Genomic DNA, 72,089 nt, shown 5'->3' with positions numbered 1-72,089 from the left:
TCTGATGATATATCTATATCTATATCCATATTTATATATATCCATATCTATATATATTCATATTTCTTTTTCCTCAAAATTTTTGGTTATGCTTATTGGGCTGCAGGTTCTGGATTATGCAATCTACCATTTCAGTAAACTTTATGCAGCTTTCTTATTCATCATCTTATAATATTGACACATGAGTGTTGACAAAGTATGTATTTTATCTCTAGGTTTCCTCTGCCTGTAAATTTTATAGGGCAAAGACTATATATGAAAATTTCTCTAGAAAATACAGAAATTGGTGCAAGTTTAGCGAGAATTATATATTCAATAATGTGTAAGAAAGCTCTTTGTAATTTTTGATAGGCATTAAATTCTGTTTTATTTATTTATTTTTGGCTGTAAAAAGATTTATTATTGCCAGGTTAATCCTTTTAAATGTAAATATTGCAACATATAACTTAGTAAAATGGCTAAGCAGAAAGTTTAAACACACTTGGCTGTATGGAGGTGGGTGGTTATCCACGTCTGCCTCTAGGAAACCACACTAGAAACCATTCTAGAACCAGTTCAGGGGAAAAAAAATATTGACATACCAGAAATCCTGCACCACGTTGCACTTCTTAGCTGAATCACTTTATTTAAAAACTTTTATTCAATATCTACCATGTGGAAGGCATCATCCTATGCACTAATGTCATAGAACATGCCATCCTTATTCTCAAAGATACCAAAATTCCATGGTAACAATTGCCTAATAAAGAGACTCTTATGTAACAGTACGGTGAGCTATCTGGTAGAGATGATGACATTAAGTTCTCAGAGTCCTGGGGTTAAAAGGATTGATTGAGAACAACACAGCTTTGAGAAATTGGTGTGTCTTTCCCCAAATCCCAGCTAAGGATGTGCATCAAAGCCAATTCCATGTCCAATTCCTCCTTTCTTCTCCCTTTTGTTTCCCAAGGGAGAATGGCATCATTCCTAGGTTTTCTCCCATATTCCATGTCTCATTTTTAAGTAGAATCTCTAAATAATTCAAATAAAAATCATGGGCCAAAATGACATGTACAGATATGGAAAAAAGAGGTGAAAGAGGTGAAATTAATCAACCATATCTTTAAAAAAAATCATCAGAGAAAGAACAGTGCATTAAGGAGCTGATGCAGTTGTTTTTTTTCTATGACAAACCTACAATCTACAAAGTAACTTTCAAATACACTTCTGAAATATTTCAGATTTTATTTCCTTTTATGCATTATGAAAACTTACATGCTGAGCTCATTTTAAAATTTACTGACAATTGTAATTCTTAATACTGAGTTTATTATTATAATACACAATATCATTAATTCAAATTCTCTCAAACTTAAACCTTCAAGTAAAAGTGAGTTTTCTGAAATAAACTAACTCATGGCATTACCTCACCTTAAAAGTTTATAAAATATGTTGTTAGAATAATTTTAATGAGACTTAGTCCTAGACAAGTTGGATATATTAGCAAAAGGCTTTGATTATTTAAATGAAGATAAAAGGCTGACATTTTGAGGAAAATACAGATTAAAAACAAATCAACTTTAATAAATAAAGAGATGTAAAACCAAATTATTTGTAATCTTGCACTGAGACAGAAAAATAAAGAAAAATAATAAAACGAATTCGCTTAGATCAACGCTGATACTCCAACTAGCCATGTATTCTTACATATTAATTCCTTTCCATTTTTCTTCTAAAAGTATTAGCAAATGAATCTCATTTAAAAATATACTTACATGTGTTAATCTCAGCTACCTTTCCAACAAAATATGAAAATTGGCCTTTTAAAGAATTAACATAACTAATCTAAGTATGTTAAAGATATATGTTCATATATTAAAAAGTACAAAAACAATATGGTTGAAAGTTATTCATTTTTCATCATATGACATTTATTCGGTGTTCACTTATATATCCTGAGGACTTTTGTTGAAAATATACATTTAAAGTAGGAAAGCTTTTCTAATACTCATAGCCTCATTAAATGTTTTTTCTGATACCACTGATAATATATTATTTATCAAATATAAATAGAATTATACCGAGGGTGCCAAAAAATGTATACCCATGACTTGCATTCATCTTTTGTTATCGGTATGTACTATTACAATTTTAATAGTTTTCTTTTCCTTTCTTAAAATGTGGATACATTTTTTTGTCACCCTGTGTATTTGATGTTTTTCAATTATTTTCCTGGTATGTATGAGGCAATCCACTTTATACATGTAGACTGAGAATTAAGTACACAAATCAATATATATGAACTAGTGAATCTCCCTTTTTTATAATAGTATTTCATCTACTAGATATTAAAGTGCTTTTTTTAGTTGGATGATGGAGTTATTAGATATAAAGAGGAGCAGAAGGAAATGTTAATGTCTTTACTGTCAACTTACATTTTAATTTTTTCATATAATTATGACTTTTGGATGATTTCTGCCCCATCACTTGCACATCTGATTATTAAATAACAATTTTAATTAAATATATATATATATATATATATATATATATATATATATATATATATATATATATATGTCAGGGACCAGGCAAAGAGATAATTTAAGCTATGGAGTTCAATAGAGGGAATTTGATATTGGGAATATTATGTTCAATAAGTATTAAAAGAACTGAAAGAGTGAACAGGGGACCACAAGGCAATTTGGCTATTAGCACCGGAGGAAGCCACTGTGAAAGCCAAGGATAGGAAGCAGTGGTACAAGGGAGCAGGAGTAAGTGCCTTCTGGTAGGAACAAGGACTTAGGAAGGAGGAGGCTGCTGTACGTTACAACCACAAAGAGATGCAGCCACACCGAGAAGGCAGAGAGGTGGGAGAAATACCCTGGAATCTGGTCTCCACTCCACTCACGCTCAAATATCCTGTTAGTGGCTCCCATTGAAGAAACTCAGTCTGACACTAATTGGTAAGGGAGCATGGGACCGAGCCCCCTGAGACAAAGTGTATAGCAGGGGAATAGTAAGAAATGGCCCTTAGAGAATTTTGGCCAGTAAACAGATCAATATATTCTAAATAGTTAGTAGATCTAATGTTATTCTCTTCTAGCAGAACATCGCATTCTCAAATTTGTGGAAGGCTGGAAAAGAATAAGACCACAGATGACAAATTTTCAATACTTACAAGCATTCAAGGTAGTGGGGGAAGACTTAAAAATAGAGAAATGCAATAATGTACCAAAAAGATATTTGATAAAATACTTTAAAATGAACTGGTGGAAAATATAGGGATCCTTGCTTAACACAATAATTAATATTTGTATTATCTATATTACAAAATACTGAATTTGCATCTACTTCTGATATTGCTTTAGAAGGTGATATTGCTTTAACGTTTTTTTTGGTATTGCTCTACTAGTTTTGGCCTATGGAATAATATGGGATAACACAATGAGATATAGCTATTGAAAAGTAGTAAAAGAAATTACATTATTTGCAAAAGGTGTTATTGTCTATACAAAAACTCAGAAAATTATCTGAAAAAATTAAAATGCACTTTATTATTGAGAGCAAAAAATAAGTATTATGAAAAATTCTAAATGTCATTAAAAATAACTTGGAAAAATAACGAAAATATACTCCATCTATAACAATAACAAAAACTTGGTAATAATTTGTATAACTATAAAAAAATGAATATAAGCATCATGGAAAATTCTATACAACTTTATGCTGACACCTAAAAACTTGAGTAAATAGAGATTCGTATCAGGTTTGTGATGGTTAACTTCAAGTGTCAACTTAACTGGCCATGAGGTGCCCAGATTAAATATAATTTCTGGGGATGTCTGTGAGAGTATTTCCAGATGAGATTAGCATTTGGATTAGTGGACTTGGGAAAGTAGTTGCCCTGTCCAGTGTGGGGTGGGCATCATCCAATCTGTTGAAGTCCTGACTAGAACAAAAGGTGGAGGAAGGAGGAAGTAAACTTTTTTCACCTACTCCATCCGCCAGCTTGCCTCACTGCTTGAGCTGGGACATCTCACCTCATCTTCTCTGGCCCTTAAACTGGGATTTATATTATTTTCTCCCCTGGTTCTCAGGCCTCAAACTCAGGCTGACTTACACCACCAGTTTCCCTAGGTCTCCAGCTTGTAGATGGCAGATCATGGGAGTTCTCAATCTCCATACTCACGTGACCCAATTCCTCATAATAAATAAATTCCTCATAATAAATTCTCTATATATAGGTAAATATATTTATATTTATATATTTATGATTTTATAAATTTTATATATGTATATATTATATATAAACCATAATAAAATTATCAATTAAGAAAATTTCCTATTTGTAGATAAGAGACTTATTGATTGATAGAAAGCTGATAGGTTCAGATTGGTAGCAAATTCAGACATGCCAAAAGAAGAGCTAATACCAGAACTAAGCAGATCTTCTCCAAGAAACCCTGGGAACTCTGAGAGTCAACAAATATCAAAGCCAGACTGAGCTATAGGTCAATCGTCAAGATAACTGTTTTACGGAACTTTATTGACAACACCCGGGATGTTTGTGCTTTTCTGTCTACAGCTCATAAACAGAGCAGCTGGTTCTAGTGAATTTTGTCCTCAGAATGAAGCTCAAGAATTTTTCCGGGAAAAAATAGTCTATTTAGGCTGTTCTGGGACAAGGTTACTAGTACGTCTGTTGTGGCTTGAGACGGAAGCTAACCTGAAGTTGAGACAAACCTCAAGGGGTTACGGAAAGGAAAATGTTGGACAAAAGAGAGAGAAATATATTGGAGATTTTCATTCCTAGAGTAAAACTCTTCGGTTTAGCAACCATGAAGACCATGGGCGTGCCTGCCTGCCTGGTCAGCATCCATACAAAAGTCAATTAACTGCCACAGAGTATAACTTGTTTCCTTACACAGAATCACTGGTCAGCCTTAATTATGAGAAAATCCTATTGGAAAAACGCATCCCCACCATTGTGGAACCCAGCATGCTATGTACCGATGCCAACTGATGCTGTACTTCATTTATGAATACAAGGTGTGACAATTAAGTTCACGAACTTGCCATCGTGTTCTTACACTGGCAGCACTGCACAAACAGCTCAGTAAGGTTTCATAACCTTGGTATATCAGTGTCTCACAGCTGTGCTTGTGTTGACATGTGGCGGTGTCTTCCTGAGAGGTGTTCATTACTGTTGTTGCATGTTTTTGTGTGCCGTCACAAGAATGTCTGAGCTGGAATTAGAGCAATGAACAAACATTAAATTTCTTGGGAAACTTGGCTAGAGTGGAAGTGAAATCAGGGATATGTTAGTACAAGTTTATGGGGGAAATGCCATGAAGAAAACAGCAGTGTACAAATGGATTAAACGTTTTTCTGATGGGAGAGAACACGTCACTGATGAACAGAGGTCAGGGTGGCCGGTAACGAGCAGAACTGATGAAAACATTGCAAACATTGATCAAATTGTGCGTCAAAGTCATCTGCTGACTGTAAGAAGCATAGCAGACCAAATAATCATCGACAGAGAAACAGTTAGGAAAATCTCAACTGAAAATCTTGGTGAGAAAGGTGTGTGCAAAAATGGTTTTGAAGGAGCTCACCAATGAACAAAAAGCAAAGGAGTGTCAAAGTTTGCCAAGACCTTTTGGAGGAGCAAGAAGGTATTTTGGGCCGTGTTATCACTGGTGATGCAACATGGGTGTACTAATATGACCCTGAAACAAAGTGCAAAGAGCTCAGTGGAAGTTGGCCAATTCTTCACGATCAAAATATTTCTGTCAGTCCAAATCAAGAGTCAAACCGATGTTGTTAACCTTTTTTGATATAGGAGGGATTATTCATTAATGAATTTCTAACAAGTGGACAAATAGTTAACCAAGTCTGCTACTTGGAAGTGCTGAAAAGGCTGTGTGAAAAAGTTAGTCGAAAACAACCTGAACTTTTCGCCAACAATTCCTGACTCCTGCATCACGACAATGCACCAGCTCACACGGCACTGTCTGTGAAGGAGTTTTTAGTCAGTAAACAAATAACTGTATTGGAACACCCTCCCTACTCACATGATCTGGCCCCCAATGACTTATTTCTTTACCCGAAGAGAAAGGAAATATTGAAAGGAAGACATTCTTTTTTATTTAATTAAAAAATTTTTTTATTAGGGAACATTGGGGAACAGTATGGTTTTCAGGGCCCATGAGCTCCAAGTTATTGTCCTTCAATCTAGTTGTGGAGGGCGCAGCTCAGCTCCAAGTTCAATAGGCATTTTCAATCTTAGTTGCAGGGAGCGCAGCCTACCTTCCCATGTGGGAATTGAACCGGCAACCCTGCTGTCAAGAGTTCATGTTCCAACCAACTGAGCCATTCGGCCGTCCCTGAAAGGAAGACATTTTGATGACATTCAAGGACATCAAGGGTAATATGACGACAGCTCTGATGGCCATTCCAGAAAAAGAGTTCCAAAATGGCTTTGAAATATGGACTAGGCATTAGCATCGGTGCATAGCTTCCCAAGGGGAGTACTTTGAAGGTGACTGTGGTGATATTCAGCAATGAGGTATGTAGCACTTTTTCTAGGATGAGTTCGCAAACTTAATTGTCATACCTCGTTTTACTATATCAACACATGACAATACATTTGAGAAAAATACAAGGTGTAAAAGAGATGGACAGAGAAGAACAAACAGAATTAACAGACAAAAAAAATTCAGAGGAACAAAATTCAAAGAAGAGAAAATAAAATTAAACCTAATTCATATCCTGAGACACAATTGAGGTGAATATTGCTTCCATGGAACATGAATAATTGGCCATGAAAACAAAAAAAGATCTGAGATGTAGACTGTATTCTTGAAATTTAAAATTCAATGAGCTGACTAAATTATAAATGTACATAACTAATGTTTGAATTGCAGATCTAGAAATTCTCTCAGGATAATTGAGACATACTTTTCGGTTGTACAGATTCAGGTAACCCGAGAAAAAGGAGGAAATAATAAACTGAATAAAAGGTCCCTGAACTATGAAAAGGTAAATTTTTAGACTTAAAGGGTCCATTCATTGCCGCGCAAGATAAATAAAATAAGACTACACTTAGAAAATTTCACTATCATCATTAAAAATAAAGATCCTATGTCATAGAGGAAAAAATTTTTATTTACAAAGAAAGGAGAATTGTAGGAAGGTAGCATTCCCATTAAAAATATAAGCTGTTCAAAAACATGAAGCAATATCTTTACATTTCTGTGAAAAATAAATATTTTGAAACTAGAATTCTGTACCCAGTCATATCATTAATCAGCCATGAATGTCAAATAAGTATATTTTTGACACTTAAGAACAGAGAAATCTAATACCTATGAAAAAATTGCCCAAAAGACATTTCAGTGAAACACGAAAGGTATACAATAAAGATGGTAACACATAACGTAAGAAACACTGACATTGAGGTATGAACTAGAAAATTAAAATTAAAAAGAAAAGAAAAGCCATTATATGTTTATGGTATTTTTCTCCTTTCTGCAGGAAGTAATAATGATTTATGGACTAGTCGGTTGTACTACTTAATTCTGTGATAAACATTTGGATAGTTGAATTGGAAAGTGCTGTTTATTGTTTTTCATGCTTTAATATCAATATATAGAGAAAATCTTTAAGAATTGTAGGTAGAGAAATAAATATAAATGTCATAAAAATATGTGATGAACAAAACTTGGGAAGTATGGAAAAGAGAAGTGCAAGAAGGAAACATGTTAATTCTAATTATCTCTTTTATTAACAGGGATTTATTTTTCTAGAGATGAGATATTAAGAAATGCAAATTGAAGTATTGTTAAATTTTTTAATAAAACCACCACCAGAGGAAATAAAAGGAATACTGGAAGACAGATGGGAGGTAATGTAAATGTGTTACATCTTCTACTTTCCTAGAGAAGAGGCAATAGAAACTGCATGCATTTTGTATTTGGTAAACAAACTATTTTTGAAGTTATAATGGTAATGACCATAAGAACTAAACTCAAAAACCATTAACTGTGGATGACTCTAAATTGTGTATGTGCATGTGGTGTGAAAGAGAAGAGACTTTTACTGTTTTATTTTAGTCTCTTCTGTAATTTATTTTATTTAATATGTACATGTATTTTCTTCATAATAAAACACATTTTAATAAGGTTTGAACTTACTAATAATACTTACTAATAATGTATCAAAAAACTATCTTAATTAAAACCATATGATACCAGTCTAATGATGAGCAAATGGCCTATGAGAAGAAAAAAAAAGTTTCTGGTTTGGAGTCTCAGAGAGTTGTAGGGAAAGGAAGTATTACTAAGTACAAATGCCAGGATGCTTAGAAAAGCAGTAAGTATAGAGCGATTTGTCATGAAACGTGAATATTTATATTATTTATGTGGGGAAAGATTTTCCATGGATGAACACAATGGTAGGTGACAGAATGGCAAATATTATTAAATGTAATTTTTTTTAATACCATAAATTAAAATAGAGAGCAAATATAAATGTATAAAATATATTTTTATCAAAATGAGTGAAGGATGCTGGCATTATTAAAGATTACTTATAAAGCAATAGAAACTGTCTTTCATATAAATAATTGGAACATGAACTGACAATTTATAAAAGAATATGGATGACCAGTAAATATATGAAAAAATATTCAATCTCAGTAATGCCCACATATTTTTTTTTTAATGCCACTTAGGATCATTGGATTGGCAAATTTTTAAATTATAAACACATTTTTGGCAACGAGCATTCTTTTCTCTATTTTTTAGGGGTATATACAAGGATAACCTTTTTGAAAATCCATTTGCAATGAATATTTAACAAGGGCATTTCTCATCAGTCCTGTGAAATACAAAGAAATGCAGTCAAAGACATGCACAAAATGTCCATTGTATTATTATACTATTTATAATAGCAAAACAATGGCAATACCTTCTCCAAGAAATGAAAATATTTAAATAAATTAAGAAAAATCTATTTTCTAAATGTCTAACCACTATGTTGTACACCTGAAACTAATACTGAATGTCAACTGTAATTGGAAAAAAAATTAAATCTATTTTCTTAAAAAAAAAAAAATGGAACCTGAAACAAGGACTAAGTTGTTTAAATTTCACTTGGGAGGTATCAGCCCAGTGCATTGGGGGTGAGGAAAAAGAGGAAATGAGTTAAGATCCAAAACAATGCATTGCTGCATTTGCTACTGCTTCAAATAAGCCACAGAGATAGAACAGATCGCTTTGGAGGCATGTTCACTTAGCATATAAGACCTCTGGAAGGGCAGCCAGTCCCAGAAACAGTCCACAGAAGAAAGAAAGAAGGGGTACTTACCTGTTTTGCTTTCTTTTATTTCTTTTTTCCTATTAGCCAAAATCAACCTCAGGGTGGCTAATCCCCCACCAATTTGGTGACTATACTGGAAGCTGGATTCTGCTCCTCACAGTACTGTTTCATGCAAGTTCAAAAAGGGGATGCATGACCTGGAATGGCTTGGCCACCAGGTAAGCAAGTGAAAGAAGGAGGTGGTCAAGGAAATATGAAAAGTTACACAAGGTTAGAATCCCAACAATATCTAGATAAATACTTATCATGGAACCTAATGGCACAGAAATGTTCATGGAATTATGTTAAATTTTAGAAAAGCAGGAAAACATGGCTATATGTATATTAGGAACCCAGGATCACAAGATAGATATATGAATATAGAGAGAGACTAAATTTAGTACCAGTATGATACTTTCTGTGTAAGGTGATTTTTACTTTAGGGTTATTTTTTACAAACAGTCCCTGCAGTGTTCAAAACTTTTACAATGACTTTGTATTAGTTTTATAATTAGAGTGAACAAATCATACATATGTATATAACTAAAGTTGTTACAATGGGATCTGATCTTACTAAATTTTAATAAATTATCTTCAATATACATATTAAGTTTCAGGAAATTTCACATACCAAAATAAAGATTCCATGGGGATGCATAAAATATAAAGTTTAAAAAAACCAGTTGATGTGACAGATGTTCCCTTTCCATCGTGTCAGATGAAAATAACATACCTTTTTTTGGAAGTATTTTTTTTTTAGTAAAACTCACTAAACAAATCATCTGTGTTGGTTTGGCATGTTAATAGATACAAAATAAGAAATTGTTTCACATTTATGATCCCAAGAACCTTTAAAAACACAAAGTAAGATCATTTCTCAGTTGTAATTACGCCTTTATTAAAATAATCTCTGGCACTTCGAATTTAAATTGTTAAAGGACTTGAGAAAATTCAAGGGCATTTAATAAAGACGTATTTGTGACATACTTTACGTTTAGATGATGAATGGTAAAAGAGACCAAACATCTTAGCATTTTTATAGTTTAACCAAATCTATATTTTTTCATCTGTATTCTAGTCAGATTTACACAGAACTTAACATTTAAAACAAAACCAAAGCTAGCCTTTTGCGTAGATGATTTTGGAATTAAATAGATGGTGAAAATAATTTTCAAATGTCAGTAAAATCTTTTCTTTTTTTTAATTAAAGTTAATTGGGGTGATAATCATTGGTAAAGTTACGTAGGTTTCAAGTGTACAATTCTGTATTACATCATCTATATATCACATTGTGTGCTCACCACCCAGTCAGTTCTCTTTCCATCACCATATATTTGATCCCCCTTACCCTCATCTACCACCCACTCGCCTCTTACCCTCTAGTAGCCACTAAACTATTGTCTATGTCTATGAGTTTTTGTTTCTTTCTTTCTTTGTCTTGTTCCTTTGTTGCTTTCAGTTTCGTATCCCACATATCAGTGGAATCATATAGTTCTCGACTTTTTCTGTCTGACTTATTTCGCTTAGCATCATAATCTCAAGACCCATCCATGTTGTCGCAAAAATCTTTTAAAGGCTGGTTACAGGTGTTTATTTTGTTGTGTTTTCTTTTCCATTTGTTTGATTTGTTCTCTGAAAATTTCACCAGCACACCGTGAGCCCTAGGTAATGCTTCTCAAGCATGACAAACATGAATGGGTAACAAAATGGGATCATAATAATAATAGCAAATATTTTTTTAAAAAACACTTTGTCAGCTGTAGTTCTCAGTGCTTACATCAGTTGCTCATTAAACATTGAGAAAACTCTACAAAGTGAATATTATTATTGTCATTCCCATTTTACAGGTGAGAAACTGAGGCAGAGAAGTCAAACAGCCAGGGAGTAGCAGATCCAGGATTTGAACTAAAGAAGGCTGGCTCCAAAGGCAGTTCTGTTAACCATTATAACACATGCTACCTTTCATTGTCATTTAGGCAGTTGCTGGAATATCAAAATTATACATTACATACAAAATATTCTTCCATGAAAAATTTCTTTGACTTCTCTCTGGTGCAAATGCCTAGTGTTAGCTGACTATGTATGGTACAGATATCTACAGAGCTGATATCTTACATCTGCTATATGGTGCTTTTCTCTATGAAATACTGCCCAAGCCATGCAAAAGAAGTAATTATATTGATTTGCCTCATTGCTCTGTTTTATTTCTTAGTATACTTCTCATAGATAATGCTACTAAATATTGTAACCTTTTCGTCTTTTGATTTTACCATTCCAAGATTTACTACCAGAACACATGACATTGATGTAGGGAAATTTAACAGTAACATATTTACAATTTGCACAGATTTTGAATTTCAAATTTACTATTCGTTTCAGAGAAATAAAACTTATAATTTATTGTTTATTTTTCTTAAAGTCATACATTTTACTACCAGTAACATGCAAACCATCTGAGAAAGTATATAACTTCCATTTATGCATTAAATAGAATTATAAATTTATAATTATAAATTACTATTAAGTTATAAATTTATCAATGTGATAATTTCAGAAACTAGTGTTTGATAATTCTTTTTAATTTAAATACAGATGGGAAGATAAATTAAGAATGAAATGAAGTGATACAATACTTCCACCGGCTGGTACGGGACTCACATCTTCAATATAATCTGACTGGACAACTGTGAAAAATGAAAAAAATTCGGTAAGATCAAATACAACTTATAATAAGTGAGATCTCCTCCCTTCAAAAATGAGCTTCAATTGAAAGAAAATTCTATTGTTTAATCAGTAGGAAGTAGACTCAGAAATACGTGACCTTGACATGCTCTTTGAATAGATATATATGAATGAATGTAGAGAAAAAGGCAGGACTAAGAGTACATTTTGCTTTAAGAGTGATTGCTTACTTAACTTTCTAAGTTTTAAATAAAATGAAATACATGTAGACAAAAATAATCTAGGGAGTATCCCGAAAGTCCCCAAGGAAAGGAAATCAATGAATAATGTTGTAGTCCTGAAATTAAGATTAATAATGGTAACATTGGAAAAGACAAATGTTGGATTTGCCAAATTAAAAGATGCACTTCTTGAAGAATCAAACTTGACAGCTTGGTACACCTAAATGGGAAAACAAAAACCGTACTTAGAAAAGTTTTCATTCTATATTTAGAGTAATGAATATTATTGAACATTTACTATCACGATACTGCTTCATGATAAAAATAGCACTATATGTTGACTATCGCCTTGTTGGGTATTTATATTTTGTCAAATTTTCTTTTGTTGCACTAGGATAAATATCTTTGAACCTAAATCTTTCTCCGTATTTCTGATTATTTTCGTAGGACACAGTCCAAGAGATTTATTGGGATGCTTAATATAGATGATATAAAAGTAATTTCCAGTGGCCAGTTAGAGGAGAAAGTTGTGACATAGTTATCATTTTTTGAACAACACAACTTAATCAATACGAAACAAATTTATCTCATATTTTGATTGTCTCTCCAGTTGAGTCGTTCAACTTGGAAACCCCCATGTGGTTGAATTTGCCATATCCATTTGGAAGGTCTTCATAAACATTTTTCTGACACCAGCACTGACTCAAAAAGTTCTTTTTTTTTAAAAAAAAAAAAAAGTTTTTTAAAGGGGTTTTATTACATTTTTTGTAGAACATGTTTCTCACCTATAAGACAGTGTGATTATAGGCAGGAGAAATTACCCATTTGCTTGATATGAAGCACAGCATAATCAAAGCTAAAAACCTGTTTGTGACCAAATTCATGAACTATAAACTGCTAGTCTTAAGAATAAAATTATACACTTTATTTATATTTAATCCTATTTTTATTAAATTTAGAATGGAAATGAGACCTGGTTATACTTCAGTATGTATGCCTTAAAATTAAGCTGTCCTAAAAGTAGTGACACGGTGCACTGTTTATGAAAACCATGGTTTAAAACCATGGTTTATGACACTCTGGTTTAAAAAACAAAACAAAAATCAAAGCTAAGCAAAAAAAGCAAAAAGAAAAACTCTCAAAGGCCCATTCATTTGCTGAAAATAAAATTCAAAGCTTCTAATCCAGGCTTTCAACACTGTACCTGGATGCATGACCTGGCTCCTGGGCCCCTCTCCAAGATTCCCTATCACTCTTGCCTATGCTCCCTCTTCCCAGTACTTCTCCCTTTGTCACAGTCCCTTCTATCACTCGTTCCCTCTATCAGGGGCCTTCCTCCAAATGTTCACCAGACTCACTCTCTTGATTTTTCAGAGCTCCTGACAAAGGTCTTCCTGACTATCCCCTCCATTCTTGAAGCCTTCACCTGCCCTTTTTGTCCCCATAGCATTTACCTGTATGTGACATAAAATGTGTATGCTTTATTATCCTCCTTCCCAGTGAAATCTAAGTTTCATTAGGACAGAGTCTTTTTTTATGAACCACTACACTTCCTATCACCTGGAACATTGTCACATAATAGGTTCTCAGTATATATCAAAGGAGTAATATAATGCATTCACTGCTGGGGGCCAGAAATGACACAGTAGAATTTTTATATTCTCCATGTGAAGTCAGGTAATACCCAAATTTTGATTGTGATATGGGAAAAGAAATCAGTAAGGTATTGCATAGATTAATGTGTGTAATCAAGTGATAAAAAATTTAAAAATCAGTTGCCTAATTTAATATAATATCTTATTATAATTTATGACATCTTTTGTATGTTGGAGGACATACAGTTACATTATCTATTATATTTTAACAAATTATTTCCTTGATAATTATCCTTTTCTTCCCATACCACTCTCTCCCCCTACTCACCCCATTCAAATGCCTAAGTTCATTGTTTTAGGGGAGGAATGAGAAAGCAGAAAAGAGACTTGAAGTTTCTTCTGGATGTAGACACCTAGAATCTAAAGTCCTTAGGTAGAGAACATGTTGAGCATTGACGAAAATGAAAAAACATCATAAGAATGAGCAGTATTTCTTCATTTTCTCGATATTCCGTACACAAAATATCTTCCAAATATTGGGGGTGAGGAGAAAACTAAAGTAATATTAAAAATACAATATAACCAGTACTGGTCTGCTGTTGACCTACCGTGTTTCCCCAAAAAATAAGACCTGGCCAGACCATCAGCTCTAATGTGTCTTTTGGAGCAAAAATTAATATAAGACCCTGTATTATATTAATATTATATCATACCCAGTATTATATTATATTATATTATATTATATTATATTATATTATATTACATTATACCCGGTCTTATAGTAAAATAAGACCAGGTCTTATATTAATTTTTGCTCCAAAAGACGCATTAGAGTTGATCGTCCAGCTAGGTCTTATTTTCGGGGAAATACAGTATCAGGCACATATGTTGATTGTAAATAACTTATATGAGCTATTTTGGAGGTTATCTGCTATACAAGAGTCTATGTATTGGAGTGTCCCAGAAAGACAGGCCAATCCCTGGGAAAGAAAGAATGGAGGAAAAGAATGGCTACACAATGGGCTTAGGCACCCTGGATCTTCAGTGGCCTTACCAAGAATCTGTTCTAATTCCTTTGCACCTTTAAGTCCCCAGGAACTTTGACCACATCTCTATGAAAAGGAATAAAACCCCAGCAGACTCAGAATAAGTTTCCACTACTTCAGTAGAAAAGAGATATTAAATAGAAATTGAGTGGGTAAGAGAAAAAAATAAAAGGAATTGTATTTTTTGTACAACTAAGCTCTATACACTCACTACTCACAGTATAAAACCAGTGGCAGTTACTTTCGACTTATTCAGCCACAATTTCTACTGGTTTTCACAGCCAGAAATTATGGGAACTTCTCTCACTGGCACTGAAACCCTGTGTTGGGAGCCCAGTGTAGGGCTGGGAACCCTTGCTCCTCTGGCGGTGGCGGAAGGGGGGGGGCTTGCATCCGAGCTATCCCTCCCAATTGTTAATGCTTACACACCGGTGTGGGACCACCCTGTTCTGTGTCTCTGTTCCACTTACCAGTCTGGAGGTGGCTTCTTCTGTATGTCCTTAGTTGTAGGGCTTCTGTTCAGCTAGACTGCAGGTAATTCTCAATGATGCTTGTTCTGTACTTTAGTTGTAATTTTGATGGGGTTGTGAGAGGAGGTACACATAGCATTTACCTACTGTGCCATCTTGACCAGATCTTAATCTGTTTTTACTTAAGAACCATTGTCTTCACTGTTCACCTGTTAGTATTATTCTTGTCTCACTTCTTTTGACTTCTCCTGCATCACTCATTGAAAATTCCCTTGCCTTGGTCACTAATAACTTTTTTGTTAAAATTAATAGATGTTTCTCCACTTTTACTTGATCTATCAGCTATCCTTGGCATTGTTGGGAACTTCTTGCTTTATGAAACACTCTTGGCTTTTGTGGCAGTGAGTCTATCAGTATCCATTCTTCCCTTTCCTTTCTCCTTACTAAGAGGAGCTCTATAGGTTAGATGTGACTATGTGACCAGCTAAAATATATAAATTATCAAGGCCTCTTGCATTTGGGGAGCAGATGAGATGTAAGAAGTTGGCTGGCACTTCTGCGAAAGATTTTGATTCCTGATATAGATAGCCCCTCTTGTTGCTTCCCCCACTTTGTACTACGTGCCTGAAACATGATAGGTTATTGAAGTTTCATAGTTCATCTCACCATGATAAGAATGGCAAGGCATAAAAGTAGATGTTTGGGATAGTGAGGGCATCATGTGGCCTTTATAAGAGCCTATCTTGGGACTTGTTTAGGTAAGAGGAAACAACCTTGCATAGTGTTTAAGGCCCTGATATTTTGGTTTTCTCTTACCAACATCTGATTGCAATCACTAACTAAAATAGCTTAGATGGTTTTTCTTACTTTGAACCTATGGATCACAGTGCCAACTGGAAAAGTCTTTGTAGACAAAGAACAGGGATGTTAATCTGATGCATTCATCTCTGAGAATATCCTATGATATGACATCTTCTATCTCAGAGAAGGCACTTTCAATGGTTGGTTGTCCTTAAATATATGGGAGACCATGGATTTTATGAACCACATTTCCTTACATAAAGACAGACTGGTGTGCCATGGCAATAAGCAAGTTTGTATAGAAAATCAAAGGTACTGTGAGGGCTAAAAAAATTAGTGCTTTTCCTCCCACCTTCTAAGTTCTTCTAGCTGGGCTAATTATCAAATTCACAGAGACAAATTAACAGGAGAAACTCAAATTTTAATGCATGTTCGTGGGGAAGTCACATAAGCATGAAAATTCCAAAGACAGTGAGACAACATTAGGTATGTGTGACATTTTTGGACAAAGGAGAAAGCAGGGACAGGGTATTAGATTTCAGAAGTGAGAATGGGCAATTTACAGGTAGTTGAGGGAAAGTGGAACATGAATGGCAGGAAATTTCATGCTGAGCACCTCAGAGACAATAGGGGGTACATAGCTAACAGGACCCCCTGCCAGATGTCCTCTTGTTTACCACTCTAATTCAAATTGGGCTAAGGCAGCATTCTAAGATTTGCTTCCTGAAGCAGGTTTCTGTCTGAATCTCTTGGGCAGGAAAGTGGGTGGGTGGGGTGTGAGGAGTCAAAGGCTTTTTCTGACTCTTATTTCTTAATTAACAGCTTAAAAATCAGTATCCCAAAAAGGCAGCTTCAGGGTGACAAAATTTTGGTTCCCTCCAGTACCATTTGCACATTAGGGTTATGGCCCTGGGGCTAAAATATCCTTTGGCTATCCAAGATACCTGGATAAAGTTCTTTGTAGAGCTATGCTCCCTCCCTTCCTCCCTCCCCCTTTTCCTCCCTGTTCCTTTCCTCTTCCTCCCTTCATCCCTCCCTCCCTCCCTCCCTCTCTTTGTCCCCTTTCCCTCCCCCCCTCTGAATCATTAATAAGCCCAAAAGAGCATACAGGGAATGACTTGAAAGAGAATAGCCATTTTTCATTTTTCTCACTTCATAATACAAATTCTTTTCATTGTTTTAAATACAATGAAACAATATGTTTTGGCTGTTATAAAAATATCAGACAGAAACAAAAAATTGAGTAACTAAATATTGTAAGAAAAATTTCAAAATATGTTTTTCATATTTATAGTATGAGGAAATGAACAATGTCTAAAATTGTGACGGGAGTCAAAACTAAAACAAAAGTATGCAGGGCAACATAGACAGGGATAACAAACTCCTTATCTTTTATATGTCATTTTGCCCGGTGATGCTATTTCTGTAAATTTATCCTAAAATAACAATTCTGCTGAAACTTAGTTGAGTGAAACCTTGTATTAAAGTTAAGATCTTGCTTAGCTATCATTCTTGTGCACCAGCCGAGGCAGTGAATCAGGGTGGGGGGAGGTACAGGAGGGAGGGAATAGCACTCTCTTTCCATAACAGACACCTTGTTGTTTCCACAGTTAAAAATTTTAATAATAGATAAAGTCCTTAGCTATATCCTGTATTTTTCCCTGTAGCTACCGTGTTTCCCCAAAAATAAGACCTATCCGGACCATCAGCTCTAATGCATCTTTTGGAGCAAAAATTAATATAAGACTAGATGTTATATTATATTATATTATACCCAGTATTATATTGTATTATATTAATTATATTATATTATATTATATTATATTATATTATACCCGGTCTTATGTTATGTAAGACCCGGTCTTATATTAAAATAAGACCGGGTCTTATATTAATTTTTGCTCCAAAAGACGCATTAGAGCTGATGGTCTGGCTAGGTCTTATTTTCGGGGAAACACAGTACCAAAAATTTGTTTGTTTATGCTATAGTTTGATAATAAGGACAGGGACAAATTTCTTCCTGTATGCGGTACAATCATTATTAGAATGGCTTGCCATACTAATTTTCTTAGATAATTTTTAAAACACAAAATCTAATAAATCTGTTTGTTTGTTTGTTTAGTGGTTACCAGTGGGGAAGGAGGGAGGGAGAATGGTAGAAAAGGGAAAAGGGAGTCAAATATGTGGTGATGGAAGGAGAACTGACTCTGGGTGGTGAGCACATAATACAATATACAGATAATGTATTACAGAAACGTACATTTCAAACCTATGTAATTTTACTATTGTCACCCCAATACATTTAATTTTAAAAATATAATCTGAAATCCTATTTTCATTAATTATATGGGAAAAGCAACTACCCATAATTAGGCCAAAGGAAATATTTGAAATGAATTTTTATGTTTATCAGAAAATCACTCAAAGAAATAGTAATTATATGGGGTAATGCAAGATTCCTTTAAATATGTTTTTATATATCTTATAAACATTTTAATGTATTTTTGAATAATCATGTTTTGTGAATGATACCTCTGAAAATGATTAAGTTTACTGTCTTCCATATTTTGCCAAGAAACTTAGTAAGAAAATTTTGGAATGCTGCATGACCTAGGATTTCCTTTTTTGTCCTGTGTAATGAAAGTTTGTGTGGACATTTATTCCAAAACACCATTTTTTACAGTCACCTACCAACCTTCTTCCACAAGATCTTCTGAAGTTCCTCAGGGAAGTCCTATCAGCCTCAAAAATAGCCTTACCCAAGGCTATAAGACTCAGCAGGTTTCCTAACATTTAAACAATGTGACTCTAAGAATTTCAGTTCTTCTGCATTATCCTCTCCCTTTTCAAACAGATTCTTGAGGTCTTTAAATGACGAAGATGCCTCAGGGTGACTCACCACTAGCTCAGCACCTCACTCTTTCATTGTGGTTATCTAATCTAGGATATCAACATCCCCTAGAACTTTCCAAACATGAGATGTCCAGCCGCAGCCACTTCAGGTAATTTTTTAGAGCCCCAAACAAATTCAACACTCTTTCTGACATTTTTCTTCTTTGCACTGATAAAACAGAGATACAACTATTTTTTTTTTTTTTTTTTGGCCTGTTTCCTCTTGTGTTACTCCTCTAATTTTATATTTATGGGTAATTTTACACCTTATCCTTTACAGACTTAATATCCTCTTATAGTTATCTTTTTAAAAAATAGTTTTAACCCCGTTCTTTTGACCACAATGCTATGATCAATTGTATAAAAGAAGACTCCAAACCAAAAAAACACCAACAAATGAAAGTTCTCATTTGGTTGTCTCACCGGCACTAAATCTAATTTGTTATTGGACACACTGAAGCCAAATGATCTATATAAAGCAAATGTTAACCTATTTTGTCTTCCCAGCTCCCACTGCAGCTCCTCACTTAACAATAGTAGGGAAAGGTTATACCTATCTTTTTTGGGTCTTGACCATCACACACCTTAGGTTTATAAATATTTTCTTCATTAAAAATAATAGGAAAAAGTTATGAATATGCTTTTCATAAAATAAAAAATATACAAATCAAGTGAATCATTTGTATATCTTGGGCTCTTTTAATGAAAGGATGGTGGGATTTCAAAGTATCCTGATAACACTTGGAGGAGGAGGGCAGTGGCAAGAAGTATGTAGAACTTCACAATTTAAAGTGGTAGTGTTGCTAATCATAAAACTTCTAAAAATCCACAAAGGAGGTAAAAATGTGAATGGTTACTCCATCAAAGATAAGAAGTCTTTAGCCTCTCATGCTAATTATTCTATTTAATAGAGCAAAAGATTTTCAATGATGGTATCGCAAAATCGAGATCGTTACAATACGGGTCTAGTGGTTACTAAAAAAATGCTATGAATAAGGAAACAATGTACAAAAATGACTCCCAAATCTCCAATTCTGCTGGGAAATATATGGAGTTCTCATGGTAGAACAGAGTCAGTAAAGGAATACTGAAATACATAAGGCAAACTAGATCATATACAGAGGGTGCCAAAAAAATGTATACACATTTTAAGAAAGGAAAAAACTATTCAAATTGTAATACTCAATATATACTGATAACAAAAGATGAATACAAGTCACGTTTGACTCCTGCAATTATAAGAGGTGCTCAAAATGGTTACCGTCAGCGTCCAGACACTTCTGATTATGGCGAACTACTGCTTGAGCAACGTTGACCAAAGTGTCCTCTTGTGTACATTTTGTTGGCACCCCTGGTATATGTACAAGGAACATTGCTGCATAGGTTTGAAACTAATCTAAGCATACTCCATGACTAAAAGGGGTTGATGGGGAACAGGAAAAAGCCCTGGAAAAAGCAATAAGGTGATTGACATAATGCAGTAGAACCTGCCAGTGGAATCAGTGTTCTCCCTTGTTGGAGTCCTCATCCTCTAAGCCCTCATCCCTCAACTTGAGCTATGGAACTAGGTAACAGGAGAAGCTGCCCCATTATGATTTCAGATAGTTTGTTTTAAAAAAAAGACCAATGCCTTTCCCATAAAACTATTTACCTTCATACTCCACCCTGTTCCATAACCTGTTGTAGATTCCATAATCACCATTGTAGATTCCATAATCACTGTTGTAAATTCAGGCCATGGTAACCAGGTATCTTATAGACAGAAGATTAAGTCACAAAATTATCCTAAAATAATAAAGTGCTGGAAAGGATAGTAGAAAAGCTAAGAGAAGTTGGAAAATAAAGCTAGATGTTTCCAGAATCTATCCAACAGGAATATCTGAAAGAGGAATAAGATAGTGTAAGGGAAGGAAGATAATTTTTCTTCTATCCTTCTAAGTTTTTCTGGCTGGCCTAATAATCAAACTGACATGAGACAGACTAACAGGAGAAAACAACCAAATTTATTACATATGTACATACGAGGGGTTCCCTAAGACCATGGTCCCCAAGGACAGATAGGGCAGTTGAGGCTTATATGCCCTTCTGGACCAAGGAGAGGGAAGCAGGGATCTGGGACTCCAAAGGCAAAGAAGGCAATTCACAGGTAGATGAGAAAGAACAATTGCGTGGTAAACAAATTCTTGCCAGGCCACCCAGAAACAATAGGACATGGAGCGGAATCTAACAAACAAATGTTGCTAGGTTCCTCCCTGTCTGCCACACTTAGGTCATATTGTGCTCCCTTCTTTTCTTTTTCTTCCTTTTTTTTTTTAAATTTTTTTTATTAGTTTCAGGTGCACAAAACAATGTAATAGTTAGACATTTATCATTTATATCCCTCACACTGTGTCAACCCCCCTCCCCCCATCCACTATCCCTTCTTTAAGCAGGTTTTTCTATCTGAATTCCTTTAGGCAGGTAAAGGTTGGGGGTGGGGCATAAGGCTCTTCTTGAGTCTTTTGTTTCTTAAAAAATAACCAGTTTAAAATAATATCCTCAAAAGGCATATTTTGGGGTGGCAAACTCTGCTTCCCCTCAACAGCAACAATAAAATAACATCTGACTGAAATAAAGTCATGAGGCTTTAGTCGGATAGGGCCCATCCTATATATAAGCTCTGTTCATCTCCATCCTAGTCAATGAGAACTGGAAAAGAATTTGGTAAAATACATGGGGAAATTCTTATGTACTAGGGCTAGACATGGACTACATTCCTTTTTATATTTCACTGTCACATGGTCACGTGTAGCGGAAAGGGAAGCTTAGAAATGAAATTTAGCTCTGTGCCCAGATAGAAGAGAAAATGTATTTTGGGTAAAACACTGGCAGTGTCTCTATAGTACTCTATTCCATTCTATACTTCTACATTTCTGACTACTAAATATCCATTTGGACACCTCTGCTTTCCCAGGAGGAATTCTCTTATCTGTTTTCCTCTGTGACCCTTGGTTCCATCCTCTGGAAGATCTTGCCACTCTATTTTACTACTTGGCTAAATCTGAAATGAGTGTGGGGACATTGAGGTACCGTACGCCAATAACCATATACTTTTCATATTTGCTGAATAATCATACTTAAAGATACTTACTGAATTGAGTTCTCACTCATTTATGTGTTTGCTTGTTTGCATACATATTTATTTGCTTGCTTCTTTACTGCTTTTTTTTTTTCCCATCATGCCAGCAGTGGTTGAAAAGCATTAGCTATACAGAGGGTGCCAAAAAAATGTATATGCATTTTAAGAAAGGAAAAAACTGTATTAAAATTGTAATACTCAATATATGCTGATAACAAAAGATGAATATAAGTCATGTGTATACATTTTTTGGCACCCCCTGTATAATAGTATGGAAGGATGTAAAGATATTTTTGACGGGATAAAGGCATAATGTGATCCTGTGGTAAGCAGCTTCTAAGACTGCCTTCAATGATCCTTTCCTCCTATTTTCATCCTTTGCAAGTGGGTTGGGTTTAGTGATGAACTGTTGCTTCAGAGATTAGGTTACTAGTATCTACTATCTACTTTGTGCATTCTTTTTAAAAATTTTCATTAAATTTGTTGGGGTGACATTGGTCAGTAAAATTATATAGGTTTCAGGTGTACAATTCTGTAATACATCATCTATATATTGCATTGTGTGTTTACCACCCAGAGTCAGTTCTCCTTTCATCACCATATATTTGATCTCCTTTTACCCTCATCTACCACCCCTCCCCCTTACCCTCTGGTAACCACTAAACTATTGTCTGTGTCTATGAGTTTTTGTTTGTTTGTCTTGTCCATTTGTTGCTTTCAGTTTTATATCCCACATATGAGTGCTTTCTTTCACTCACCTGTTAGCTCTGAGGAAAACCAGCTACCATGTTGTGAGCTGCCCTGTGGAGAGGCCCACTTAAGAAGGAACTAACTGTTTGTTGTCTCTGACCAATAGCTAGCAGAGACTGGGTGCCTGCCAACAGCCACATGAGTGGCCTCAGAAGCAGCTCCTTCCCCAGTTGAGCCTTGAGATGACTGTAGCCCTGGAAAGACACCTTGAAAGAAATAAAAAGTCATAGACACAGACAATAGTTTAGTGGTTACTAGAGAATAAGGGGGGAGAGGGTGGTAGAAGAGCATAAAGGGGGTCAAATATATGGTGATGGAAGGAGAACTGACTCTGGGTGGTGAGCTCACAATGCAATATGTAGATGATGTAATACAGAATTGTACACTTGAAACCTGTGTAACATTACTAACCATTGCCACCCCAATTAACTTTAATTATAAAATAATAATAATAATGATAATAATAATAATAATAATAAAAGAAACCTTATGAGATACTCTGAATTAGAGGATCCAGTTAAGTCACATGCGTATTCCTAACCCACAAAAAATGGGAAATAAAAAAAAAATGTTTGCAGTTTTAAACCACTAAATTTTGGGCTAAAGTGTTTCACAGCTATAGATAACTAATTCAGACCCCTTTTGTGTAGAAAGAGTAAAAAAGATACATGTGCTTTTATAGACATAAAGTATCTTTTATAAAAAAGGTTCAAGAAGTTGTTAACCCTACTTACCTCCAACAACAAGAGCATGAAGAAGTGGGGAATTCATTTTACTTTACACTTTATACTGTTATCCACTGTGTGGATATTTTACCATGAAAATGGATTGCTTTTTAATCATTATAATAAAATAACTAGTTAAAGTAACTTTTGTTTTAATGAGAAAATCGGAACTAACATTACATACTATTTAGAAAAGAATGAGGACACTATATATTAAACCTATGATATATGGCCTAAATTACCTCAGAAAAATTTTATGGTTAAGTGGATTTGATTTGAAAAATAAAAGTTAAATATAAGAAACAAAGTTTTCTCTTGAAGAAGAAAACAAACAAACAAAAAAAGAAATAAAACTTGAACAAATAAAGCATGTATAAATATAAATTCAGAAATTAATGAGGTAGAAGATAAACCATTCAAAACAAATAAACACGCACCAGTGATCTTACCTACACTAAAACCAAAACCCAGCACTACAAAAAGATTAGTAAAATATATAAAAATTTGGCAAATATGAACAAGAAAAAAGAGTCAAGGCTCAAATATACACCAAGAATGAAAAATGCCGATTAGAAGCATTTCCATTAACATAAAGAACAAGCAAGGATGTGCACCAATATCACTACCATTCAATATTGTTTAGGAGATCCCAGCAAATGCAGGAAGCAGTGGAGAAATAAGCATAAATAGTTCAAAATAAAGAGTAATTGTGGATGATTTGATAGCACATATAAACAATCTGAGAGCATCCCGTTAATAAATGGTTAGAACTAATATGAGAGTTGAACAAAGTGACCATTTACAAAAAGCTCATATGTGATTCCTGCACTAAAACTTAAGAACAATAGCTCATTGTCTTTACTCTAATATTGCAGTTGCTCTAAAGTGGCTTGTGATTTCAGTGGACAATTTCAGCCTTTAATGACCATCCCATTAGATCACACTCTATACGTTAAAACATGTCTGTACTCAGAAATTGAGGGAACTGTTTTGCTGATTTTTTTTTTTTCTTTATACACCATCCTGGACTATGTTGGGATGGTCATGTTCTCATGTCAAGGCATTTGATACGCATTACAGAGGTTTCTCAGATTTTAGTTCAGGTTTAAGAAACCGAGTTTCTGAGAGTATGAGAACGTGGCTGTCCTCTGTGGTACTCTGCAGAAGGCTTCTTCCCTGATCACCCTAGGAAGGGCCTACATTTGTGTAGCACTGAAGCTGTGAGCACTCTCTATGTATACGTGTAGGTATAATCAATAGAATGTTTTCTAAGCATTTTTGGTGGGAAGTGCAAATTCCAGATTGAATCTTAAATGAAGTTGACACTGCAGAAATCATGGATGCCATGATAATGCCTGTTATCTAACTCAGATCGAGGCAGCTCCTTTGTTTCCAGTGAAGTTAGGTTTTGATACACATCTTTTTTATCCACTTCCAAGCTACATTTGGATGTCAAATAAAATGTCATTAGTGTAATAGCGAAAGCAAATTTCAGTTACACTTTTATTTTAAAAACTCTAAATTCCTTCAAAAAATTCTATTTCCCTAAGAAATTTATTTTCCTATGTTCTGAGAAAATTAGGTTCAATTATTTTCTCCCTTTTCAAAACTACAAAATTCCCTCCCCCAGGAGTCTAAGCTGATGGCCTTAACATCATATTGTACAGGATAGAAAGTCAAAGCAACAACATCCAGCTCCCCACAGCCATCTTGTCACCACCAAACCTGTCAGTTTTCTTTACTGAATTCATACCATCTGGTCTGATCTTAGGAAAGGGCATTCTTCCACTGGTTTCTACATTACATCTTCTCAAGGGCTGGAATCCTGGGCGTTTCCACGATTTCCTACGTCATTCATTTCTACCTAGATGTTTACTGTCAATATAATTTTTTTCTAATATCCTTCATCTTAAAAATAAAGTAGAACAAGATCCCTTAATTCTACATCTTTTATTCCAGCCATCACTCCTTTTTTTCTCTTCATAGCAAAACTTCTGGAAAGATTTGCCCACACTCACCATTTTACTTGCTCTCTTCCTATATGCCCTTCAACCAATGCAAATCTGGCTCCACTCCACCTCTGTTCTAAATATGTCCATAAAACTTTACTTACTGCAGAGATAAGTTTCCTGCTAAATGATCAGTGGTTTAAAGAAAGCAGCTATGCAGTAATAATTATGTACAGCTCCTAAATACTAAGTACTTTAAATTTTAATTTGGTGAAATGTCTCCCTTTAAGACAATTTCTTTCTTTTAAGAATTTACTAAATGTTGTCCTTTAAAATTTCATCTTTATTTCAGTTTATACTTTTTATTGCACTTTTATTAGAAGCAACTTACCAGAAGCACATCATCAAATAAAATTGTCAGAGAAATGATGAAAGAAAGAACATTTTCAAAAGGTCACAAATAATGAAAGTTACTCAGCATGAATCACAAAATAAGCAGGGACTTCAAAAACCAAGGGAACTGAATTATTTCTACAGATATAATAAACATTACCATAATTATTATGGATACTGAAGTTAGAGATTTTTCCATGGATTTTTGACAGTTAATGCATTTTTTATTATTTTGAAATAATTTTAGATTTGTAGAAAAGTTCCGAAGAGAATACAGAGAGTTCGCACATAACCCTCACTCAATTTCCCCTGATGTTAACATCTGACATCACCTTGGTATATTTGTTGAAATAAGAAACCAACGTTGGTTCATTACTATTAACTAAACGGCAGACTTTATTCAGATTTTATCACTTTGTCCACTAATGTCTTTTTAGGTTCCAGGATCCCATCCAGGACACCACATTGCATTTTGTCACTATGTCTCCTTAGACTCCTCTGGTCTGTGATAGTTTCTCAGCCTTTCCTTGTTTCCTCTGACCTTAAAAATTTTGAAGAGTATTGGCTAGGTATTTTGTACTCTGTTCCTCAATTTGGGGTAGTTTCGAGATTTTTTCATGGCTATACTGAAGTTATGGGTTTGGGGGAAGAATAATCAGGTTGAATGCCCATATTGAAGGTATATGATATCAATGTGACTTCATCATTGGTGATATTAACACCATCACTTGCTTAAGTGGTGTTTGTAGGATATTTTTTTACTATAAAGTTACTCTTTTTCCTCTCTTTATCCTCTGTCCTTTGAATGCACTACACTAAATCCAGCCATACTCCAAGCAGGAAAGGACTCAAACTACATCTCTTGGTGAAGGGAATGTGTACTTTTTGTTTTTAATTAAAGTTTATTGAGGTGACAATTGTTAGTAAAGTTACATAGGTTTCAGGTGTACAATTCTATAATACTTTTGTTATTTGAAATTATTCTGTACTGAGATTTATCCCTTCTTCCCAATGTATTTATTTATACCATGGATGGAATTATGAATATTTAACTAATACTTTAGGTCATAATGTAATACCCTATTGTTTTTGTTTTGGGGGGCAGTTGGTGAAATTATTTCAGCTTTGGCCATTGGGAACTCTTACGTTGTTTCACATGCCCCTTTTTGTTCCCCCAGATATTTTTATTTATTTTTTTGACATTCAATATTATTTTATATCGATTTCAGATGTATGACATAGTGGTTAGACATTTATATAATTTAAGAAGTGATCCCCCTGACTAGTCTGGTACCCACCTGGCACTATACATAGTTATTACCATATTATTGACTATATTCCCTCGGCTTTACTTTACATCCCCATGATTATTTTGTAACTACTGATTTGTACTTATTAATCCCTTCCCCTTTTTCACCCATCCCTCAACCCCCCTCTCATCTGGCAACCATCAACGTGTTCTCTATGAGTTTGTTTCTATGAGTTTGTCTCTATGAGTTTGCTTCTGTTTTTTTTGTTGTTTCTTTATTTTGTTCTTTAGATTCCACATATAAGCAAAATCACATTGCACCTGTCTTTCCTTGTCTGAATACACTACTCAGCACAATACCCTCCAGGTCCATCCATGCCACCGCAGATGGCAAGAACCCATTCCTGCCCATGACCAAGCAATATTCCACTCTGTATGTGTAATATTCCTCTTTATTCATTCATCCACCAGTGGGCACCCAGGCTGCCTCCACATTACACATCATGGCCATTGTAAATAATGCTGTGGTAAACATATGGATGAACCAATCCCTTCAAAGTAGCCTTTGGGTTTCTTCAGATAAACACCCACAAGTGGGATTCCTGGGACCTTCTTTGTTTCTTATTATAGCCTTTGTTTTAAAGTCTATTTTGTCTGGTATAAGTATTGCTACCCCAGTTTTTCTGTTTTGTTTTGTTTCCGTTTTCATGAAATATCTTTTTCTCATCCCTTTACTTTCAGTCTGTGTGTCTTTTGATCTGAGGTGAGTTTCTTGTAGGCAGCATATGTAAGGATCTTGTTTTCTTATCCATTCAGCTCCCTATCTTTTGATTGGAGTATTTAATCCATTTATTAGGTTGGTGCAAAAGTAATTGTGGTTTAAAAGATTAAAAATAATTGCAAAAACTGTAATTACTTTTGCACCAATCTAATACATTTAAAGTAATTATTGATAGATACGTAGTTATTGCCATATATATGTGTGTGTGTGTGTGTGTATATATATATATACATATATATACCAGTATATATATACACATATATATATATATATATATACCATGTTTCCCCAAAAATAAGACCTAACAGGACCATTAGCTCTAATGCGTCTTTTGGAGCAAAAATTAATATAAGACCCGGTCTTATTTTACTATAAGATTGGGTATTATATTATAATACCGGGTCTTATATTAATTTTTGCTCCAAAAGATGCATTAGAGCTGATGGTCTGGCTAGGTCTTATTTTCGGGGAAACATGGTTCATGTATATATATGGGATATATATGTGTGTGTGTGTGTGTGTGTGTGTGTGTGTGTGTGTGTGTGTACACACACACACCAGGGGTGCCAAAAAATGTATACAAGTGGACACTTTGGTGTATACACATTTTAAGAAAGGAAAAAAAACATTAAAATTCTAATACTCATATATACCAATAACAAAAGATGAATACAAGTCACGTTTGACTTTCCCAATTACAAGAGGTGCTCAAAATGGTTCCCATCAGCGTCCAGACATTTCTGATTACGGTGAACTACTGCGTGAGTAATGTTGACCAAAGTGTCCACTTGTATACATTATTTTGGCACCCCCAGTATATAATGCTAACCTAATGGTGAATTCATACTGATACCTCCAACTCTAGCCTTCCCTCTTTGCTTATCTATAATTTCCCTCTATGAAGTAAAAAACTGGTTCTCAACATCCATCATCCATTTACTTATTTATTCAACATGAGACATATATTTAAAGCAGGTTGAGAATTATTACTTAACCTGAAGCTTCATGAGAAACAAATTTGCCGAATGGAGTGCAGTTTTTATGTGCATTTCTTTTTGTCTTTAGCCTTACAAATACCATTTTACAAAGTTATGTAGTCAGCTTCTTTTTCTCCCACCTGCTTCAGTGAGGTTATGTCATACATTTGCAGTAGAGTTAGATTCATTTGTCATAGCATATTCCATTCTGAGATCCCCTGACACCCTGGTTGAATTTCTTTTAGTTTGCATATATTAAAGTTTATTCTTTTTGATGTCCAACTCTATGAGTTTTGACAAATGCATTGATTTATATATCCACTACTCCAGTACCATACAGAGTAGTTCCATCACCCTAAAGTTCTACAAGCTTTTTTTTTTTTTTTTAAATAGGAAACTACTATGAGAAAGCACACGGAACAAAATGTTTCCCACCAAATATTTGGTTCTATCTGATAATGTTTTTAAAAAAGTTTATTTCCACGTTTCTGAAAACCTTTTAAAGTTTTTACTGATACCCTTACTCACCAAGAATTCATAACTACAAGCTTTTTAAAAAATATTCACCAGTGTGACTATCAGTTACCACTTATTAGTCTTAAGACGGTAACTCCTGAGGCCCAAATCTTGTCTCTTACTTAGAGAGCAACTCACTATAGAAAAGAGGCTTCTCTATATGATCTAAGATCTTAATGGTTCTTATCATGGGTCTGTCCCTCACAGTGTTGGCATACCTATCGGCTGAGGAAGATAGTCCCTAGAATATCTGGGTCATTATAACGTTTTAGCAGAGTAAGCAAAAGAACCAATCATTCAGGCTCAGCTGTGATTTGAACTTGAGATTCATAAGCAACAAACTTTTCAGCTAATGTCATCCTCAGGGTATACATTAGGGTGTAGCTGAATCAGGGTACAGCTGAAACTAGAAGTACTATCCCTACCCCAGAATGTACAGAATGTACTGTTTTTATATTTTGTATTTTAGTTTTTTGTTTTTCTTTGGTTCATTGTTGTTGTTTCATTTGTTCTCCTCAGAGGCCTACAGTTCAATTTCAGGGGCTTGAGGTGCTACCACGGCTGCCATACAGCTGACAGAAGCCCAAGGTGAGATTCTAACCACCTTAATAGATGAAAAGTGACTCTTAAACATCATGAAAGAATCTTGAGATGTGGGATCCCAATTTCTATTGTCAACTAAACCAAATTACCATGCACTAAAACAATTATGCTATGTACCCATATTTGTTGGATTAATTTAAGTGTAAATTCTATTTGAGCTCCTACTTTGTACCATCTTAGCTCAATGACTTTGGAAAGTTAACTGTTCTGAACTTAAGTTTCTGGTCCTCCATTTTAATATGGTTTTTATAAAGAACAATTGAGAAATTGCAGTTGAATATACTTGATAGTATGTGTGTATCTAGTTTCCATAGATGACTGCTTATGTAATGGAGTCACAGAGGCTGCCAAAGCTAGGGGAAAAAATAAACATTGTACTTTGACTAAAGCAGTAGGATAGGAAATTTCTCAGCGCCCTCCCAATGAAGACATCCCAAACCCCTATTTCTCCCAAAACACAGCTTAAGACTAGTAGACTAAGCCTCTTATGAACCTGGACTATCATACATCCATCACTGAACTCACTGTCCAGTAAATAAATATATATTAAGTGCTCCATAAGGCACTGAGAACAAAATCTAAAAATCTAAACCTCTCATTTTACTGTTGAAGAGACTGAAGGTAAAGCAGATTAAGATAGTGACGTTCATAGATGTTGATCATAATTGATCCAGTCTATTGTAAATTTATTGGGCTCACATGATAGAAGGGGCACTGCTGAAAGTCACTGTTGGACTAACAGAACTCACCAAATTTTTTTGGCCTGACATTTAGCGATTAGGCTCATACATACATACGTACGTACGTACATTCGTACGTACATACATATATATATATATATATATATATATATATATATATATATATATATTTTTTTTTTTTTTTTTTTTGGCCTCTCTGGTCTTTTCCATATCTGTCCTTTTAAGGAATGGCTGCCAGAAGATGACTTTTGAAAAGTATAGTTTGTCTGTTACAACTTTATACAGTTAAATTCTGTGCATAATTAAGAGACAATTATTATTGCATAAAGGCCATGAGGGCCTACACGGAACTGTCCTGTAGAAATTCCATTTTGGAATGAAAATAATTGGTGTTGAAAAATTAAAGGTGCTGTTTTGCCTGCTTATTTGACAGAATTATTAGCTTTGCCCGCCATCTCATGGAAGGTTGGTAGGGATATTGTATTTTTCTCTTTTGTATACTAATAGGAACAATATTTGCATAAATTAAAATTGTAATGTCGCTTCCATTTTCTGGGACTGGCTACCAGCTTGGTTTTCACCTATAATCATAGCTTTATTTTTCAAATTATCTATCTATCTATCTATCTATCTATCTATCTAATCTATCTAATCTATCTAATCTATCTAATCTATCTATCTAATCTATCTAATCTATCTAATCTATCTATCATCTATCAATCAATCAATCAATCAATCAATCAATCTATCTATCTATCTATCTATCTATCTATCTATCTATCTATCTATCTTAATCAAGTCCAACCTCTCTCTTTAGAGGACTTTTACTCCTCCAAATGGCAAATTGTCCAAGTAATCTGATGATTTACTCAGTCAAAAGCAGGTGGGGGTGGTTACATCTGTCAGGGTTCAAACAGAGAACCAGAAACACGGGGAATGTGTGAGCCGGTTAAACATTCTTCATAAGGCTTTTGTCCTTGCTTCAGGTGCTGGAGCCTGAGGTCAGCACAGCACTCAGGGAGGAACAATGGATGTGAAATGGGGGAAGCAAGGATAGACTGGAACCCATGCTGATCTTTCACTGCCTCCGAACAGCCAACCTTGGTGACATGAGTGCCCAGCAGAAGTGAGTACTTTTTTTTTTTTTTTTTTTTTGAGTTGCTAGAGCTGAAGGAAGACCTGAGGGGGAGCTGTGGTAGCTAAGGTCCCGACTGCTGCCTCACACTAAGATAAACCAGCAGATAAGTAACAAGGTGTCTGTGCCCCTACTTTCTTAGCATAAGTCAAATATGGCCACTACTTTACCTTTGCCTTCCAAATCTCTCTCCAAGTGCCTCTTGTAACACAGCCAATCTCAGAACCATGCAGGGAACTCTGAAGAAAGTTTAGTTCACAGTACAAAGCCCCCACAAAGGCAGACCTACTTCCACATAGCAGGTGAAAAAAGAATTGGGTAGTTAATTTGCTCTTGCCATTATTCTCACTGCCACCCAGTGGCACTGGAAATTCCATTTTTTTAAATTTTTTATTTCATGTTGTTGCTAGTATACATCCCACCCAATTGTGCAGGATTACCTCAAACTTGGGATTCTAGTTAATAACTCTGTCCTCCTCTTGTCCTGTTTTAAACCACAGTACGTAGTTCAGATTCACTGGATTCTTCTAGGACGTTTAAGGTCCTCTCCTGACAGCAGAGTTTGGTAGGGGCTACCCCAGGGCCCCAGATCCCCAGGCAGTTGTCCTGTCCGTAACTTTGAATCTCAATGAGCAGGAACTTTGGTCAAGTAATTTTCCATTCTAAAGTCTAATCTTGTTATGCAAATTTCTCAACCTGCTCTCCAGGGGCCAGAGATAATATCCATTTTGAATATTACAGAAGGAAAGCCTTTGTCAGGGCACAGGATGTCTTATCACATCCTTCTTTACCAACATCTGCAAAGAAGGGGGTGATGGACTTCACAGGGGTGTTAAAATTAATGAACAGTAATTGGACACCCAGCACCCAAAATGCACATTAAATAAAGCTTAGAACAAAATATTTTAAAAGCAACTAACCTCTTTGTCAACAACCAAAGGGAATTTTAAGCAATGCATGGATGTGTAATGAGATATTTCTTCCAATGATATCACACAGTTATCTGTAAGGATAAATAACGCTTTATTGCAACATGAAGTTATTCTTAAAGTTAGTTCAAACATATATTTTTCAAATATTAGGAATTCTTATATTCCTGGCTGGTATCTTCTAGGAGATGGTTGTCCCAAGAGTACTTCCTATAAGGTAACCTTCTGGGAGTTGTAAGCCATGAAACTTCAAGAGAATTGAAAGTTCAGACTAAACAATGTCATGTGATTAAATTTAATTTTCACCAGCCTCCATCTGCTCAAATTAATATATATTAACATATAGATTCAAAAATGTAAACAACCCCATTATTTATCCTAGAAGGATGAATTATCTTGTTAGGAATTTATCCACCTTTTCTTCCCTTTCTCTTTGTGTGTGTGTGTGTGTGTGTGTGTGTGCGCGCGCGCGTGCGCGCGTGTGTGTGTGTGTGTGTGTGTGTGTGTTGCATGAATGTGTGTGTGTGTGTGTTGCATGAATGTGTGGGTGTGTGTGTTGCATGAATGTGTGGGTATATGTCCAAGTGTCAGCATTCAAGGAACAAGAATGCTGGTGTGCTTTACTTTACTTCACTTTTAAAGAATAAACACATTTCTGAAATTTTTAACAACTGAAGAACTTAATCTTTATAATAAACTGCTAAAGAGGAAAAAAAGGTGATAGTTTTAAGAGTGTCATAAATGAATGAAAAGATAGATTCAATAAAGCTATTACTATTTTTACCAGAATTGGTAACTTTAGAGGTCAACCATAAGAGAACAAAGGAAAAAATGCATAAATTACTTATACATTCATATAGATATACGGAGTAAAGAAAGAGGAGTAAAGAAACCAAGTGGGAGGAAAGAAATGAGGGAGGAAGAATATGAGAAAGGAAGAAAAATAGAGGAAAGAGATGGAAGATGGTTTTTATTGTGGAACTTAAAAAACAAAGGCAAATCTATTAGTTAAACTGAATTTCCAACTTAAAACTTAAAGTCCAGCCTACTTAGGTGACATCTAGCTGGTGCAGGTATGAGGCTTTCAGGACGGCAGGCACTGCACACGGTCTTGGTCCTCTCCCTCCTCGGATGTATCTGAGGTGCTGGAAGACTCATCTGTATCTGCATTCATGCCTCCCGCTGCAGGAGCTCTCCGGTGCCGTCGTTGACCTCTCCGTGTCAGGTGACGCATGAGGAACCAAAGCATGTGGCTGTCAAATAGGTCGGTGTGGTGTGATCTGTCTTCATCTCGTTCCTGCTTGTTCTTCTTAATCACATTCTTTAACCCAGTAAGCTCAGTGGCAGCTTTAGCTGTGGGTGCCCAGATCTTGGCATCATGGTCTAGGCCACTGGTCGCCATCACAGGTAGGGAGGGATGGGGCTCAACACAGTTTACAGTACCTGCCATGTCCCCCTTCAGGAACTGAACAATCTGGCAGGATGATTTCTCCCAGAGGAAGATGTGCCCGCAATCACTTCCGCTCATCACAAACTGACTTCTGGGGCCATAGAAATTGACGCCTTTGACTGTGGCATTATTTCTGTGCCCCTTGTATCTCTTAATATACTGGGCCCCATCACAGTCAGAGGAGTTGAAGAGGTAAATATCTTCATCATTGTAACTGGCCAGGAGCTCTGTGCCATCGTGGCTGTACACAAGGGAGGTGATGGCTGCTTTGGAATCGTAAGTGGCCAGGTGATGAGGACAGAATTTCTTGAATACTCCATTATTCTCATTCATATTAATTTTCCTCTGGTCATAAATTCTTACAAACTGGTCTTGTCCACCCACAGCAAACTGGTAAGCATTGGCAGGATTCACAAAGATGGCATAGAGTCCTACTTTCCTCTCATTCTCTCTTGTTACCACCAATTTTGAAGCTGGATCATTTTGTCTGAGGTCAATGGCAAAGACAACTGCATCTTCACCTGAAGTTAGGAATGTAAAAGGGGAGTCTGGCTGCATAGCCATCTTGTGACTGGCTCCCTTATGGAAGGCCACACGCTTAGAAAGCAGGTTGGGTGGCAGAGCAAGGAGTTCTGTTACCCGTATCTGCCCATCACGGGCACATGTGGCCAGGATGGAATCACCAGTGTTGGGAAGGAACTGGGCATGAAAGACATTATTTTTGTGACCAGTCTCAAATTGCAGTACTGGCTTCTTACACATCCAATCCCAAATTATCGTTTTAAGGTCATCACTGCTAGAGACCAGCCAGTTGCCAGACTGGTTAAAATGCACACTATTGACACAACCACCATGGCCTTCAAGCCCATACTGCAGATGGAAACGCTGCACAAAGACTCTTGCCCCGCAAGCCTCATGTACAAAGCGGGCACTTGAACCCAGCTGCCGCTCTCGAAGAGCAGTGAGAACCTTCCAGCGAGGGGGTGGCAGGACAGATGTTTCTGAGGACATCCAGTCCTCCAGGGACCCGTTCTCATCTGATAAATACTGATAATGGCTAGCCTCATGGTACTGTATCTGGGGCTGTTCTTCCATTTCTTCGTCTTCCTCCTCTCCTAAGCGGCCATAGTTGACGGTTTCATCACTGTCTCCCACACTTTCAGAGACCATGCTTTCATTTTCTGTGTCTGTGTCTATGTCGGCAAGGCTGACACCACCACCATCCCCGGCACCATCACCATTTCTGGTCAATCTCAAGCTCAGTTCAGTATCTAAAGATGTCTCCCTCCCGGCCTCCGCCCCAGACTGCTCCTCTGGGCTATTCGGCGGGCCTCCATTCCCTAAGTCTGATGGGCCAACTGCGCTGCTCACATTGTCAGACATCTTAAATGATACTTGCTGTGGCTGGACTGTAGTGGGGAAAAGCCCTTGAAGCCTCGAGAAGGGAAAACGCCAGCAGAGAAGAGGGTCGGTCTAGCGGCAAGACGCCATTCGCAGTCGGCCAAAGAAGGGAGGGGCAAGAGCTCCGTGAGACCGTTGAAAGTATGGGAGCTGGTGAGGTTCAAAAAACTTCCCACCAAGTGTCTCGTGATATTTCAGGGTTGCTCAGATTTGCCCTGGCCCTGAGCCCCGCCCTAGCAGCACCTTACGCGGTTAGCAGCTGTGCATGGTGTTCTTGTGAAAATTGAAACATACTGTACTTTGGGAAACATTCTTAGTAGAGAACCATCAACAAAAGTGATCCTCCTTAGGAAAAACAGTTAATAGAACTATCAAAATGTTTTAAATATCTCCCAAAATATATCAGAGCCATGGAGGGGGGAAGCATTTAGGAAAAGAAAGCAGCTTTTCAGAGACAGTTAATTGTCACTGCTGTGTTAACTTCTGAGCTTCTCCAAATGAATTATCTAAGGTGATGTCAGTAAGTTTTGGAAGGGGTGCAGTAAACTGCTAAGAATGCCGGAATGAGAAAAATAAAATTTCCCTCAAAGTAATCTCAAGATCAATGCAAAATTGATTAAACATAGAAGTATAAAGTTTTCTAAGGGAGAGAACAGTTCCAAGGCTAATAATAATGGAAAGACGTGAACATCATTCATAGTAATTTGTAAAGAATAGCACAGCAACTTGAAACCACCTGAAAGCCTATCAAGAATAACATGCATATATTATTAATTATAAATTACAATTATAAATAATAATATATTAATAATAAATTAGCATATATTTCTATAATGTACTAATGTACAAAAGTGGGGATTAATCAATTAAAATTAAATACATCAACATGGGTGAATCTTAACACAATGATGAGTTAAAACACAAATGAGAGAAGAATAGTTAACTTCATTTTTATGCAGATCTTTATAGTTTTCGTATGTAACAAAGATATTTTTGAAGGCAAAGAAATAATTGACTCAAAATTCAGGATAATCATTACCTTTGGAGGAGAGGAAGAAGTTAAAATCCGGTAGAGAGGAAGCTTTGAAAATTCTTGGTAATATTTATAGTTTACCCTGAATATAGGTATGTTATTATTTTTATTATTTACATTTACACATGCATGTAAATATACACATACACATTTACATTATATATATATATATATATATATATATATATATATATATTTATTTATTTATTTTTTTCTATGTATGATATATTGCATAGTAGTTTTTTTCGTTTTTGTTTAAGAGATAATGTTCATTCACAGGGGGGTCTTGCTTAGCCATGGTCCACACAAAAAACAGGAAAACTAGAGCATCAAACCGTATTATGCCCATCCTGGCATTGTCCAGGGGAGGAAGCCTTAATTGACTTGGGAAATATGTCTTATCCCATTCAAGGAACAGTTCCAGTGTTAGAGGTTGAATCAGGTTATTTTGATCTGATGCTGTTGTACTAATTTGACTTTTTTCCTACGTTCTCATTAAGCAAACTTTGCCTATGAGTCGGATTTTCATTTAAGTTTTCATTTAAATTTGCATTTATTTAATTTAGTTTATCTATTTAGTATATTTTCACTCTCATTCATTCATTCATTGATTTATTCACCACACATTTATTTAAAGTTTCTAAATAAACACCATATGCTGTTCTAGGTCCTGATAATGCAGTGGTGAATAAAAGTGGTAATCCTTTCACTCTTGGACTGTATAATACAGTGGGAAAAGAAATTGGCAAGGCAATACATAGATCATACGAAGGAGTGATGAATGGGATGTAGAGAAATAAAGGTAAGTAAGTAGATAAGACTGGAGGTTATTTCAGATAGTACATTCAAGAAAGATCTCCTTTGTGAGATGACATTTAAGTAGAGAGCTGAATGAAAAGAGAAATGGAACATGTAAATATCTAGGATAAGAACATGCCCTGTAGAGTGACATTGAGGGCAAATGCTCTAAAATAGTAGCACAACATGAGTGTTCATGGAATTTCAAGGAGGCCACTGTGACTGAAACAATACAAGTAAGCATTAGGGAGAGGGTCAGGCCATGGGATTAGGAGAAGCCAAGGCCAACTAAACAGAGCCTTGTCCGTCACCAGGAATTTTAAGTTTTATTTCGTTCTGTGTGCTCTGGAAACCCTTTAGAAGCTTGTGAGCAAATTAATGGCACTATCTGACTTACTTTTTAAAAAGATGATACTGGCTGCTGTGTGGAGAATAGAATGGGGTGGGAAGAGGGAGCAGAAATACTAAACTATTCCTCTAATCCAGGTGAGAAATTAAGATGGCTTAGCCTAGGATGAGGATAGTGCAGGTGGTGAGAACTAGTTGAGGTTTGGAATGCATTTTGAAAGTGGAAATTATAGCATTTACTGGTGAGTTGAATGTGAGTATGAGGTGGATTGGTCAGGCTACTGACAAGAAACACATATCACTGGGGCAGTTTGAAGCAGTTTATAAGGGGGATTTTTACAACAGCGAGAGAAGGATGTAGGGAAGTCACAAGGGAAAGATCAGGACCTCAAGGCTGTTATGAATGGGGATATATTATACCCCTAGGCATATAGGTGGAGAAGAGAAGAAGTGGTTATCAAAAACCCGAGACAGAAAGAGCAGTGTGGAGCATCTGACCTGACAGGCGCTGTCATTAGCCATCTTTCAGTGAACTTGTAAGGAGGGAGCCAGGGAGACAAATTCCCCAAATTCATTCTCTTCTCTCTGCTGCCCTACTGGTAATTTTGTGTCCTGTAACTTTACTGAATTTATTAGTTCTAACAGGTGTGTGTGTGTGTGTGTGTGTGTGTGTAGTCTTTAGCGTTTTCCATATAAGATCATGTCATCTGCAAACAGATAATTTCACTTCTCCCTTTCCAATTTGATGTCTTGTATTTATTTTTCTCTTGCCTAATTTCTCTGGCTAGGACTTCCAGTGCCATGTTTCATAGAAGTGTTCAGAGCAGGCATCCTTGCCTTTTTTCTCATCTTAAAGGAAAAGCTTTCAGTTTTTCACTGTTGACTATAATGTTAACTTGTGGGCTTATCATATATTGCCTTTATTGTGTTAAGGCAAATTCCTTTAATACCAAGTTTTTATCATGAAAGAGTACTGAATTTCTCAAATGTTTTTGTTGTTGTTTTGTTTTGTTGTGTTTTTTTTGTGTGTTTTTTTTAATCTATTGCAATGATTGTGTAAGTTCTATCCTTCATTCTGTTAATATGGGGTATCACTTTAATTGATTTGCTTATGTTGAACCATCCTTGCATCCCAGGGACAAATTCCAGATGGTCATGGTGTATTATCTTTTTAATGTGCTACTGAATTTGGCTTGCTAGTTTTTTTTGTTGAGGATTTTTCCTTCTATATTCATCAGGAATATCAGCCTACAGTTTTTACAATTATTGCTGAGAGGTTAAGATAAGGCTTGAGAACTGACCGTTAGATTTGGTAACAAGGAGAGATAACAAGTGACTTGTCAGAACTGTTTTACAGTATTTGTAAGAACAAATGCTTGACCAGAAAAGTTTGGGGAGAGAAAGGAGAGGGAAGAAAGGGGACAGTGGGTAGAGACAACTGTTAGAGGAGTTTTGTTGCATAGGCGAGAAAATAATTCAAGTGATAGCTACAAGGGGGAATGCAGTCATGATCTTTTTTTTTTTTTTTAAACTGAATTATCACAGGGGTTTTATGCTAGTGACAATGATTTAGTAGTAAGGGTGAAACCTGATAATGCAGGGGAGAGAGAAGTTTCAGAAAAAGTCTTGAATAGGGAAAAGGATATAGGATTCAATAGACAGAGGAATTGTAACAGGAGGGGAGACAAAATATTTAGCACAGAGACAAGTAAGTTGTTAGATTTGGTGGTGGAAGAATGTTCATACTCTATTCTAATTGCTTCCACTCTCCCAGTAAATGAGGAAGGAAGGATATCAGCTATGAATGAGGAAGATGAAAGCTGTGCTGGATCTTTGCAGCAGAAGAAGGTGGGGAATAGTCAACTCAGAGAATGGAGAATGAGTGTAATAGGGGAATGGAGAATTGTTGCCTAGAAGCAGAGAGGGTCCACTTGTGCTTTTATACCATCAAAGTTAAATGAGACAGCGTGGTTATTTGTTTTTCCCTAACTATTTCAGATACTTGAGGACAGGAGTGGAGTAGGCAACTACCTAGCTTCAATTCAATTCCAAATTCTTTTGCTAGTTGAGGATAACGGAGAGTTCAAGGGAAAAGGAGCTTAGACTCTACATAATGAAATTTTTATAGTAAGGAACCGTGGAATTTAACTATAAGAAAGGGAATTAAAGACACAAAAGGGAAGATAAAGAGCACATTTGATATGGTCAGCGGATTGGAGGTTCCAGTGAAGACAGCCTTTACTGTGATCAGCAAGTGCGTTCAAACAGAGAGAAACTACAGTTCGTTTTTGCTTCACTACCTTATGGCCTGTAAGTATATATGAAGCTTAGGAGGACAGGATGACCCAGAACACTATAATCTGCACCCAAGCTATTAAAGCAAAAGCAATTTGATTAAAAGATTAAAGTAATTCACTCTAAGACATGGCTGACTGATAAGCTTAATTTTCCCAGAAGCTATTTCCTTAATCTAAGAGGAACTTCCTATTCCAGGAGAGAGATTTTTTGGAAGAAACCTTCCAGAGCCATTTGGATATCTCAGGATATTACTATAACTACTTTTTTAAAAAGTACTAGAGTTGGAGCCATCTGCCTTTGCCTATTAGAATGGTTAAAAAAAAGAAAGAAAAACAGGAGCAATTTTTAAACCGACTAATACAGTGGTTTTGAAACTATTACCCTGATTTTTTCCCCCATCCCCCAACCCATTGGCAACCATCACCTTGTTCTCTGTATCTAAAGGGTCTGTTTCTGTTTAGTTTGTTCATTTTTTTAAAAGATTCTACTTATAAGTGAAATCATACAGTATTTGTCTTTCTTTATGGTATATGTACTGTAACTATTCTTATTGACCAGCAGTATGGCAGCCTGGTTCTAAAAGTGACAATCAAAGAGGGCCTTTATCTTACTGCCTCAGTGGGTTTGGGGATTCAAGAGACAGTTGTTTCTAAAATGTTACATTACCTGTCTCACATAATGGGCTTGTCTTGTTTTCTGCCTTCATAGAAATAACACCCCACTGAGGGAGATAGACTTGTAACCCAGTAATTATCATGAAGTGAAGTGCGTACTAAGATGAGTAGAAATTTTTCTGAGAAGATTTCATAAGGTGTTGGCAAAACTTGCATTTAAATGCGCTTCCTACATTTTAGAAATACCTATTCAAATTCGTAGGAAGCCCAGAAACTTCAGGATGCCATTTGAAATCAAAAGAGGGAAAAAAAAAATCTCTATATTCTAGAACAATTTCTATTATAAACAAATAATTATAAAATAGCAAAATGTGTGCAAGTTGATTTACTAACAGATGGTCCTATGAAGGTGGAGTGACAGAGAGACTGTTTTAGGGGTAGACATAGGGTTTAGAGGAGCTCCCAGGAAAGACGTTTGAGTGTAACACTGAAGGAATAAAGAGCCGCACACAGCCACCTAACGGGAATTTTCTTCTGGGCTCTTGTGTATGCGCGCCCACATCCCTCTGCCTCATCCTCATTCAGCCTCAGTCCCTTTTCTGTGTGGGGTCTGGCAGGGCAGGAAGCAGTCGGAGATTAACACATGATCTGTGACAGGAGGGAGGAGACAGCATGACATATTCTGGAAAAATGGAAAGTCTCGGTATGATTGGAGCACAGAGTAAGTGTAAACAGCTGTGTGAGACAAGGCTGGCCTATAACAGAAGGCTTTTTTGCAGCAGTTCCCAAACTTTTTGGTCTCAGGACCCCCTAGGCATTCTTAAAACTTACGGAGAATCCCAAAGTACTTGTAGTTATGTGATTTACACCTACTGATATTTGTCACACTAGAAATTAAAGCTGAGAAACGTTTAAATATTAATTAATTTATTTCTTTCAAACAAGAATCATAAACCCATTACATGTTAACATAAATCATATACTTTTATAAAAGATAATTAATTTTTCCCAAACAAAACAAATTTAATGAGAAGAATGGCATTGTTTCACAATATTGCGTATTCTTTTTATTGTCTGGTTTAATGAAAGACATCTGGATTCTCCTATCTGCTTCTTCAGGCAATCTCTTGCAATATCACAAGTAATGCAGTGTCTGGAAAACTGGACTGTACATTTGTGAGAGAATGAGGGTAAAAAGAAAAGCAAATAACATTTTAAGATTATCATGAACATAATTTTGACTTTTCAGACCCATTAAAAGGCCCTCAGGGACCAGCCCCCCCCACCCCCCCACCCCCGTCCCTCTCCAGGAGTCCCAAGCACACTTTAAGGGCTGCTACTTTCTTATAAAGACGTATAGAGAACAAGTTGAATTTTATCTAGAAGGTGATGCATAGGTACCTAAATAATTTAAGCAAGGATTGGATTTGCATTTTATAATGCTTACTATCAGGGTGGGAAATAAGTTGGATAGAGGCAAGATTAGATGTTAGGAAACTAAATTCGAACAATTTCTCACATTCTGTCTGGAAGGACTGTTTTACACACACGTATATAATACCGTTGATACTATTTTTATGGGTCCAGTTTCCTGTACTGAAGAGTAAGTTACTTGAAAGTAGGTACTGCTTTTGATTTATCTTTATAACTACAGCTTTTGGTAGAGAGTGCAGAGCAGGCACCCAGTAAAGATTTGTGTCAAACGAATGAAAAAACCAACTAAATGGCTATCAGAATATTGCAGATTAACGATGATCTAGTCTTGAACTTAATGGCAGTGGCGACACAGATGGAGAAAATTCAAGAGATGTACTGATTTCACTGTTGACTGACTGGAAATGCTGTTGACCTACTTACTGGATAAGGACCATGAAAGCAAGATAAGGAACACCATTATTTCGGTCATCTGCTGTATGTGACCCCAATTCAGGGAGAATGGGAGGGATAGAATGGGGTGGGGTTTGAAGGGGTGATTTCTGGTTTCATTTTGAATATGATGAATTTCAGATGCTTGTGGGATTTTTGCTTAGGCAGTTTTAAAGTTACATAGTGTCTTATCTAATTAAGCCAAGATCACGGTATATTTCAATATTTGTTTTCAATGCTTTAATATTTTAGTATTTATTTTTAATACTTTTGATGTTTCAGTGTTTATTTTTAATGTCTCAGTATTTTAAATATTTAATCAGAGTTCTTGGATGTTTGCTGTCTTAAATTTCCGATGCTATTAGTGGATGCCAGTTTACTGCCAACCAAGTGGGATCATTTGGCTGTTGCACAGTGGCTTGTTTTCAAATTTACTACTAAGTTCCATCCATAATGTGGAAGTTGAATTACCCCTACAACTCTGGGAAGGAATCTGCTGAGCCCACTCTTAATATGAATGTGTGGAAGGAAACAGGAGACATAGCATTTGACTTATTCATAGAAACTGACCAAATCTCCTGTCACCATCCTACTTCACAAGCCACAACTAGGGCTGATGACACGTTGAAAAGTATGCCTATCAGCAAGGGTGGATTTTCATAATTCACAAGTCATTAAATAGGCACCATGTGACTGCAAATAAAGAAGCATTATGCAAAGAATGTGTTATAAACAACTTAAAATGAGTTCAGAAGGTAACAAAACAATCTGGCTTCATGTTTTCAAGAGAGTGGCCCTGACAGACAGGAAAGAACACTTTAAATACCACTTTCAATACTAAAGGGATTCAGTTCTCTTGTCCTTTATTGCCACTCATCTTTCCATCTGGGCAGACTTCCTATTTTATCCAGTACTTCCCTATTTAGTACCATCCTGCCTTTACATTCTGTTTCCAATCGACTCTGCAAGCCTAATTGTTGCCCTGTCCCAGGAGGATGTGAATAATTTTAAAAGTAGAAAGAGAAGCATCTGCACCGATAGAAAATAGCTGTCATTTCATTATAGTCTATTTGTCTTTTTTATTTATGCCAAAAATGTATCCATATCTCCAAAGAATGAATGACTACCGCCTGTCTTAAAAGCTGAATGCAGCCCCCAACTCTAATTATTTTCATTGCTTCAAATTTTTTTTAAAAAATTGTATTTGTGAAAGTTAGAGCTCTTGATAAATATTACACGTTTCTATTGGTTGCATAATTCAGTGAGTTAGGGAAACTGTACCATTCAAGAAAAATAAAAATACAATTTTAAAAACTAAATAGTCTTTGATTTTCATCAATTATTAATTGTTCATTTAATAAAGCACATAGTGAGCATAGAAAACTGAATTATTCATGCATCTCACTAGAGATATTGATATATTTAAATGAATAAGAGAACATTATTTCTAGGGGTATGTTAGATGAATAGCCATGGTAATGTGTGAAATAAAGCAATAAAACTAAAATACAAAAAGATTCTGGTATAACATAATGGAATTTTACCACCACCCCCGAGATGTAAATGTAAACAAAGGTCTACTTTATTAAACATATATTATTGGGAGTATTATTGCCACTATTTCTTTCTCCTCTCATTTATATGCAGAAGGAAATTTCTGCTCCTCTCCAGTTTTGGAATACTTCTGCTTTTTACTCTTACTGTGATACTTCGGACTCTGAAATATGGCAGGCCACGTTTCACTATTGAGCAGTCACTGCTCACGTGTGACACACCCTCTTGCTCTCTTGCCAACACTTTTCCCTCAATGCTTGGACATGATGGGCACTTACGTCTTCTTGTCACCATGAAGTAAGTATGCTTGGGCAGTGCCCAGGGCCCACCTTTAGTAGAAGTGCCGGCTATCCTTCTTGCTGGCCATCCTTCGTCCTTCATCCTTCTTGCACCACCGAATCTGTGTGAGATGGACCTGGCATCCTTGTCTATAAACTGTTTGGGTACATGGACTCACTACGCTGCAGGTCACGTCAACTCTCTGTTTATATGTTTTTTTATTCACTCTTTCTCTCCACTTCCACCCTCACTGCCCCCAACTCTGCCAACGCACCCACAAAATCAGTTCCAACATTTAGATTTTTTTTTTTTTTTTTATTCCTTTTGCCTTTATTACATCATGAGGATGATTAAAAATGTATTATTATTTTAAATTAATTAATTTTTTATTGATCTGACTGGTAATAAAATGCTAATAATAATTACAAGTGCAATATGAATTATGGACAAACAGCAGTTATCTGGCAGATTGCATTACTATGGGAGCATTTATGATTTTTCTAAAATTTTTTTTTTTTTTTTTTTTTTTTTTTTTTTTATTAATTAGTTTCAGGTGCACAAGACAAAGCAAAACTTAGACATTTATCATTTATATCCCTCACACTAGATTTTGGGTGAGTTAGCTGATTCCCACTTCAGCTTCTGACCTGAACCATGTTTTCTAGTCCAGCTTTTACTGGAGAATGTTGTGTGTGTGGCGGGGGGGATGGTGGTTATAAAGCACTTTAAAAATTAATGAATCCACTTGAGTGGTAGGATTTGGTTGTTTGGATTCAGTTTTATAAAATGCAAATGAGAGAGCTAGGATACATGATTTCTATGGCCAATTTTAGTCAAATACAAGCTGATACTGTGATGCAATATGGCTGATTTTCTTATATGGTTTCCAAATAAACCCTAAAGTCAACTTCAAAGCAAAATGAGACTGCAAATATAGTGTAAGAATCATAATTTTCTTTGGAATATATGCATAGCTTTCCACGATGACTGCTTTGAAAGGTAGTACTCATTTGGAACAGAAAAGATTTAGTGAGTTTGTGAAAAATTAGTACATATTGTCATTCATCTTAGTTTCATCATTTACATCCTGAGAGGAACTGAGTAATAAAGACAGTGATAACCAAAGAGTTTCGAAATAGGGAGGGGTCCCAAAGGTGTGGGCAGTTGGGGAAACAACTTGAAAGAGTTGAAAGAAAGAGACTAAACAACTGGCAAGAGAAAGAGGAAGAGTCCTGCTGACAAAGATAAAACAGCCACAGGATTGAGAATACGCAGGACTTGTTTCTTTCAGAATGTGAACAGACATATTTTCATCTGGCTGATGATTCATGTGTAAGAATAGTAATAAAAATCATTTGAAGGCCAGAGTGATCAATGTTTGTTAAAATTCTTGAAGCTGTAGGGGGACCGTGCACTGTTATTCAACACAAATGTTTTAAGTGCATGGCCATGGAACGTGATTTTCCTGAGTGATGGCAGACCCTCTTCAAGTGAAAAGGAGAATTGTGGTAGGCAGAATAATGGTCCTCCTCCCAAACCTGTGAATATGTTTCCTTTCATAGTAAAAGGGAATCTGCCGATGTGATTCAATTAAAAACCTTGAGATGGGAGATGATCCTGGATTATCCAAATGGGCCCAATGTAATCATAAGTATCTTTGTAAGAGAGAGGCAGAGGGTCAGAGTCAGAGAAGGAGACATGGCGATGGAGGCAGAGGTCGGAGTGATGCAGGGACATGAAATAAGGGCTGTAGGCAGTATTCAGAAGCTGGAAAAGGAAAAGAAATATATTCACGCCTACGGCCTTCAGAAGGAATACAGCCCTGCCTATCCATTTTAGGCTTCTGACCTGCAGAACTGTAAAATAATAAATATGTGTTATTTTAAGTCACTACATTTGTGGTAATTTATTACAGCAGCATTAGGAAACTAATGTGGGGATGTATGTGTATAATAATCTCAGCAAGGTAGTTCACAACATCTTTAGAATATTTCTAAGCCAAGATGGAGGAGTTAAGACTACGCAATAATGTGTGCTATTAGATTCAAAACTGCCACAATTGATATGCCCAAAGCATGGTGTTTAAAAACATGGTATTCAGGGCCTGGGTTGGAATCCTGACCCTGACCTTTTCTAGTTATATAATCGTAAGCAAGCTATTTGACATTTCTGTGCTTCTGTGACCGTATATGTAAAGTTGAATTAATTATCATAATTATCTCAGAACTGTGTGATAAAAAATTAATACAAATTAGTACTCATTATTTAATTAATATTACATAAATTAATACTTTTGAAATGCTTAGAACATTTCATGATACATAGCACTATGTAAAGGTTAGCTGTCATTATTAGTGCCAGCCGAAAGTAAATTCTGTGGTCACAAGGTTCAAAGCTCTGTTCTTGATTCTAAACATTTCAGCATTTGTTTCAACGACTTGAATAATGGCATTAAAGTTTGGTGACATAAAATTGGGAGCTATAGCTGTAATGCCAGGCTAAAGCCAATCAAATGAAATATATTTAGGCTCCAAAAAACCCCCAAAGGTTTACATCCCAAATATTTGCCAGCATTATGCTACATTTACTTTAAATATATGAGTAGCATGTTGTGCTCTGTCCCTTGTAAACACAGTTAAAGAAACTTTAGGGTTTTAAAAAAAATAAAATACATGGTTTCATATATCATAGCACTACATTAGCACAACATCCAATAGCTTCCTTCTTGCCCTAACCACCCCACCCTGTCCAATTTGTTGAAAACATATACTTGCATGGCTTATAGAAACCTAAATGTTGGCAAGTGTCATGGGGAGGAAGGGTCAGACCAACTTCTAAATCCAAATAAGGGTTATCGAATAAATTCTCTAACGTTGTCTTTCCACTGCCACATAAAGACATTTCTGACAACTAATCTTACAGTCTTACAGCTAATCCCTACAAAGCCATCAATGGGAATCATCAGAGGAGGCTGCTCCATCACTGAAGTGCTTAGCTCAACCATGCAGTCCTCTGTTTTGGGGACCCGTGGATATACTTAGGACTCCGTACTTTTCATCCCATACAGCATCAAAACTGGTTTAGGACAGTGATTGAAGAAAAATTTGTTAAAGATCAGTCATTGCTTGCCTAGAGCTGGGGTCGTGGGAGAAGATTTAATGACAAGTAGCATGAGGGAAAATTTGGGAGATGATGGAAATAATCTGTGTCATCATTGCCATGGCAGTTAGGCCAAAAGTTCAGAAATAACAGAAGTAGCACCAATGAATCACTGAAGTAATAATTAGTAAAAGTTTATTGCGCACACACCAAAAGGACAGTTTGCAAACCTGTAGCACTCAAACCAAAACATGGAATGAGGCTCAGGCGTATATTTTTATAAAGCAGCTCATATAGTAAGAAAGCAGTGACTTCGTCACAGTGATTGGTTATCATATTAGAATTTTCAGTGATTATCTCGTTATCAACCTTGGGAAACAGTTCAAATTTTGCTTCTGATTTCCAGAGGCAAAAGCAAGAAGTGACCCAGGTTGAGTTAGTCTTGCAAAATAAGCTAAATTATGCTTTGTATGACTAACCTGGTTTTGTCTGCTCAGGGAATTTTCAAGGCTAGTCTCCATTTGTTTTTTATTTTAACAGTTAAATGCTTAAATACATTTGTTAAACCTCATCATACCATACACTTAAAATGGATGGATTGTGCTGCATATAAATTTTACCTCACTACAGCTACTTTCTCCCATTCTCCTTTACTCTCTCATCTTAAAGAACGGAAGACTCCTCATTTTCATCCTGCTAAACCTGATGTGTGCTATAGATCTGTCTATCTCCAGGGAGCTTTATATTCCACCTATTTTTAAATTTGTTTTAATTTAAATTTAATAAATTAGTCTTTCAATACTTATTAACTCAGAATTTTCTTATTTTACATTTTTTCCATAAATGGAAGCATGCTCTTCACACTATTTTCAAAAGTTCACTCAAAAAAATATTTAATGAATGCCCACTAAATAATTATCAGGCAGTGTTATAGGTGAAATGAATAAAAGAGTGAGGAAGACAAATAAAAATCCATGTCCTGTTATATTAATATTAGGTGATATGCTAAGTAGAAAAATTAAGCAGGAGATGGGGCTAGGAATGCTGGGATAGGGGTTGTTTTTTACAGTCTGGACAAAAAAAAAGACATCATGGAGAATATATTGATTGAACACAGACTAAGGCCTTAAGTAAGGCATATGGATATATATATACATATTCCCTATCCCAGCATAATACATATATTATATGTAAAATACTTAAAATTTTCAATTTAATAAAAGATTTGCCCCTACCTTACTGTGTTTTTAGAAATACATTTGGAAATACCTGAGACAATATATGTCTCATGACTGTCTCAAAGTTGGTACGCAATCAATATTTGCTAATGACATAAAGGAAGGGACTATATAATATTTGATCTTACGTAAGACTGTGAATTGGTCTGGAAAAAGGAAGAGTTGTTAAAAACTGATACCCCAAATCTCATTCAGATTAAAAGGAGAGTAAGAGGCTATGAGAACTGATAAGGGAGAAAATAATCACTTAGCTGCCCCTAAGAAAATTTATTATGGAGGGAGCGAGTGGAGAGTAGAGAATGTCCTATAGGACACTGACACATAATAGAGGATGGCCTGTAGTCTGTGTTGTGATATATAAGTCACCAAGCTTTAGTTAGAATGAATAGGGTACACAAGAAGAGGGTAGAGCTATACTGATTTAGATAATACAAAACCACTAAGATAGGCTGCTAACTCATTCCTCTTGTTCTTTTCAAGGATGGCTATGTTATTGATGGGAAATAAATGGAAAGGATATTTATATTTACAGTAGTTCTTAACAGAGATTCTGATTTATATTGATTTCTATTTATACATATTTACTTTCTCTTATGTATTACACTTAAAAGATTACAACTTATTTCTTATTAGCAATTTCATAATCTCATTTGTATTATTCCGAGAAATTTATATTTTAACATTTAGTTCACTTATAATAATTTAAATTTGCATGTTATATTATTCTACCTGTACCACTACCGTGTGTGTGTGTGTGTGTGTGTGTGTGTGTGTGTTTGGTGGTATTTAAAATGCAGTGTATAATCTTTACAGTTTCCAACTATTTAAATATTGGGCTCAACTAGACCTTTATAAAACATAAAATCCGAAAATAAAGAGTTAAAAAATAAATATAGTATCTTGTTAAAATGCCAGCATCTATATTCGGCAGGTCAAATTTATGTTTTATAATTATTGCAAATGAATCTGTTCTTGGATGGAGAAAAACAATTTTCACTCCTAGCTGTTATTAAGTCTCCCTGTAGTCTCCATGTGAAGCTTGCTGATTTGAGCCTTTATCTTAATACTTAAGGAGCATTTGAAGTATTTTAGAAAGGGAATGTATCCCTTAGACAGTTTGCATGTCCTTTGGAAATGAGATTAGTATTTGATTGCATTATCCTACGTGTTACAAATTTAGCTGTCACTGGGCATGACTCCTATAAGGCTACTGAAAGATTCAGCTAAAGATTCTAACTTGATCCATGCAGTTTGTCCTTGTGGGTGGACTCTTTCTGTCCTGCAATTAGCATCTGCTACAAGTTATGTCTTGTTTTAAAAAATATATAGAATTTCAGACATGGAATCTGAATGCAATATTTCATTTGAACCCTATAATAACATTAATATTTTACTTATTTTTCCTTATAATTACTTAGTGTTATATTTAAATATGCAAGCTGTTTGTCCATTTTCTCAGAAACAGAGTATATATACTTATTTATTTATAAGACAGTGCAGTTCCTTCTAGCTAAGTTATTACTTGTTTTTCTCCCATTTTAAAGTATATGCGAGATGGATTAATTTAAAATAGAAATATACCTAGAATCTGCAAGCAGATTAACTGTATTTAGTGAAAATCAGGCAACCATCTATCATGTTGTTAATAAATGTGAGTCTAGTTCTTTTATTTGGAGAATCCATTCTGTAGCCGTGAAGAACTAAACATGCTTGTATCTTTTATGTTTTAAAAAAAGAATTGACAAAATGGGTTTTTATAACCTGCTTTTCTTTTGTCTGATGAATTTAATACTGTATATTCCAGCAAAGTTAATAGGTCACCCACTGCATTGTACTGCAATTATAGCTGGAGTAAAAAGATTTTTCCCCCTTGTTCTCCCTAGCAGAAAATTAAATATTTTCTATAGTCTCAACTGTTCCAAACTCAGTTTCCCAGTAGTTTATCCCAGTCTTCAATAACAAGTGAATAAACAAAGGATACCGTTCCTCACAAAGAGGTAGAGACATTAATAGAACACTTTTGTATTTGGGAGAAAAATAAATCCTCTAATATCACATTTATCCAGTAAAATTGTTTTCCACATGTAACCATATGATTTAAAATCAAGTAGAAACATCAGTTTAAATTATTATTTAAAATGTACTTCAAATGTAGAGAGCAGGAACATACTCCTATTGATTACTTTTTAACATTAAAAAATTTTTTGAGCAGGTAATATATGTACATGATGCAAAAATCAAAATAATATAAAATATATGTTCAGAAGTCTTTTTACCAACCCAACCCTCCAACCCATTCTACTCCACTGTGTACTGATTTTTTAAAAAAATTTTCTCAGTATTTATGCAAATATATGCAAGTATGAAATTACATTCACCAGCTTCATTTCTTTAAAAAAAGGTAGCATACACGATGTTTCATCTTTTTATTTTAAATTTTTATTGGCGGTCACTATCTTGGTACATAAAGACTATGCTCATTCTTTCTACAGATGTGTAATTCTTTATTGTGTAGATGTAGCCTGGGTTGTTTAATCAGTTTCTTATTGATATACACATGGTTTGCTTCCAGTTGTTTACTATTATGCTGCCTGGATGAGTAACCTCATTCATACATCATTTAGAATGCATGTAGGCAATTTTGTAGGACAAATACCCAGAAGTGAGCAGTGTGGGTCAAAAGATAATTGTATTTGTATTTTGGTAAATAATGTCAGATTTCCCTGCATAGGAGTTATAACCATTTATCATTCTCACAAGCAAAGTATGAGAATGCTGTCTTCCCACAGCCTCACCAACAAAGTTTTTTCCTTTAATTTGGGAATATGACAGGTGAGGAAAAGCATCTCTGTAGTATGTGTTTCCATTCCTCTTATTATAAGTGAAAAATCAGAATATTATTTTCTATTTTTAAAAACCATTTGTATTTGTCTTTCTGAGAATTGCCAGTTCATGTTCTTTGCTAATTTTTCTATTGGATTGTTGGTCTTATTATTCTTGATTTCTAGAAGCCTTTTATATCTTAAGGAGGCTAGTGTTTTGTCTATGATATAAACTGTAATGATGTTTCACTATTTTTCATTTGTCTTTTGACTTTGCTTATGATTTAAAAAATAATTTATTAAAATTTATTACTCTTTTCATTTAAGCCTTCTGGATTTTGACTCTTGTTAGGAGGTACTACCCAACTACAGACTTATTAAAAAATGCACCTATATTTACTTATGATACTTGTGAGGTTTCTTTCTCTTTTTTTTTTTCATTTAAATCTTTAATCCAATTGGAGTTCATCTTGGTGTACACTGTGAGAGATAGATCTAAAAATTATCTTTTTTGCCCTAAATGGGTCCCAGTTGTCCAAACAAGATTTATTTTTAAAATTCACTTTTGCCAACTGATTTTTAGATGCCACCTTTATTATATACTAATTCACAAATTTAGTCCAGTCTGTATCTGAACTTTTCATCCTATTAGATTGCTTTCTCTATTTATATACAAATATAACATGGTTTTAATTATTATGATTTTCAGGTATACTTTAGTGTAGGGCTGGTGGCCCTTAATAGATTTTTTTGTACAATTCAACATTTTGTACAATTCAACATTTTGTTATCTATGTTTACCTACTTCGTTTCCCATATACGCTTTCAATCGTATTTGCTTAATATTTAGAAAACAAAACAAATACAACAGCAACAAAACTGTTAGTACTAGAGATTACATTAATTTGTTATTTATAAATTTTTACTATATAAATTCACTTTTGGAGAGCTAGACATCTTTTCACTGTTGAATCTTCCTAACTAAAGCATGGTATATTTTTCTATTTGTTCAACTCTACATGGGTCCTTCAGAAAACCTATAGGTTTCATTTTAGATTTGTTTCTAGCTGTTCTCTTTTTTGTTGTTGTTGCTATTGTAAAGAATGGGGTATTTGTTTACTTGATTTTTTAAAATGGACTGTTTATGTAGAAGATGTCTATTGATTTCCCAGTACTGATTTTATATCCCAGTAACTTATTACACATTTCTAGTAGGTGTTCAGATCACTCTCCTGGGACTACAGGAACACTTTGTTATCATTTACCATCTGAAATACATTTACCTCCTCATTTTACATGGTTATACCTCTAATTTCTTTCTCTTGTCACTCTCACTGACTGATGAATCTCATATAAATGTTTATAGCAGTTGTGGTAGTAAGCATGTTGTCCTCTTTCTGATTTTAGCTGGAACACCTAAAATGCACCATAGATAAATGTTTGCTTGGGAAACATTTTAATGAAATATCTGTTGAATCCTATTTTATCAAGGTGTTTTTGTTTCGTTTTAAGAAGAAATAGGTTTGAATCCAGTCTAAATGCCCTTTTAACATTTTTTTAAAAATTAGTCATATTACATTGAATTTGCATTGAGTTGCATCAATGAGATGCGTTAGTGAGAGATAAATGAGAATTTATTCTGTAGTTTTCATTTTATGTGTTTTTTCTGGGTAAAATATTACTCACACTTTATAAAAATAATTTTAAAAATCCCTTCCTTTTATGTACTCTTGAATAGGTGAATTACCATCAGAATGATCTGTTCTTAATGGATGTGAAACCTTCTGAACATGGTGTTATTTATAGGGAGGAGATTATTATTTTACTTACAAATCTCTCCTGTTCTTTAGGGAGATTTATGTTTCCACTTTCTTTTCTGGTAAGGCTTTTGGTATATTTTATTTTTCTAGAATCTTATCCATTTCTTTTGTTTTCTTTAAATCACTTTCTCTTTTTGGTTCCCAGAGTTAAGTTTCCACAGTTGAACATTTTGTATGGAAATAGTCATTTAAAAGGTCAATAGAAAGAGTTCAACTGTTTCTGAGAATGAAAATTGTGGAGGGAGTTATCACTCCATCTATAAGTATGTAATATTGGTTAGTGTGAAATCAGTGTGAAACAACTTTATTCCAGCCCTGTCAATTTATCTGGTAAATTCTATAGGGCACCATAAAATTATTCATTTGTTATTGTATTTAAGGCAATAACACAAATATTCATTTAGAGTTTTTTGCGTAAGACTGCCGAAAGTAGCTTCTAAGTGACTTAAAATTCCATTAGTGACTATGATTATTTATCCATGTTATTTCTAATTTTGAGTTTAATGTTTTATTCTGTCTTTACTAAGGATGTTGATAATTTATTGAATTTTTTTTTTTTTTTTTGCTCCATGGTTCAATCTGAAACTTAAAAAAATTGAGTTATGTCTACTTGTATTTATTTAAATATGTTTAGTGTTTTGCAATTCCTCTTAGTATTTAGGACTTAAAAACAATCTTTGTTTTAGTGTTGCCATAAACATATACATTTGTATAACAACGTTAGTCTTCTTTTTCTTTTGGCAGTATCCACTGGTACCTTATTATGAGCAACAGTGAAATTAATTAGTTTGTAAATTCTTCTTTTTCTTCTCCCATTTTGAATTTGTTCAATAGTATTACCTTTTATAATATTTACCACCATGATGTTCAACATTATAATGGAAGGCCCAGACAGTGCAAGAAGATAAAATTAAATGAATGGCTGAATAAACAAAAGCCACACAATTTGATTGGGAAATAAAGAAGTAAAACTATATACTTTCAGATGATCTGATTATGTATGTAGAAAACTTTTTAAAATTCTACAAAAAATGACTATGATTAATGAGTACATTTAGCAAAATTACAATTTACAAGGCCAGTATACAAAAATTAATTGTAGGGGCCGGCCTGGTGGCTCAGGCGGTTACAGCTCCATGCTTCTAACTCCAAAGGCTGCTGATTCGATTCCCACATGGGCCAGTGGGCTCTCAACCACAAGGTTGCCAGTTCAACTCCTCAAGTCCCGCAAGGGATGGTGGGCTCTGCCCCCTGCAACTAAGATTGAACATGGCACCTTGAGTTGAGCTGCTGCTGAGCTCCCGGATGACACAGTTGGTTGGAGCGAGTCCTCTCAACCACAAGGTTGCTGGTTCGACTCCCACAAGGGATGGTGGGCTGCACCCCTGCAACTAGCAATGGCAACTGGACCTGGAGCTGAGCTGCACCCCCCACAATTAAGACTGAAAGGACAACAACTTGAAGCTGAACGGCACCCTCCACAACTAAGATTGAAAGGATAACAACGTGACTTGGAAAAAAGTCCTGGAAGTACACACTGTTCCCCAATAAAGTCCTGTTCCCCTTCCCCAATTAAAAAAACAAAATTCCACTGAATGGCAGCAAATGTTTAAAAAAATTTTAATTGTATTTATGTAAAATGGAAATTAATATTTAAGAATATTTAAAACTCCAATTTAAATAATGTAAAAATATAAACTATTTAGAAATACATTTAATGAAGTCTGAATACTGAAAAATTACAAAACATTAATTGCTGAGGTTAAATTAAAGAACACAGACATACATGTGTATATGTTCATGAATTAGAAGACGCAATGTTGTTAAGATGTCAGTCCTTCATTAATTTATCTACAGATTCAGTGGACTCCCAGTCAAATTGATAAGTTGATTATAACAACTATAAGAAAATAAAAAATCTACAATAACCAAAACAGCTTTGATAAAGAAGAATAACATTGGGAAGCTTATATTACCTGATTCGAGACTTACTATAATGCTAAAATCATTAATACAGTGTGGTATTGACATAATGGAAGACATCAAGATCAATTAAACAAAATCAAGATTTCAGAAGTAGACCCACATATGGTCAATTGGTTTTGGGCATCGGTGTTAATGCAATTGAATGGAGGAAGGATACTCTTTTCCATAAACATTACTAGAACAATTGGATATCTGTATGGTAAACAAATAATAATTGACTCTTCACATCATATACAAAATTTAGCTTAAAATGAACTACAGACCTAAATGTTAGCTAAAAATGTAAAACTTCTTAAAGAAAACAGGATAAAATCTTTGTCATATTGGCTTTGATGGAGTTGCTTAAATAGGACAAAAAGCATTGATCCATAAAAGAAAAGAAAATACAAAATAGATTCTTGTTCTTTGATAGACATGGTTAAGAAAATGAAATTGCCAGCCACAGAATGGGAGAAAATATTTGCCAGTCTTATATTTGACAAAAACCTTGTGCCCAGAAAATGTAAAGATCAAATTTAATTCAATATTAAGAAAACAAATCAAAAAGTTTTAAGTGGGCAAAAGAATTGTAGAGGTATTTAACAAAGGAAGACATATGTATGGCCAATAATCATATGAAAAGATGCTAAATATCCCTAGTCATCAGAGAAATTCAAATGAAAACTTCAATGATACACTAGAATTGCTAAAATCTAAAAATACTGAAATGCTAAGTTTGACAAGGATATGAAGCAGCTTTATTTCTCATACATTGCTGGTGGCGATGCAAAATGGTACAGCCATTTTGAAAAAAGCATTTTGTCAGTTAAACATCAGCATTAAACATGCACTTATCTCAGGACCCAGCAATCCCATATCTAGATATTTACCCGGGAAAATTTAGAGAAGAGGTCCACTCAAAGACTGTATTAGCCAAGGTTCTCCAGAGAAGGAGAATCATTAGGATGCATGTATGTATATATGTATATCTAGTCATATATATGTATATGTAGAGCTATAGATATGGATATTTATTACAGGGAATAGGCTCATGTGATTATGGAGGCTGAAAAGTCCCAAGATCTGCAGTCGGCAAGCTGGAGACTCAGGAGAGTCAAGTTCCAGTCAGAAAGCTGACAGGCTTGAGACTCAAGAAGAGCTGATGTTTCCGTCTGAATCTGAAGGCTGGCAAAGGCCAATGTTCCAGCTCAATCAGGCAGGCAGGCAGAGTTCACTCTTATTCACTCTTTTTGTTCTATTCAGACCTTCAACTGATTGAATGAGGCCCAGTCACACTAGGGAGGACAATATGCTTTACTCAGTCTACCATTTAAATGTTAATCTCATCCATAAATACCTTCACAGACACACCCAGAATGATGTTTCACCAAATATCTAGGCCCTCCATGGCCCAGTCAAGTTGACACATAAAATTAACCATCCCAGACATATACACAAATTTCCAAAGTAGGATTATTTATATTAGCCCCAAACTGAAAAAAAAAAAAAGAAGTGTCCCCAACTGGTGAATGAATAAACAAATTGTAGTATATCCATACTATGGAATACTACTCTGTAATAAAAGGGAAAAAATATCGATATACACAATAACATGGATTAATCTCAAAACCACGGTGCTAAATTAGAAAATGAAACCTAAAAGACTACACAGTATATGATTCTATTTATATGAAATTCTAGGAAAAGCAAAATTATAACAGAAAGCAGAGCAGTGGTTTCTTAGGGCACAGGATAAGGGGAATAAAGGCAGAGTCAATAGGGAACTTTAGGGGGTTGGTTTTAAAGTTCTATATCATGTTTGTGGGGATGGCTACACAAATAAAAACAATTGGTAAAACTTACCAAACTGTACACTTAATATGGATTGGCTTTATTGTATGGAAATTATTTCTCAATGAAGCTGGGGAAAGAGGATGTTAATTATAACATATATAGAGTTATAAGAATTAAAACAATATTTTATAATAGAGAATTGAATGAAATGTTACACACTCATGAAAATAATGGAATTGAAAATCTAATTGGAATCATACATGGTTGGTATGTTACGATTGAAACTACTCAAAAACTCACACATATTAATAGAGACTAAAAGGAGAACAGAGGCGTTTACACATAATTGCTTTAAGGAAATAGAAATATATGTATAATCTTTTTAATTTCATTTAAATTGTGTAAGAAAAAATGCAGTCTTAAAGCAAAATAAAATAATTGTATATCACAAATTCCACACCCTCAGAAATACATCTAGTCTCAGTTTCCCCTAAACCTGAACGACAAATTTCCCGAAGGGTCTTATAGTAAGGCTTGGAAAGCCAATAATATGAGGAAGATGCTGATATATAAGGAAAAGCTTTTTTAATTTATTTCCGATTCTTGTCCCATTTTATGACAAGGTTTCTTTTTGTGCTTTTTAGTTGCTTGGTATCTTCCATGACATATCAGAATTAATGGAAAAAATGTTTGCATCTGACACTAAGTAATGTTCCAGCACTTTTATTGGGTTCACTATTATTTGTAATGCCCTCCCGGTTTTACATTTCAGTTCGATTCTCCCTGTGCCTAAATCATTCTCTGTTAATGACTTAGGCACTAGAGGCACATTAAAGCTTTAACCACTAAGAAATCACGGGTCTTTTAGGAAATTGCTGCTGCCATGCGTAATTTGGTACTCATGGCACTCACCTGCGCCTGTAGCAATTAGTGATTTCCCCACTGATTCCACAACATCCTGAAAGAGTTAATGGACCTCTCTGATAGTGCAGCTTCCTAACAGGAGCAAATAAATTGTTTCAGTGCAAGTCCTATCAGATTTATTAATAAAGATAAAAGGTAATCGAGTTATTGGCGTTCTAGTTTAATCTGATGCCAATGGAAGAGGGAACATAGTACATTTAAATTTAAGGTTATGCAATGTGTGGTTCAAAATGTTTGATTATAATAATGCTAAAAGCTCTAAGATAGAAAAGCCAAAATATTTTTATCCATTCTGAAGAAAGGGATATAATTAATCTAGCATTAAGCAGCTTAGAAAGTCTGGTTGTACTTGTAGCTAAAGTGATCGAGACAGAAATCACCTAGGAGAAAAAAATGCTATTGTGAGTTTCCCTACACTTTGTTCTTATCATGACATAGCTTGAGGCAATGATGCCCCCCAATTTTTTTCCTGTGGCCTTCCCTTTTGTATCAATAAATTCCCCTCACACATCATTTTTTTTTAAAATTTAACTGGCACTTACTGTGCCAGGCAATGTTCTAAGTTTTTGACAAATATTACATTACTCCTTGTAATAACCCTATGAAATGGGTATTACTGATGTCTCTATTTTACATATGAGAAAAGCAGAGATCCAGAGACATTAAAGTAACTTTCTCACACTTGTGAGTCTGGATCCTGCATCTGTACTCTTAAGCGTTGAGTTACTGTGCCTTAATATTTTATTACTTTTTCCAAGTTCTACTCCTGATATCAACAATAAATATGATATTACTTACTTATGACTCTAATTCCCCCGCCCCATATATGCTATTTTCTTTAGTAATTATGGGACAATCATGCCTTGTGCAGGGAAAAAATATTGATGCCACAGGAAAAGTATTTTAATTCCCCAGCATAGAGGTGAGGCGCTATTTTCAGAAAATTCGGTCTACACCCAGAAATATATGCCTTGGAAGTTTTTAAAAATTGTTGTCTATGTTTTTCTACTTTAAACATGTTTTATAGAGTGGCTGAAGGCTTTTTACCCGCAAGACTGAGGTAGTAACATGGCCGCAAACCCAATAAAATCCAGGTCACCAACATTTTCAATTACTTCAAAATTTGGAGGCATAGGGAAGATGGGCAGGTTGGAAAGCTCTTGTCAGTATATTTAATCTTTCAGAAAACATGATTTCTCAAATATCTGTATCCTCACTGCCATTATTTTTGCGATCTCCATAGTTTATAGCATCTTCTGTGATGATGTTGGCTGCCAAAGAAGTACTTGTTCACCAAAATGAAATACTTTCTAAATCTTAGTGATGTTGAAATACAGTCATTTTATACAATAGAAATAAACATTTCTCTACTAAACTAAGCTTACATAGAGAAAAGTTCTCTGTAGTTGAAAACAAATGACTAGGAAAGGAACTTCTAAGCAGGCTTTTTTGTCTTCTTAAGGTATACAAACTTAGGAAAAAGAGGTGTTAGGCACACTTTTAGAATAGTCTCAAGTAAAACAAAAAGAAGCAATAGATGAGCATATATATAGAATCTGGTTTCGTACAATTAAGGGTTAAAAATAATTACAACACCTTGATTTCTTAGACCAATCTATCTTTTAAAGTATTTATTAAGAATTAAGGTTATGGGAGAACCCCTGAAAGGCATTTGTGGGGACAGAGTCCGAGACAGCAGTTTCCAGGCTCTTGGCCTCATGTGGAAAGGTGCTGGCTCGGTTATTAGATGGCCATCAGCTGTAATCAGATGGCCATCTACTGTGGCTGGGTGGCCATCAGCTGTTACCGGTTAGCCATTAGCCACTGATATAACTGCCGTGGCTAAGCTAGCAAGCACGGATTGCAGTTAGCACGGGAGGGTTGCAGTTAGCAAGTGGGTTGGTTGGTTGGTTTGTTGAGAAGCAGACAGCGGATTGCAGGTCGTGTGGCTTCTGCTTTCTATATCTCCAACCCAGCCACCATTGAGAATATAGTGGTATGAACCCCCCATCCATGGCTCCGTTGGTGTTCCTTTCTGGCCTCGCCATATCCTGCATTCTTACAAGGGGACCGGGACCAGAGACCCTGCATGACACATGGCACAGCGAGCAGGGTATGGTGCCGGCCAGAATTTTCAAAGGGCTAATGGTGCAGTTTAGACATATGAAATCTGTTTTGGGAAGCCCATGAGGAGCGGCGCCGGGAACAGGAGGAGCCATCTGCTTGGGAGAAATGTGACCCCTCGGTGAATTGGTGGGCCTCTTGAGTCTCCGGATGGCACACCACTCTGTTGGCTGTGGCAGGCATCACCTTCCTTTTGGTGGTCCGCTGCTGCAGTGGGCTCCTAGAGTTGTGGACATCTGACACCGAAGCCTCCACCCACTTGGACACCTGGCGCGGCAAGAGGGACTCCAGTCAGGTAGGAATGATGACTGACTGTGGGTGGGAGGACATGTGGCCCCCATACAGTGTGTGGTGCCCAGGGTCCACTGTTCTCGGGAGCTGGACCCCCATGGAGGGGTGGGAGGACGTGGACGATTCTCCAACCAGCATAGGCTGGAGAAAGCGAAGGTCGTTGTGGCTGTGTGGGCTGGGAAGTGCTTGCTGAGGCAGGCCAGGTGTGGGACTTGTGGTCCCAGGAGGAAACGCTTGTTGAGTCCTCAGTGGAGGATGCGGGTGAGGTCAAGGTCATCCCTCACTCCTAGGTTGGGGAGGACTTGGAGTCCTCACCCTGGAGAGAGGGCACACATTGTGGGGCCCTGGTGCACAGCCCTGGTGAATGACTGTGAACTATGGGGAATTGTCTTCTGTCTCTGATTTGATGGACTGCTTGACTGTGCTTGGGAACCTGCCACCGTGTGGTGGAACTAGTGTATGTTTGCTTCCTGTGTCTTGCCCGGCCGCCAGTAAGACTGGTGCAGGAAGACCCCTTGGTTGGGGTGCTGGCGGATGTTTGCTTTTTGTATCTGGACTGGCTGCTACCCAGGATATGTAAGCACCTTGGCTGTGAGCCACTATTGTTCAGGCACGGTATCCTGAGAAACTGGCTGTGCCCAGAAAGACTGGTGGTACCCTGAGAAAGACTTGCTGTGCCCAGAAAGTAGGTGGACATCGAGGGACACCCCCTGGGACATTACTTAAACTGGACAGACACTTTTCTCGTGAGCTGGGTTCCTGACACAGGGCCCCTCGCGGAAGATGCTTGTCATGTAGATTGTGAGGCGAGACCCTGTAAGGGTAGAGTATGGGGACAGAGTCCCAGAGAGCAGTTTCCAGGCTCTCGGCCTCACGTAGAAAGGTGCTGGCTCCGATAGTAGATGGCCATCATCTGTGACTGGTTGGCCATCAGCTGTTACGGGATAGCCATTAGCCACTGATATAACTGCCGTGGCTAAGCTAGCAAGCGCAGATTGCAGTTAGCACATTGCAGTTAGCGCGGCGGATTGCAGTTAGCAAGTGGGGTTGGTTGGTTGGCAGAGAAGCAGACGGCAGATTGCAGATCATGTGGCTCCTATTTCCTGTGTCTCCAACCCAGCCACCAGCGAGAATATAGTGGTATGACACCCCTATCTATGGCTCCATGGGTGTTCCTTTTTGGCCTCACCATATCCTGCGTTCTTGTGCGGGGAGCGGGAGCAGCATGATAGCATTATTTTGCATTTCCCTCTCTTTCACCTAGTATAAAATGAATTTGCTTTTTAGGAGGTAACAAAGTATCGTTTTCCTATATTAATTGCATTAAATACCGTCACTGGATCATCATCAGTGTGTCTCCGTGACTACTCAGGTACTTAATAGGTTTCCAGGCCAGAGGTGGCCTAAGTCACTGTCATTTCATTGAAATACAAATAGATGTCAATATTAAAGTAGATATAGATTCCCTTAATCAATTAAAATTACCATATACATTAATTATGAACTGTATAATTAGCATGTGTGGAGCATATCCTGGAAAAAAACATCAACTAATATCAGCTAACAGATTACAGACAGGGGTCACAGGACCCCAAGCAACAAATATGCATATTCCATCATCATGCGTCAAGACAAGCCTCATCCTTGGCGTCTTTTTCGAGGTAGAAGGCAAGAGGCATTAGTTTTTTAAAGCACTTTCTGTAACAACAATGTAAGTCAGATCTACCTGCCAGTGGCCATGTTTGCCCCTAGTTATTCCCTGCCTAATACTGAAACTAATACAGGGGAAATAGAGGTTACATGTAGAGAAAAAGGTACAGTGACCTGAAGGTACTCATTTAGCATTTTGATAAAGCCATACTCATAATTAACAAACAGCCTTATAAGTAGAGAAAAGGCATTTTCAAGGAGAATGGAGTGATTCTGTTTCTGGTAGCAAGGGGTGGGATTGGGGTAAATAAAACTGAAGATGTTCAATCCAGAGATGGGCTGCATAATTAAGGTCAGGTGGAGGATTTAACATTTTCTAACATGGGAAAATAGGAGCAATCAGAAAGTTCTACATGCATCTATGACCACAATCTTCCATTCTATCTTCATCAGAATCCATATTCCACTTTGTCTTCTATTAAAATGGATAAATTTTCTGTTTTTATCAAATGATAATCTATATACTTGTACACTAGATCCTATCAAGGCTTGTCTACTCAAGAACTTTTTTTTTAAATTTATTTTTTAAATTTATTGGGGTAACAATTGTTAGTAAAATTACATAGATTTCAGGTGTACAATTCTGTAACACATCATCTATAAATCCCATTGTGTGTTCACCACCCAGAGTCAGTTCTCCTTCCATCACCATATATTTGATCCCCTTTACCCTCATCTCCCACCCTTCTCCCCCTTACCCTCTGGAAACCACTAAGCTATTGTCTGTGTCTATGAGTAAGAACTTATTTTTTTATATTATCTTTCTCCCCCTACATTAGGAGCCAGTAAACTATGGCCTGCAATCAAATCCTGCTTTTCCTCTGTTAGTAAATAAAGTTTTTTTTGGAACACAGCCATGTCTTACATATTATCTATGGCTACTTTTGTGCTACAGTGACAGAGTTTAGTAGCTGTGACAGAGACCATATGGCCCAGAAAGTCTAACATATTTAGTATCTGGTTATTTAGAGAAAATGTTTGCCAACTGATATCTGATGTTCTCAATATTTTTTCCTCTTGTTACATTTTTCCTATTAGCAAATAAACATTCTGTAATATTTCTCATTAAAAGTGACATCTCTCCTGACTATTCTTTTCCTCCTTCAATTATTATCCCATTTCTCAATTTCCCTTTACAGAAAACATCCTCAAAAAGCTTGTATATATCCTCGCTCTTTCCCCCTTTCCTTGTCCATTTTTTCTTGAATCCACTGAAGAGTTTGTTTCAACCATTTTCTACTAACTGCTCTTTTAAAGTCATCAATAATGTATATGATTCCAATTTCACTGGCCAATTTTCAGTTCTCATCTTATTTCATTTATTAACATCTGGCATTAATTTAATCCAATTTTCTTAGAACATTTATTTAATTCTCTTATTTACAGGCCAGTTATTCTATTCTCTTCACATTTCCTGGTTTCTCTTTATTTTTGTGGCTCCTAAACTCTGCAGTATTCCAAGATTCAGTCCTCAGACCTTTATCTACAATTATTCCCTTCATGATTTCATCCATTATCATGAATTTAAATACCATATATTCTATACACTTGTGACTCCACAAATTCTATTTCCAACTCAGACTTCCTCCTCAAATCCCAGATACCTATATAACTGCCTCCACATATCTACTTGGATCATAAGTTGGCATCTAACTGTAAATTTATCCAAAACAGAAATGTTTGTGCACATTTTCAGATGCATCCACGTTGCCAAGGCCCACGCCTTTGCTCAATTCCAAATGCACACACTCACCCTCTATAGAAACAGATAATTATCTATCTTAAATCTTCCAGTAGGGATTTCTGCTTCCAGAATGGAGGAGTAAGAGCCTAATATACGGATCCTCCCACAAATATCAGCTATGAACTTTAGACAAAAGCAAACAAACGAATAAACCAAAATACCTGGAGCTCTGGGACTGCACAAATACAAACATATTTGTAAAGGGGAATCAAAACTTGCACCAAGTGACCAGCACAGAGTGAATTCCTTGTTTTTTACAGCAGCCATGGCAGCATGGGGCAGCTAAAATTCTTAGAGTAAATCTGAAGTTTTTCTTGTTAAGAAAGTGAACAAGCAACTCTGGAAAGAAGAGATCCAGAGAAGGGAAATCTTAAATGTTGTGTTTAAACTTAGCTGAAGCATGTAAAACATTCATGTGTATGGCAAACCGGAAACAGTTTAGCTAAGCCTAAAAGAATAGAATTGAAATCTGAGCCACTTTCCCCTTCAGTCAGGGCACTTTTCAGTTTGGGTCTCAAAAAGTTGACTACCTATTAAAAGAAAAAACATACATCACTACTCTTCAGAGCAATAAAACAGAATCCTGAGTGTCCACAATATGATATTCACAGCGGCCATAAAACAATACAAAATTATTTGACATAGGAAATTTAGACCCAACTTCAAAGGAAAAAGTAATCAACAGGTGCCAACTCTGAGATGAGACAAACAGTGGAAATATGTTAATAGAATAAATACTCCAAATAAAAGCAAATATTATTAGATTGAAAAAAACATATCTGTAAGAAGTACAGCTTAAATATAAAGAAGCAAATATGTTTAAAATAAGTGAAAAGGAACAGATATACCATGCAAAAAGTAAATCTAAGATGGTTAGAACTGTAATATTTATACTAGATAAAATAGACTTTAAGACAAAGCTTGTTTCCAGAAATAAAAAAGGACACTTCATAAAGATAAAATGGACACTTTGTTCAGATGAAATAACAATTATAAATGTGTATATGCTTAATTACAGAGCCTAAAAATAAATAATATAAAAATTGAGAGCACTAAGGAGAAAAAAATTACTTCCAGATTCATAAAAGATTTTCACACCTTTTCTTTAAAAATGGAATAGCCAAAATGTAGTTAAACCATGAATATTTGAAACAATATAAACCACTGTGACCTAATTTATATTTTTAAAACATTGTACCAGACTACTGCAGTATACACAATTTTTTTCAAGATCACATATTAAATTCACAAAGATAAAGTATATGATGAGCTGTAAAACAAGCCTAAAAATTTAAATATATTGAAATTACATAGAGTATATTCTCTAACCACAACAGAATTAAATTAGAAATTAATAATAAGACATCTAGGTAAAACACACACACACACACACACACACACACACACACATACACACACACTCGTACACGCACCCACACAGAAGAGTGCTTAGAGGAAATTTTATAGCTTTAAACATATTTTTAGTAAGGAAGTGAAGTCTAAATTCCTGATCTAAGGTTCCACCTCAAGAAAGTAGAAAAACAAGAAAAAGTCAGCCAAAAACCGTTAGAAAAAATGAAAATAGTAAAGGTAGGTGCAGCTATCAAAGGATTATAAAACAGATTAAATAATGGAGATGACAGAAAAAATCTGGTTCTCAAAAAAGAGCAATGAAATTCACAACACCTAGGTATACTGATCAAAAATAAAAAAGAATGCAGATCACCAATATCTTGAATGAAAAAATAGATATTACCGCAGATCCCATAGACATTAAAGGCATGAGAGAATGTCATGAACAACTTTATGCAAACAAATTCTAAAACTTAGATGAAATGGACAAATTCCTTGAGAGATTCAAGTTACCAAACTTAGTCAAGAATATATAGATAACCTGAATAGTGTCACAGCTATTAAAATTTTTGGATTTATAGTTAAAAATCTTCCCCAAAAGAAAACTTCAGTTTCAATGTTGAATTCAAAAGAACATTTAAGGAAGAAATTATACCAATCACAACACTTTCAGAAAATAGAAGGGGCAGGAACACTTCCCATACTCATTTTATGAGGCCAACATTACCCTGATGCCAAAACCACACAAAGAGATTACAAGAAAACTACAGACCCATATCCTTTATGAATTTAGATGCAAAATCCTAAATAAAATATTAGCACATCTACTCCAGCAATATATAAAAAAGATAATATATCATGACTAACTAGGAGTATCTCCAGAATGCAAGTTTTTTTAATATTAAAATAATTTAATAATGTAATTCAAAAACATATTGAGAGAACAAAGGAGAAAAATAATTTCACCAATTTCAAGAAATGCAAAACAATTATTCTACAAAGACAAATATTCATTCATGATAAAAATATTCACCATACAAGAAATAAAACTTCCTCAATTTGATAAGGGGCATCTACAAAAACAAACAAACAAATCTGCAGTTAACATCCTACTGAATGGTGAGTGAGTGCTTTCCCCTAGGATCAGAAATAAAACAAGAATGCCTCCTGTCACCACTTCTAATGAACTTTGGATTGGAGACCCTAGGGATAGCGATGAGGGAAGACAAAGAAATGGGTCATAAAGATATTAAAGGAAAAACTATCTACATGATATAGTTGTTTGATTGTTTGATAGAAGAATCCTGAGGAATCTACAAATGACAACTAGGAAAAAATAAATGAATTTGGCAAAGTCACAGGGTAGAAAGTTAATATACAAAAAACAATAACATTTAAATGATTGCACTTACAATACGGCCCCAAAATCACCATGTACTTAGGAATAAATTTAACAAAAGATGTGTAACATACAATTAAAACTAAAGAATACTGATAAGTAAATTAGAAATTATTTAAATGAATTAAGAGATATACTGCAATTCTTGACTGGAAGTCACAAAATAGATAACATGCCATATTTATCTATATTCAACAAAATCCCCATAATAATTCCAACAGGTATTTTTTTTTGGTAGAAATTGGCAAGTTGATAACTAATATTTAATTGTATTTAGTAAAGATAAATAAAAAATAACAGAATAATTAATAAATTAGCTGTAAATTTCATGTTTTTGGTTTGTTTCAGTTCAATTGTTTTATAGAGTTCCTGAAAAATATTGCAATCTCCAACCCTGCATTTAGTGTACAAATTTAGCTGAACACTAAGAGCACTTATTGATAAAGTATATAAAATATATGAGTATCTAATTTATCAGACATTATTGGACATTATTGTCATTTTCTCAACCCCAAAAGCTATCAGGAATCATAAAGACTATACACATCCAGACTTCTGGTTTCGAGAGAAAAGATTATATTAATGGTAAAAAATGGTATACAATACAAATATTAAAACTGACATAAATAGATTTGCTTTGGTATTTATTTAATAACCACTACATATTTTTTATCACCTCTACAAAGTTGTTTCTAGGCCTTTTCCTGTCAATCTGACTAGTGCAAATATGTGACCTCAGTTTATTTTGCTAGATATTTTTAGCTGGAAAGAAGTGCCATGCAGCTTTTAACCAAGTCTCAGGGGTTAGGTCAGGTTAAGAGAATATTGTATACATTTTTTAAAAGAAAATATTTTCAAACTCTTTGTAGCACAGGCAGTGGTGCCCTCCTCAACCCCATATGACCCGATAAACTGATTATGCCAGATTGAGCTTCCCAATTTAGTTGTGGAAATCTCCTTTTTGGGATATTATTAATTCTATACTTTAAAAAAAAAAAATGCTACTACTTCTAAAGGACGCAAGGCTTTCCAACTTGACTCTAAATGTCTTCCCTGCCATTGGGTTCTCTGTCTAGACTCCCCTATGGAATCTATTTAAAGAGATTCAAGAATCAAACACAACGACAGTTTCTCAGAAAGATTTACTATTGCACTTGACAGAAAGTGGCGTATCAATCATCTGAAGGCCTTTTGTTTGGAAAATCAGTGTTTAGGACAAAAAGTAAAGCACATCTTGAGGGCCATTGGGTCCTAACTTGTTCATGCTTATATATTAAAGCATTTCTTCTTGTTAAAGAACATTTCTATATAGATTTTTGTCAACTGAAACTATTTCTTAAATAGTAAATATGAGGACTAGGTAAGATAGAATTAAAACAGAAAGTGGCTTATTTAGGTATCCAGTCTAAGCCCTCTTTTTATTGAAAAACATACATCTAAACGAAGTGAAGCATCTTGTTCAAAGCCCCACAGCCAGTTAGCATCAGTCTTGGCTATTCTTTCTAGTATGCCACCCAATACCCTACATTTTAATTTTTGGTAGCAATATAAGCCTACTTATATTGAATTGTAAAAATTCACACTTACGTGCAAACTCAAATGTAAATTTTAAAATGTAATATTTGAAATTTGAATTATAGTTCCTGGTACACTGAAAATAAGCTGAAGGGCTTACTTTATAAAGCCTTACATGGAGGCATTAAAATGTCTACATTGATCAGGACAAATGTTGATTACTGCCTTAATTATAGAGAGGGTTATAATATTTATAACTTATTCACTGTAATTATGTTATATGCCAGCACTAACCATATTTGACCTTGAAAAGTAGATACTATTACACACATATTTTAGATGAGGACATTGACATTCAAAAAGGTAAAGGACTTCTCAAGGGCACCTAGTTAATTAATGACAGAAGACTGATCCCATTTCAGATCTGTTTGATTTCAAAGCATAAGCTCTTATCCATTTTAATAACTCCAAAATGCCATTCTCGGTAGCCCATGCCAACAGTGAATCAAAACTATTTCTCTTCTCGTTTAGTGTAAAACCTGTTGATATAATTTTGTGTAAAATTTGTTCGCAAGTAAGGTTGCTCTGCATAAGCTCCTATATATTACCATAAATCCAACCTGCAAAAATAACAATATTCTTCTTTAAAAATGGTCCTTAGGTCACAGAGGGCCAGGTTTGAAAACCAAATATCCAAACTCTTCTCTCTGCTCTGTATGCTGTGCAAACGTGTGGTTGAGGTAGGAAAGCAGAACAAAGAGCAATTTAAAACCCATTATGTAGGCAGAATTCAACTCTGTGAGGTGGTCCTTTCCTGAATTAAAATGGCCTACAGTGTAGCTGGAGTGTTATTATACTAGGTATGTTTACATTTCAAGTACAGTCATGTTTCTATTGTCGTAATAATGACAAACATGGCTGGTATAGGATGCTTTAAACCTCATAGATACATGACAAGAAATAATGTACGTGACTATCTGCAATCTAGTTGATAACTCTGAATACCTGAAAGTTATCTGTAGAATATTATTTTAAAATTTGAGTTTGTTTTCCCTTACTATTAATAGAATTACTGATGCACAAAAAGGAAAAAAGATACGAACCTGTCTTTAGGTAGACAGAAAGATAATCTTTTCTGTTCAAAGAGTTGAACTTTCAATGTTAATTTGCCAGTAGCTATTACTGGACATGTTTTAAAGAAACAACAGTTAGTAACATCCTTTTCACACAAGCATTAATATTGAATTGTGTGCTTGATAAGTAACATACCTCATCTGAAATTTATTTATCTTAAAAAAAAGATTAGTTTGATAGAAATGTTAATGTTTCAAAAGTTTTCAAATAAAGTTAAATGCAGATATGTAAGCATAGAAATAAATGAAATTATTACAAATATAAAGATTACATTGTAGAATAGATTTTTATGTGAACGGCAACATAACAAAGGAAAATAATTTTTAAATGTTTAACTAGGGTAGAATATAAGGGAATAGAAGTTATACATTAGGTGAAAATCTAAATGATTCTAATATGAAAATCTAAATGACTCTACTAGTCAAAGAAATGAATATAAAGACTATAGCTAACACTGCTATATGATGTATAGGAAACTTGCTAAGAAAGTAGATCGCGAAACTTCTCATCACAAGGAGAAATTTCTTTTTCTTTTCTTTTTACTGTATCTATATGAGATGATGGATGTCAGCTAAACCTATTGTGGTAATCATTTCACAATATATGTAAATCAAACCATCATGCTGTATACCTTAATATGATACAGTGATGTATGTCTATTACTTTTCAGTAAAACGGGAAAAGAATAAAACAATTTATGGAGAACTGACTTTCCTTTTTATCCCAACGTTTAATTTTTAGTTGATTCAGACACTCAGACATGCAGTAGTAGCTACACCTGATAAATTTCCTGATTTATAGAGCTAAGTTTCTGTGGTTATTTGTTAATGGTTTTCGCAGTTTTACTGATGAAACAAAGCTTGTGGGAGTTTAATTTTCTTATATTTTAAACAGGTTTTAAAAAATCCTCTCAAATATCTGCGCGTGTATTTTTTTTCAGGGAGGGGATCATTTAGTGTCAGAAGATTCTAGTAAAATGATAGGCATTTCATTTATGGCTCATAGTAAAACTCACACATGAAGTATGTCTATCAATGATCTAGTTATAATAATTGTTTCCTACACTGGCACATACGCTGCATAACAAAATGTTGGAGTCGACCTCTTTGATATTATCCTAGGACCTGACATGGGTTAAGCAAGGTTTCTTAACCTCAGCACTACTGACATTGGGAATGGGTAACTATTTGGGGGGACTATTCTGTGCACTGAAGAATGTCTGGCAGCCTCCCTGGCCTCTACCCACTAGTTGCCAGTAGAACACACCCTTCCCTTCTCTCAATGTCATGACAATTGAAAGTGTCTGCAGACACTTGCTAAATGTCTCCTGCAGGATAGAATCCCTCCTGGTTGAGAACTACTGAGTTAGGAATATAAAATATGTCATTAAAGTAAAGAAACTGTTTTCTCTAAGTCTCTGATTTTTCACTCCTTAGGGTCATGGACCCCTCTGAGAATCTAACTCAGAAAATTCTACACAAAGGCAACATTTTGTATACTACATCTTGATGATAAGGACCCTTTAGATCCATCCATGGTCTTTTGTTTAAACTATCTACTCTGGACAGTATTTCTAAATAATATGTTTGAGTGAAAATAAAGAACAAATTGTGAAAAGGAGAGAAAATGCATATTCTTTAGGCATCTCACACATTAAATCCTTTTACAAAACCCCTTGGTACATGAAGGATTCATTTTAACTGCCAGTTGTGTCTCACACCGTACGTTTGTAGGTAAGTAAATCCTATCTTTCTCACAATACTATGGAAGGTCCATGTCAGGCTGTTATTCTTTTCACTTGACATTCAGACTAAGTTAATGTCTAACTTTAAGTGTATATTTCCCAGATACCAGAAATCTGAATGTAACACTTTCAGTGACAAGTAATTTTATCGTGAACCTAGGTATGTCCATTCAAATGAAGCAGAGGGGAGCTGTGTTTTTTGGAAGATACTTGGGAAATGTCAGTCCATAAACTAAACCCCTACCCCTAAGAACGATATTTTAAATCCATATTCTTATATTTCCAGCTGCTCACAAAATATTTTCAACTATATCGACTATATTAACTATTCCTTCAACAGAATCACATTGCAATCAACATGCTGATAATGGAATTAACATTTTCCCAAACTCAAACCTCTCTTCTTCTGATAATTTATTTTTATTAATGACCCCACCATATTTTAACACGTTGCGTATGGCGGGGTTTAAATCCCTCGTGAAGATTCTCGTGATCCGTACGCAACGTGTTAATCTGCTGGGTTTCAAATCCAAAAAGAGAATTTCACCCACTTTTTCTCACTACCTACCCTTGTTCGCTCTGTTCACGTGGTAGCATGGGTTTTCAATTTTGATCATCTGAGTGTGAATTCAATCTCTGTCATTTGTTGGTATGCAACTTTTGGCAAATTATAGACGCAGCTTTCTGAGATATTCCTTATTTGTAAAATAAACATAATCATACCTATATCATAAGCTTGTTCTGAGGATTATCACTTACAAATTCCTTGGATATTCCATTACCCAATATCTTAATAATATTTATACTTGCATTGAAAATAGGACAAAGAAACATGGATTTCTCAATGAAGATTAGTTATCATTACCTATTCATTTTGTAATATCTCTGTCACATAAC

The 72,089-nt window shown here is 35.4% G+C and overlaps 1 pseudogene; it reads right to left on the bottom strand.

Moving 5' to 3' along the window:
- Positions 1-33,959: 33,959 nt before the first annotated feature.
- LOC109457529 (DDB1- and CUL4-associated factor 8 pseudogene) lies at positions 33,960-35,708 on the bottom strand (annotated as a pseudogene).
- Between the last annotated feature and the right edge of the window lie 36,381 nt (positions 35,709-72,089).

The sequence above is a fragment of the Rhinolophus sinicus genome, chromosome 18, assembly GCF_057876585.1.
Source record: "Rhinolophus sinicus isolate RSI-liver-muscle chromosome 18, RSI-T2T, whole genome shotgun sequence".
Taxonomy (NCBI): domain Eukaryota; kingdom Metazoa; phylum Chordata; class Mammalia; order Chiroptera; family Rhinolophidae; genus Rhinolophus; species Rhinolophus sinicus.
This window is presented reverse-complemented; position numbering and strand designations above follow the sequence as displayed.